Genomic DNA, 72089 nt, shown 5'->3' with positions numbered 1-72089 from the left:
CACACAGTAATGCTTGGACACTTACCGCTCAACTCCAGACGGGCCTCCCTCTCAAGGATCTGGGCGTGGAGCGCTGGGCGTACGCGTTCCAGGACCCTCATCTGGATGGAACTCATGCGGCCCCGGCCCCCTCCACGAGGCGCCGGGCCTTCACAAGGGTCCTGGACCTCAAGTCCTCCCAGCGCTTCTTGATCTTCAGGACGTTGCGGGTTGCCACCCCCTCCGCGTTGATGGCAACCACACAGTCGGCCCAGATCCTCTCCCGTCCTTCCTTGCTGGCGCGGGACGATCCAAAGAGGGCATCATACTGCCCCAGGACATGCTCCACCAGGACACCAACTTCGTTGTCAGTGAAGCTGGTGCCCCTCTGCCCCTCTGGCCTGGGGTTGCCACTGGTGCCAGATGTGGAAGTGCCCGACATGGCAACCCCAGAGGCAGGTGTGGGTGGGCAACTGGGTCCTGGGGCTGGGCTGTGGAGTGATGTAATCCCAGTCGGGAGTCTTCAGTTCCAGCAGGGGTGGACACAGCAACTGGACCCCTGCAGATGGCTGATGTGCAGGCACCAAATGGCAGGGCACGGTGGCAGCAGGCAGGCAGGCAGGCAGCAGCAGATGGCACGTGGGAGGCTGCTCGGGGCACTGGGGGGCAGTAACTGGGCCTTCTGGGCAGGAGCGTGGTCTTCCGTGTGTTTTCGCGTGACCAGCTTGATACGGAGTGATTTGGCACGTGAAAATCCTGCACGTCAGTGTGAAATCCGAGGAAAGGCCCTTAGCGCGTAAGCGCGTCAGCACGCATACGCGATTCTATTGGACCAGAGTCCCTCAGCGCGTAAGCGCGTCTGTGACGTGACCCGCACGGGTGTTCCCCACTCAGCACGTGATGACGGAGCACACGTGGAAATACTGCACGTCAGAGTGTCATCGCGTGTAACTGGACAAAAGTGCACGTACACGCGATTGGCCTATGTACGTGTATTTCATGGGTGCGCGGCCACTTACACACGCAAGTACGTCAGCGAACCTGTATCCCGTGGTGCGTGTGAATTTCCACACGCCATTGGACTGTGAACTGGATTCCAGGGGTGCGCGGGTCACACGCTCGCCTAGAACACGCGCAAAGCATAAATTTGCGGACTTTAACAATAACAAGCTCAGACGCCAGGATGAACATACCGTTCCTAGCAGCAGTGGCAGTGGGCTACCAAAGGAGGAGGAGGAGGATAGTCAGGGCCAGAATATTCACAACCAGAACCAGCCTTTTCGGGATGCCTGATGACCAGGTGTATGGGAGGTACAGGTTTCCACCACACATTATACTGGACCTGGTGAGTGAGTGGGAGGATGACCTCACATCACCCACCCTGTGCTCCCAAGCACTCAGCCCCCTGGAGAAGGTCCTCAATGTACTGCACTTCTTAGCCACTGGATCATTTCAGCGGACAAGTGCCATAGTGGGTGGGGTGTCACAGGCCACCCAGTCACGCTGCCGACACCAGGTCTTGAACATCATCACTGCACGCCCATCAGTCCGCAGGCACATATACCTGCCCAGAACACCTGCAGAAAGGCATGCTGCCGCCCTGGATTTTTACGGTGTGGCACGATTCCCCAAAGTGCTAGGTGCCATCGACTGCACCCATGTGGCTCTACGTCCCCCCAGGGCATCTGAGCACATCTATAGGAACTGCAAGCACTGGCATTCCATCAACGTGCAGGTAGCATGTAATGCCAAGGGAATCATCACCTCAGTATATGCCAACTATCCCGGCTCCACCCACGACAGCTTCATTTACCGAATGTCCACCCTAAGCCGGGACCTAGAAGCTGGGAGGCATGGCGATACATGGCTGCTTGGTGAGTATGTATGCCACTGCACATGCATGCATGTTGGATACTGAGCAAGGTCACAACCCCACCAATGATACCAATCACCACCTCCACAGGGGACAGTGCCTACCCTCTCAGCCCCCACATGATGACGCCAATTCGGAACCCCACCACGCCACCCCAGGTAAGATATAACACAGCCCACATTACAACCAGGGGCATAGTGGAGCGAACATTCGGAGTGCTAAAGTCACGCTTTCGCTCCCTTGACCGTTCTGGCGGGCAGCTGTTATACGCTCCCCCAGTAGTGTGCAGGATCATAGTGGCAGCATGTGTCCTGCACAACGTTGCAACATGGCGGGGCCTGGCCGTGGACATGGTGGTGGCCCCACATCCCCAACCACATGCACAGCCGCTGCGCATGGGAGGGGAAAGGGCACGGGGGAGGCAGCCCGTACACAGCTAGTGGCTAATTACTTCACATAGAAATCACACCCCTGTGGAGTGCACACTGCCCTGGCACATTCCATCTGACAATCAATGATGACTCAACCTGACACTGATCCTGAATGTCTGGAGAATGAACCGTGAATACCATATCAGCCTGAGATTGTTCACCTGGAAGTGTCACACAGCTAGTGGCTAATTACTTCACATAGAAATCACACCCCTGTGGAGTGCACACTGCCCTGGCACATTCCATCTGACAATCAATGATGACTCAACCTGACACTGATCCTGAATGTCTGGAGAATGAACCGTGAATACCATATCAGCCTGAGATTGTTCACCTGGAAGTGTCACAATGTGTGCATCCCTAACCACACAGACACCACCAATGCAGTTTTGTGAAGTTACACATTCAAGCAGCTAAAATGAATACCCACTTGCAAAATGCAACAAGAGGAGAGTGCCATGTCAGCCAACCCAACCCCAGCACCGCCACACGACACACCGTGCCATGTCATGCTAATTGCAGGTAAACAAAGTAATCCCCACAACATGACATCAGTCTCACTATGTACAGTGTCCCTATTAGAAACCTGCAACACCTGAAATGCTCACAGCAATGCCGGACCAACAACATACTTGAGCACGTACTACCATTAACATGACATCACAAATGTTACATATTAGTAGTCTCACCACCTGGAAATGCCTGCACTCCCACCACTACCAACTGTGCAGTGTTGGCGCCATGTAGAGTTGTAGGTGCACTGCTGCCAACATGGACCCCATCTCCAGACTAGAGGTCCTTGTGTAGACATGAGGAAGGGACCTGCAAATTGGGAGGTAGACACAGAAGAAGAGTTACACATCAATGCAACATGCAGTGTACAACACAACAGCAATATGCACTAGGAATGTATACACAGTATTGACTACAGACTGCCCACACAGCTCATGGGAGTCCAACGTCACTGTGTAATTCACTGTCACTTGGGCACACCCTTTGCAAGCCCATGGAAACGGGAAGCAGGAGGGGTGTGTGTGACTCAAACCCAAGCATCTGAACCAAATACATTACAAGCCTGCATGTGCCCAGCCACAATGCAGCGTATGCCCACAGGAACCACGGAAGCCAACAAATCGTCCCAAAAAAATTGGGAATAAAAGAAATCAAAATAAAAATAAAAATAAGAAACAATCAAAAATGGCCATTGATGGGCCCGGGGGGGTTGGGGAGGCCACCCAGGAGGTCCGAGGACAGGATGCACACCAGAACCCACCTGCGTGGATCCTGGGAAGATAAAACACCTCCATGGGCTCATGGCCCACACGGCTACCCTATTGTGGGAGTATCACTGCTGTCGCTATTATCACCCTGTGCAGCTGCATCCGGAGGTGGTTGCACTATGGGAGGCAGCCCACGCAAGGCCCTAGTCTGCTCTTCCATGGCTGCAAGCATGCGGGTGTGGTAGGTCTGGTTCTGGAGGATGAGTGTGCGGAGGTCCCCATGCAACAACTCACGGGATGCCCGAACCTCCGCCCTCGTTGCCTGCATCTCAGCTGAGAGCGTACGGGTGAGACGCTCCAGCTGCTGTTCTGTCCTTTGGTGTGTTGAAGCCTCAAGCTCAACAAGAGTCGTCCTGAGGTGAAGGAGCTCCTGCCTCAGGGCTTCCCTGTGGCCCTGGGACTCAATGGAGATGGCCTCCTGCAGAGTCGCCAGTGCCGCCCGCCTGTCCCTGTTGGACCCCAACATGTCCTCCCTGTGTGACTGGCAGATGGAGTCGGTTGCCTGCTCTAGTCGCTCCATCAGCCTTTCTGGGGGGACAATGGAAGTGGCCACCCTATCCATGGCCTGAGCCATCATCTCGGATGATGCAGCCTGTTGGGTTGCCATACCGTAAATGGATTGCTCCCATGCGGTATTGCCGGGTGGCGTACGGCCACCACGTCGGCGGGCACCACACCTGTCTGGGGCAAGGCGAACTGCGCCTTGCTGTGCCGGCACTGCCTGAGGCTGCAGGACTGCATTCCCCCTCTGATCTGCTGGCCCAGGAACAGGATCAGATGTCGCGGAGTGTGACCCTGCATCCGTAACCACCGAAGGCGTAGCTGCCAACACTGACATCCCCATGGAGGGTTCTGACCCTGGTGCAGGTGGGTGAGACAGAACAGAATCCCTCCCTGGAACACTCACCTGCGACGGCACGTAGGTCTCATCCGAATCAACACCTGAGTACAGCTCGGGGGAGGTGCAGCCAGAGACACCCCTTGAGAGCATGACCTGCAGCACTTGTGGGTTCTCCCCCACCACCACACCACGTCCCTCACTGGTGGTTGGTCGGCCCTCGGACCCCTCCTGGGTCTGCACCATCTCCACAACCCCAGCAGTATCAGGTGCGTCTTCCCCTGCAAAGACATGAAAATAAAGAAATGGAAACAGGCATTAGCACCATGGCACACAATGAGGGCTGAGAAGCAAGAGAACCAGTACTTGATTGACACATGTCCCACATGACTAAAACCCTCCCATGCATGCACCCTCACTGCGTATGAAGTGCAGGCAAATGGCACACACTGATGACACCAAGATGGAAGATGAACACATTTCCTGCATGCTGCCTGGCAGTGGCATCACACATTGGCCTGTGATTGCCAGGTGAAACACACATGCCATCACACAGATGGCATGTACCATTGCTATTGAGTGAAAATGGAGAGGAGGGCAGCACCTATTCATTCAGTCCAGTTCCCGCATGTAATCGCTTTTCTAATTCTAACAGGTCAGATTTTTCACCTGGAGCTGCCAGTCTGAAATGGTCCAATTGCACAGGGACATGTGTGTACAAATGATATCCTGGTAACAAAGTCACTCCACTTTACCATACCCATGTCAGACATGTGACTAGTGGACAGCGACATGCCTAGTGAAAGTGGTGGAATGCAAACAAACTGACTGAATGAACAGTGAAAAATGAGCAAATATGTTGTGGCAAGGTGACACTTCAAGGGCAACTGGCGTGCAGTTGGGCTAGATGTCTACTGTTGGCAGAAGGGATACTGCTATGGCCAAATGCAGCTGCGCAGGAAGGATTGCATGAAGCACATGGCTGACCCATACGACTCAGGCGCACACACTCTCACCTGGCACACAAACAGAAGCCCTCACACACACACCATGCACATGGATGACACACACATGCATGTGCACTCACCGGACAATGCCTCGTAATCAGCCAGATCTCCCACGCCTTGGATCTGTTCCTCCGTGACGTAGGTCCCAGCGACTGACTCATGTGGAGTGAGTTCCATGTCTACTACTGGAGACCCACCTCCAGTCACTAGAGTTGCGGCATGACTTGAGGCCAGCTTACTCGTTGCCCTGCGCTTTAGGTCATTCCAGCGCTTATAGCAATCATTGGCTGTGCGCCTCACGATTCCAAGGGCACTTACGATGTCCGCAACGGTCTGCCAGTGTGCCTGGCGTTGTGCAGGTGTGGTCTTGGATCCTGCAACAATGACCATCTCGTTGTCATGTCCGGACACATACTCGACAAGTGCATTCAGTTCGTCATCCGTGAAGCTGGGCTTCCTGGATGGGCCGGACTGTGTAGCCGTGTCTGGGGCATCAGCCAGTGCCGGACGAGCACTCTTCCTCTTCCGCTTGGAAGGTGGTGGTGATCCTGAGTGTCCTGCGCCGCTCTGGACACTAGGGGCAGGAGCCCTGGTGGACTCTGTATCAGGAGTGTGGGATTGCACACTCAGCATGGGAGTTGGTGCAGGCATTGGCTCTAGTGTGATGGTGTCAGGGGGAATGTCAGCAGCATGGACTAGGACCGACACTGTCCTGGCTGGGTGTGTGAGGGCTGGGGTGGATGGAGCCGCAGCTGCCCCTGCAGCCTCTCCGCCCTGCCTCCTTGGTGCAGCAGATGACCTTGCTGGCCCAGATGCACGTGGCATGGTGACATCAACGTGCACCAGCGCACGTGTCATAGGCCTGCTGACCTGGAAGTCAGCCATGGAGTCAGCCAGATCTGGTGCCACAATGGGCTGGTCCAACAAGGGCTGAGCATGGATGGTGTCAGCCACATCAGCCTCAACGGGAGGGGGGGGGGATTATGGGTGCCCTTGACTGGTCCTCCACACATGGGGGGACAGGCTCACCCTGCAAGTAACGACCACGTCCCCTACCGGATCCACCATGGCCACCACTTGTGGCTCTTCCACCTTTGCCACCCTTACGGAATCCTCGCCTCCCAGCCATGCCACTGATGTAAATGTGCGTATGGGAGTGGCTGGAAAATATTGTCCTGGGCAATAGGGGGTCAAAGGGGTTGGGTACCAGATGGTAATTGTACCCTAGTGCTCTTGCAAGGCTGATTGTAACCCCTGGGGAAAGATGACGGGTCACGCTACGCACAGGAGCCCCAAGAAAGGGAGATGACGTGCACGCAACCCCTCCTAGACCACGTGTGCAGAAAGAAAAACCTGCACTACGCTGTGGCACCCAGTAACACAAGAATGAACGTATGCGTGTCACACGCAGCCTAGAATGACCTCTGAAGGGGTAGGCTACACACGGGGCAAGCACAGATGTTAGATACGTGCGTGACTCACCGTCTGCCTGGTAAACGAGCGTGTAAAAGGAGCACGTTTGGTTGGCAACACCCCCGCCAAAAGAAGATTTGTACGCTGTCTGAGGAGACAGGACAACAGTAGAAGGGAACACTGTTTGAGGGAACAGGCCCAGGTAAACCAGTAAAAGCGAAAGAAGAGAAAAAGCTGTCAGAGGTAACAGGGAATACGAACTTGAAACGCTGTGAAGTAAATCGCGTGTGAAACGACAAGAAGTACAGAATTCACCCACTCGCTCTCCACGAAAAGCACGTACAAGGAAGTGGTGTTCTACGCGTACCTTTTATACAGGCCCACACGTCCAGCGTCACTTACGCGGCGTGTACGCGCTAGGGCCATTTCCACCAATTACACGCTTTGTCACTTCTGCGTGTAGGGACATTTCCTCCAATTACACGCTTTGTCACTTCTGCGTGTAGGGCCATTTCCACCAATTACACGCTTTGTCACTTCTGCGTGTAGGGCCATTTCCACCAATTACACGCTTTGTCACTTCTGCGTGTAGGGCCATTTCCACCAATCACACGCGATGAGACTCCGACGTGCAGTCTTTCCACGTGTGCTCTGTCATCACGTGCTGTGTGGGAAACACCCGTGCGGGTCACGTCACAGACGCGCTTACGCGCTGAGGGCCTTTGGTCCAATAGAATCGCGTATGCGTGCTGACGCGCTTACGCGCTAAGGGCCTTTCCTCGATTTTCACGCTGACGTGCAGGATTTTCACGTGCCAAATCACTCCATACCAAGCTGGCCACGCGTATGCACACGGAAGACCACGCTCCTGCCCAGAAGGCCGAACTACTGCCCCCCAGAGCCCCGAGCACGCTCCCACCTACCATCTGCTGCTGCCTGACTGCCTGCTGCCCACGTGCACTGCCATTTGCTGCCTGCACATCAGCCAGGGGTGCTGTTGCTGTGACCACCCCTGCTGGAACCGAAGACTCCCGACTGGAATTCCATCGCTCCACAGCCCAGCCCCAGGACCCAGTTGCCCACCCACTCCTGCCTCTGGGGTTGTCATGTCGGGGCAAACACCATCTGTGACCACTGACAACCTTCGGCCAGAGAGGCAGAGGGGCACCAGCTTCAGTGCCACCGAAGTTGGTGTCCTGGTGGAGCAAGTCCTGGGGCAGTATGATGCCCTCTTCGGAAGTTCCCGCGCCGACAAGGAAGGACGGACTCGGATCTGGACTGACATCGTGACTGCCATCAACGCGGAGGGGGTGGCAGTCCGGGACTTACAACATGTCAGGAAGCGCTGGGAGGACTTCAGGTCCAGGACCCTGAACAAGGCCCGGCGCCTCTTGAAGGCAGCGGATGCCAAGGGGCGCCGGGGCCACTTGTCGGAAGAACAGATGGGGGTCCTGGAACGCATATCCCCAGCGCTCCACGTCCAGGTCCTGGAGAAGCAGACCCGTCTGGAGTCGAGCGGTGAGTGTACATGCATCCTGATTGTGAGCAGTGCGTGTGGTGATTATTCGGTATTGTGCAGGTTGCACATCTGTTTGTATGGGGTCGAGTATGGGTGGGGGTGTACATGGCCGTGGGGCTGACACTTGCGAGGGCTGTAATGTGTGAGACATGGATGGTGCTTGTGTGTGTAGGCTTGCATGGCAAATGCAGTTGTACGTGCACACATGTTTGTATGTATGTGTATGTAAGTAGACATGTCCGTGATGTCACGCATGTATGTTGTTTTGGGCTGCATGTATGAGCACTGTGTACATGTGCATGTGTGTGTATTTGACAAGGGTGCAACAGTGATGCAACATGGATGCATGTGACTGCGGTATGTGTAAGCCTGATTGGCAGATGTGACATGGATGCCCGTCTGAACAGTGCGACACTTGGCAGAGGTGTACACATGCATGCAAGTGTGGTGGTGTGTGTACATGTGTGGTGCACTTCCTGTGTTGCATGTGATGTCTGGGTCACCTTTGGCTGCTCATGCTGTTGTATGTGTATGGATGGTGGTGGCAGTTGCGATATGGCTGTGGTATGGCTCATGTGTGCGAGTTGCAATGACATGTGTGTTGGGGATTGTGATGACATGTCTGAGGTTTGCCAATGCCACTCATGTGCAACTGTCATGTGTGTATGTGTCCATTGTACAGTGCCCTGATGCCTGTGTTTTGTTTCTCCCTGTCTGCAGCGTCAACTGATGAAGAGGGCAGAGAAGGTGCTGTGGAGCACAGCGGCGGGGATCCGACCGCCAGCCGGAGACGCAAGGCCCGGCTCCCCTCCCGTGTTGTCATCTCGTCGGGGAGTGAGGAGTCCGGTGCCGCGTCCCAGGCCGCAGCTGCCGGGGGGAGGTCCAAGAGGCGGAGGTTGGAGTTGGACTCCTCGGCAGCAGAAGGGGCAGCTGGGACCCCACAGGGCCCCACGGGGGAAGATGGCACGGAGTCATCCAGGTTGGTGGGGGGTCTGGTGGAGGAGGAGGCCGTGCAAGCACCAGAGACGGGGTCTGGAGGTGGGGATCCCACTGGTGCTAGTGGTGCAGTCCAGGACCAGGGACAGGAGGCAGCACAGGCCGCCGCGGAGGTGCCTGTGTGCAATCCTGTCCCCGATCCTGTCCCTGCATCATCTTGCACCAGCAGGGATGCCTACGTCCAGACCCGTTTCCAGGCAGGGGATGAGCTGACGTCAACTGGCCTTCCTCTGCCTGCGGACGTGGCTATCCAGGTCCGGGTTGAGCCTGTCCTGGCTGGTGTGGCGTTGCGTCAACGGGCCATGCGAGGTGACCTGCAGTCTTTTCATGGAGAGACTGCACGTCATCTCGAATGGCTCGTTGACCACGTCAGCCTGCTGGGACAGGTCACCCAGACCGGATTCCTCCGTCTGATGGGGCTTGTTCCGACCCCCTCCTCAACTGGACCCCCTACGCGCCAGTCGTCCTCTGTGCCATCTTCCCACCCATCAGTCACCTGGGTGCCCTGTGGAGCTGCCTCTGACAGCGCGGCCAGGCTGGTGGAGGAGGCATCCCTGCCACAGTCGGGAGTCGGACGTCCAGCAGGGGTGGCCACATCAACAACTGCACCCCAGCCGGCGGAGGATGTGCAGGCAGCAGGAGGCAGTGCACGGGCAGAGGCAGAGCAGCAGCAGCAACATGGTGGGAGCCATGAAGGCTCGGGGCCTTCGACATCGGAGGGGCAGGCATCGGCCGGAGGGCAGGAGGACCCAGGACAGAGAGTGTCTTCCGTGTGGCAGCGGTTGGGCCACGCCATAGGTGCGGAGCGGCGGCGGTCGGAAGAGGCGCGGCTCACAATGGTCAGGGCGGAGAACTCCATGCGGAGGGCCCTGAGGCGGGCCGAGTGCCTCGAGGCAATCCGCAGGGGGTTGGAGGAGGACACGGCGTCGTCCCTGCGGACCCTCGGGGCCATGGAACTGGACCGCCTCCGGGACATCGAACAGGAGTTCGATGATGCCCTGGCCCGGAACACCACGGAGTGAGCCGCTGGACTTGCCCGCCGCCTTTGTATATAGTTCTTTAGTTTTAGGTTTCCTTTGTTTTTTCTTATGATTTGGAGTCGTCGGACACTGCTCCACTTTTTGTATATAGTTGATATTTAGGTAGGTTTTTTAGGAGGTTTCCTTAGTTCAGTTGTGATGATGGACCCTTGTTATTTTTGTACATAGTTCTTTGTTGCATGGAGAGTTTTTACATTTCACTTTGGACAACATTTTTTGGATTTGATTTTCTACTTTTGTGTTTTTATGCGGACATGCAGCTTATTTTTTCACATTTACATTGTAGTTATTTTTCTTTCTTTACCATTCGTATTTTTGTCCAATACATTTTTTTTCCATTGTTCACTGTGTGGTTTCATCTCATTGGTTTCATGCATGTCATGTTGTGTGTTTTCCCATTCAATTTGAAAATATGTGTGTGACGGACATGGGTTCATTTGCTTCATGAACATTGGGGGTGTAACATGTGTTTTCATTTCCATGTGGGTGAATGGGTTACTTGGTAGGGCTTTTTGGCTGTGGAGGCTGACCATTACGCACATGATTGGGGATTGTGAGGACCTGGTGGGGGCTGCACATGGTGGCAGGGGGGTGGGGGTGGTGGGAGACATGAGTGGGGGCCTGGTGGAGGGTGCCCCTGCACTTCTGGGGGGTGGGGGTGGTGGGAGACATGAGTGGGGGCCTGGTGGAGGGTGCCCCTGCACTGCTGGGGGGTGGGGGTGGTGGGAGACATGAGTGGGGGCCTGGTGGGGGCTGCCCATGGTGGCAGGGGGGTGGGGGTGGTGGGAGACATGAGTGGGGGCCTGGTGGAGGGTGCCCCTGCACTGCTGGGGGGTGGGGGTGCAGGGGGACATGAGTGGGGGCCTGGTGGAGGTTGACCCTGCACTGCTGGGGGGTGGGGGTGCAGGGGGACATGAGTGGGGGCCTGGTGGAGGTTGACCCTGCACTGCTGGGGGGTGGGGGTGGTGGGAGACATGAGTGGGGGCCTGGTGGGGGCTGCCCATGGTGGCAGGGGGGTGGGGGTGGTGGGAGACATGAGTGGGGGCCTGGTGGAGGGTGCCCCTGCACTGCTGGGGGGTGGGGGTGCAGGGGGACATGAGTGGGGGCCTGGTGGAGGTTGACCCTGCACTGCTGGGGTGTGGGGGTGGTGGGAGACATGAGTGGGGGCCTGGTGGGGGCTGCCCATGGTGGCAGGGGGGTGGGGGTGGTGGGAGACATGAGTGGGGGCCTGGTGGAGGGTGCCCCTGCACTGCTGGGGGGTGGGGGTGGTGGGAGACATGGGTGGGTGCCTGGTGGAGGGTGCCCCTGCACTGCTGGGGGGTGGGGGTGCAGGGGGACATGGGTGGGGGCCTGTTGGAGGTTGACCCTGCACTGCTGGGGGTGGGGGTGGTGGGAGACATGAGTGGGGGCCTGGTGGGGGCTGCCCATGGTGGCAGGGGGGTGGGGGTGCAGGGGGACATGAGCAGGTGTGCAGGGTAGTCCCCTGTTTTGTGGGCTGCCTGCAGGGGCCGTGGAGGGTGTACAGGGAACACCTGTGAGGACCCACCCAGCCTAATTGCGTGTGATTATTCCCGCACACCCCTGTAATACACGTACCTGGCCAAATCGCATGTGAGAATTCCCGCGCACCCCTGTAATACACGTACCCAGCCGAATCGCGTGTAGAACTTCCCATGTACCCCTGTAATACACGTACCCAGCCAAATCGCGTGTGATAATTCCCACGTACCCCTGTAATACACGTACCCTGGCCAATCGCGTGTAGAACTTCCCACGCACCCCTGTAATACACGTACCAAGCCAAATCGCGTCTGATCATTACCACGCACCCCTGTAATACACGTACCAAGCCAAATCGCGTGTGATAATTCCTGCGCACCCCTGTAATACACGTACCTGGCCAAATCGCATGTGAGAATTCCCGCGCACCCCTGTAATACACGTACCCAGCCGAATCGCGTGTAGAACTTCCCGTGTACCCCTGTAATACACGTACCCAGCCAAATCGCGTGTGATAATTCCCGCGCACCCCTGTAATTCACGTACCTGGCCAAATCGCATGTGAGAATTCCCGCGCACCCCTGTAATACACGTACCCAGCCGCATCGCGTGTAGAACTTCCCGTGTACCCCTGTAATACACTTACCCAGCCAAATCGCGTCTGATAATTCCAGCGCACCCCTGTAATACACGTACCTGGCCAAATCGCATGTGAGAATTCCCGCGCACCCCTGTAATACACGTACCCAGCCGAATCGCGTGTAGAACTTCCCGTGTACCCCTGTAATACACGTATCCAGCCAAATCGCGTGTGATAATTCCCACGTACCCCTGTAATACACGTACCCTGGCTAATCGCGTGTATTACTTCACGCGTACCCCTGATATGCACGTTACCCGCTTTGCGTTCCTTGTTTGGCAGCCCTGTGGACTGGTCCAGGGTTAGCGCTGCCCTTTGCGATGATTTAGCGATTTTGATGGCTTTTCCTTGCGCGAGGGCGTTCTTGGGGGCGTTACTGGCGCTGCTGCAGGGTCGCTGCGATACTCTGCACCACGGCTGGTTTGGGAGCCTATAATCCATGAATACGCTGTGCGTGGAAATCGGTTTTAGCGCACGTGCCTGGCGCAGTCAATCGCACGCGGACACTCTGCGCCAGCCGCTTGCGACACTTTTCTGCGAAATTCTATGAATTACCCTGCTAGTGTTTTTACCTCATGTTCTACTTTAATGCTATTGCCATCAATTGTAAATGAGGAGTAATCAGATCCCAGTTTTTTTAGGTTGGAGGGGGTGCCCAGGATGATGATCTCAGTTTTATCATCATTCAGTCATAGACCATGTGTGGACATCCATGCCTGGATGATGATGTACACTCTATTCACCAAGGCCAAATCCTTTCCATAATCCCCTGAAAGCGGGAGGAGGACCTGGGTATCATCTGCATAGTTAGTGTAGGTGATACCGAGATGATCCAAATCATCGAAAAGGGGCTTAGTAAAGATGTTGTAGAGTGTGGGTGAGATGCAAGATCCCTGAGGCACACCACAGGTGATGGGTATAGGGTGTCCTGCTGCTAGAGGTGAGAAGACCCTCATTGTTCTGCCATTTAAGAAGGCTCTAATCCAGGTAACAGCATTGTCAGATAAGTGTTCTGCTGTGACTAGGTGGTTACATAGGATAGTGTGGTCGACCAGGTCAAACGCAGCCGAGAGATCTTAGAGGAGGAGTAGGGTTGATTTGCCATTATCTCTAAGCTCATCAACTTGAGTCTTTAGATCGATAAGGGCTGTCTCCGTTCCATGTTATGGATGGAAGCCTGATTTTCTGGCTCCTAGTAGGTGGTGTAATTCAAGGTGCTTTTGGATTTGTGTATAAGCTACCTTGTCCAAGATTTTTAGAAGGAAGTGCACTGTAGTAATAGGCCTATAATTGGGGGGAGCACCCAGGATTGTTTAAGGTTGGTGGGGATGGTACCAGTAGAGAAGGAAGCATTAATAAGTTTTGTTATGAAAGGTGATAAGTCTCGAGCCGCATCCTTGATGAGCTGCGCAGGGCAAAGATCGCCCTGACAGTTGGAAGGTTTAAGGGACAGGATAATTCTTTCCACTTCATGGGTGGAAACTTTGGTGAAGTTGAATCGGGTAGAGTCATCCTCATTGCTATTCCAGATTATTTTCGATGGAGGGGGTGTCATTTAGGGAAGCTCTTTTACAGGAAATGTTGTTTTGTAGAGTGGATATTTTGTTGGCTAGCGCATGTTGGATGTCTGCGCACCATTTTCTATCCTTAGTGCAAGTGTCAAGTGGTGCTATAGGTGTCTCTATTTCTTTAAGAATGGTGAATAATTCCTTCATATTAGACTTAGCTTGGAATATGCGCATGTCTAAGGATGTTTGTTTGGCTAAGCAGATTTTTTTTTTTTTTTATAGAGGAAGGACAGTTTAGTGAGTTTAAGATTGTTGGCTTCTGATGTGAGTTTTTTCCAGGCAGCCTCACAGTTTCTTTTCTGTAGCCTTAGGTTTTTTTAGGAAGGGTGTAAACCATTTATTCAGATGAGTTTTTGGCTTGCTTGGTCTAAATTTGAGGGGGGCGATTTGGTCCATAGATGTGGTCATAATTTTATTGTATTCCTCGACTAGGCTCTCAGGATCGGTATTGTCTGGGAGAAAGTTGAGGGTGGGGAGTAAGGCCGGGATACGCCTGTCTACAGGGATACTCTTTTTGTTTCTAGTAAGTGTAGGTTGAGCTCTAACGGCAGGTGGGGTGTTTTTTTTTTAGTAGAAAGCATAAATGACACAAGGTGGTGATCAGTCCAGGCTAGAGGTGATATGGAGATAATGTTAGTTGACAGTTATGGTCTGCCACCCAGTAGAGTATTCTGCTTTTGTTGTGGGTGGCCGTTTTGCTTCTTTGGGTGAATCCAAGTTCTGAGAGGATGCTGGCTGTAGTTAGGGCAAGTTGGTCTGATAGGTCATTAAAGCCCATATTAAAGTCTATATGTAGAAGTACTTGTGATGAGCTTTTTAGATTATTAGACATGATAGTGTTAATATCATCCTCAAAAGTCCAGGTAGGGCCTGGTGGGCGATATATCAGGTGGATATTGGGGGTTTGGGCATTGGTGAGTGGGACTTTAACTGATAATAATTCACATGAGTGGACATCGATTGGGGTGGCTAATCTCATAGAAAGGCAACATTTGTAAATCATAGCGATGCCTCCTCCTCTGGATTTGGGTCTGTCTTGTCTCAAAATAGCATAGCCGTCAGGAACTGCTAGCATAAGCATAGGACCTGCAGCAGGGTGTAACCATGTCTCAGTAATCGCAAGGAAATCTAGGTCATCTTTTTGGGTCAGGTCAGCAATTTCCGTGGCATGTGCTACTAGGGATCTGGAGTTTATGAGGGCTCCTTTTATCTGAGGGCTCATAGCGATAGATAGGTAGGTTGGGGGGCTTGTGAGGGTTTGGGTTTGTAGTGCTTGGCTGTGTTGTTTATTAATCTAGGGTTACAGTTGTAAGCTGGGTTTGTACTTGTGGTTATTTGGCTAGGCAGAATTTTAGGAGTCCTTGTCCCTATAAAGTTAGGTCGGATCTGGCAGGAGGCTCTTATATTTTGGCTAGCCTGGCTCTGAGGCATAAGTTCCTCTTCGTAGTTGGGCAGGGGTTGCTTGAGGTGAGATTTTTGGAGTCTTTCATGTCTATGGGTAATTTGGTAGTGATATTAGTCGAATTAGTGGAGAACGTCACGGTAGGTGGAGTCCCACGGTTTGGCATGTGGAATAGCATGATGTAGAGCGTGATGCTTTGTATAAATATTGTCGTGTGGACAGTATGGCTAGTCACTGTAGGGTGCATACTAATATCTGGTGCTGATAACTTTCTATGGAAAATCTGGCTGAAGTAGGTAGTGAGCTAATAAAGTATTAGTGTTATGGGTAAGGGATCTCTCTAGTGATGAGGACAGTACTTAGTCCTAGTGCCACTCTTAGAATGATGGCGAATCTCAGGGGAGGCGCCAAGTGCTCGGTACAGCTATGAATTGATAAGCGGCAAATGGGCTAAAAGCACCAATCAGGAGGGGGCCACCTAGGCAAGTACAGCTATCAAATAATAAACAGCATAAGGGCAAGCCATCAGTCAAGTAGGAGGCCACCTAGGGCTAAATGCAGCTATAAAATAATTAACAGCATGTGGGCAAAGCAGCAGTCACCTGGGGCTAAATGCAATTATCAAATAACGAACAGCATATGGGCAAAACAGCAGGCAAGTAGGAAGCCACCTAAGGCTAAATGCAACTATCAAACAATGAACAGCACATGGGCAAAGCAGCAGTCACCTGTGGCTAAATACAGCTATCAAATAACAAACAGCATGTGGGCAAAACAGCAGTCACCTGGGGCTAAATGCAACTATCAAATAACGAACAGCATGTGGGCAAAACAGCAATCACCTGGGGCTAAATGCAGCTATCAAATAATGAACAGCATAAGGGCAAGCCAGCAGTCAAGCAGGAAGCCACCTAGGGTTAATGCAACTATCAAGTAGTGAGCAGTAATATGGCTAATTGCCTTAATCAGGTGGGCTGAATGCAGTAGTTGAAGAGATAACGTATAACGTTAACAGGTATATGCATTGAACATGTGGGGGCAGAGCCTGGTAGGACGTTGCAATCAGTGTGAATAAAGTGTGCTGTATGCTTGTCTCATTAGCGTTAGGGTAATATGTGGTTATACAAAGCAATCCCTGGCACCAGGAGAGCGGTTTATTTTAATCTGGGGGCGCAAAGGTCAATTATGCAAGGATGTCAATGGCAAATAGCATATCTAGTGTTTACATGTAGATCACAGATGTGAGCACACGATCAGGCTGATATGCAATACCTTGTGCGTACGCCGCTGGGAGAAAGGCAGAGGGTGTTCCACGGCAAATGGGCAGAGGTCCAGGCTGACAGCTGGAAGGCCTGGACAGGCTCCGGACAGGGATGGTGCCGTGGATTTGTTTGCCTTCGATTGTGGGCCGGCTCATGCCTGCCTGCTCACGATTCATTCTCAAATGAGAACGGGCATCCAATCAGAGTTGGAAGCTGGACCTGAAGTGGTACAGCCCCTGGTTAGAGGCAGAAGGATGGCGGGCGGCCATTTTGGAATGGGTGAAGCCTCGTGGTACACTATGGAGATTGTAGCACTCCGGTATAACAGAGCACAGCTGATTCTAGGCTAAATCCGATTCAGAGATAGATGGAAATGTGCAATTCTGCGGGGGCTCTGTCGTGAAAAGTCGGGTCGAGCGCTGCAAAGCTGTGGGCTTACCAGGATATGGCAGAAGTTCTGCCCTGTGTTGAGGAATGCCTCCAGACAGAGCCACTGTTCCTGCAGTGGGGTGGGAGCTCCAGCTCCTTGTGGGGTACGGGCACTGAATGTGTGTTTATCAAGTAAACACTTTTTAAAATATATCTTCCATAAATAAATAAAACAAACATGTGCACCCAGTGCAGGTTTTTCTCAATGTTACAAACACACTGATTGATTCATTTGTGAGCCTTACCAGATTGTAAGCCCTCTCACACTATTGCGCGTCCTTCGCACCAGTGTGTGCTTGTTTTTTTTTTTTTACAGGCCACCATGGAAAGGGAGAAGGGACTAACAAAAATCCCTTCTCCCTGTTCTATGATGGTCATTTTGTTTTTGTTTACTTTTTTCAATTTACTTCAATGCCCACCATGGAAAGGGAGAAGGGACTACGTGTTGCCTTATCCCTTTCCATGGTGGCCATTTTATTTGTTTACTATGGCTGCCACAGAAAGAGAAAACGGACTACGTGTTCCTGCCGCAACAGCCATTTTTGTAACTTTTTTTTTTTCCGGCTGCAAAACGCAAGGCATCTCGCAGCCGACAAAAAAACCTCTTTTAGTACCTGGTCTAATGGGCCGGGGTATTAATGGCAATAAGCCCTTTCCCTGCGGGCCATTACCACATAAGGTAATGCCCCGGGGCCTTTGTTAAGGCCCCAGTGTATCTAAGGGCCCTGGCGGGATTAACTCATGTGGTAATGGCTTGCAGGAGAGGGGCTTATTGCCTAAATAATAATAATCACATTTGAATAAAACAATGGGTCCTTTACCATGTGCACACTTTTAGATGCCAGAGCAAATATGTCTAAGTGAGTCCAAAAGGTCTAGAAGTGCATGTGAGTACAAGTGACAAAAACTATGCGGCATATAACACATTGGAGAAAGAAAGGGAAAATGTCAAAAAATCTGCACGTTAAAAGTAAAATAAAGAACAAGTGCAAACGCAATGGTACTTGTCAGGGAACAGTCGCGGGATAGTATATCTAAGTAAAAACATTGATGAAATTTGGCAAGCTTCAGTCTCAAAATGGACAAACTAATCAAAATAGCAACAAATATTCCAATGGGTAATATTCCTAAAGTTTGCTCAAACTAGTGTGGGTTTAGATCAGGTGGATATCTCTTCGACTTGGAATCAGTTAGTTATTTTGTGACTATGTTCATGGTCAAATGACCTGTCGTATTGTGAAGGTGAAGACGTTTAAATCATTGCAGACTCTCGTGGGCATTGATTACGCCTGCTTTCTGTCTGGAATGTGTTCCAACCTATGACTTAACAAAACATTCTTTGCAAATAACCACATTGGACAATCAGAATCCTACCCACAAAAATACAGGTACCTTTATATAATAAACAAAAAAGGTTTTTAACACCAAACCAAAATAATGTGGCAATGCTACTATCTGTTGCTGTCATCTTCCCTTTCATACTCTCCACACGTCATCTGTCTCTCTTCTATTTTGTCTCTCTGTACCATGATTTCTTATACTATTAAGGCTCTCTCTCTTTATGTCTACATCTAATTATCAGCACCTCCCCTACAGGTTTCTCTCTGCCATGTGGCAGTTCTTTCTCTTCCAATTGTCTTATTATGTATCCTCCTTCCTCTTTTTACTGCTTTCCTCTTTCAAGTGCTATCTCATGTAAGGCATGTTTCCTCTTCCACTGACCATTTGTGCACTATGTATAACCTCGATGCAGTTAAATCTGCCTGGTGGTGCAGTTTCAATAAACCTAATGTTGCTTCAATGTTGGTTATGCTGCTTTTTCACCCTATGTGTTCTTTTGATTGGCTTTGCGCTTGTGATGATGAATTTGAACACACACCGAGAGGCAGACAGCCATTTAATGTAGGCCTCAGTTCAAAAAGGGTCTCACTTAACTGAGCATATGACACACTTTTCCATGCATTCACCAAAGTGAGTTAAACAGTGTTTCTTCCTGCAACTGGTCAACAACAACATAAATAATAAATGGCAGGCATATCACACAGCGGAGAAGGCAGAACAGAGTCTGCGGCACTAGTCCTGAAAAAGCCTTTCCCTTCACGCACACTTACCATTCGGCAGGTTCACTCACATTTTAATCAAGGAAATGAAAACCAGAGTGCGACATTAATCTATTTATCCCGGTCATCAACCAGCGAGTAAATATATTACATCGAGCTATTTTATTGTTCTCGGAGTGCGCATCTAATTTTCTCATGATGTCCTTCACGCTCCCTGATTGAATTGCTTGGGATTGTAAATGATTCCATTGCATGCTGCCGCTCCACTGTATACTCAAGTGCTTCCCAGGCATCTTTTCCAACGACCTTGTACTTTACAGCTATCTGCAAATGGCGGCGTGAATGGATCCGCAGCAAGAATGTGTCGGCTGGGAGCTGAAATTGGCCTGCCAATCGTTGCACGAGAGGTGGTTGCTAGTATGCGCAGCATGTCAATTTATGCTGTAGGGAACTATTCTGCAGATGTTATCTGCTAGATATAATTGTAGTCCCTGCTTTCTGACCCTGGTAAGGGGGAAAGGGTGTTGTGACAAATCCAGGGAATTCATCCCTTTTTCCCAAGGGGGAGCCACCCCCGTCGATACTAGGGAGGTGAGTCTGCTGTGTAAAACCCTGCATGGATAAAGGGCAAGCCAGATCTCAATGGGGGTGACCCCCACTTAGGGGAAAAGACGTCCCCAGTGTACACGTCCACACCATATCCCTAAGTGCCAATGTCCCAAGTGCCTTCAGCTTGTATAGGGAATAATAGTAGTGATAACTGTGCATGGTTGTGCTGTTGACCCATCCTGGGGGCCTGACCAATGGTCTCTCATTACAGGGAGAGTACTAGAAAAGGCTGAGATGGTATCTGAGGAGTTCCAACTGGAGGATCAAGTCATGGCTCGGAGAGGGCTATCAACTAGCAATGCTGTGCACAGCCAGAGCCTAGAGGTGGGACCAAGTCCCATACATGGTGGTCAGAGAGCCTGCTGTTGAGCCCAGGAGGGAGGGATGCAAGTCCCACCCTCTGATTTTCTGTTGGAGGGAGACCGAACAGTCGCCAACACAGTACCCAAGAGCATTCGAATCCCAACGTCCAAACGGAGAATGAACATCTGTAAATTGCTGACCCGAGAAGAGTGGTTCCTAGGCAATCCATGATGAACACCTTGGAGAAACAGGTATATGGTTCCCAGCAAGATGTGGGAGCAGGGTGGCTGAGCTCCACAGACAGAATGATACTGGCACAAAGTCTAGTAAAGCAACTAAGTCCTTGGAGTCAATAGCAGAGACTTGAGAGGAACAGATAGGCCCAAACGGGTCAAGGACGTTTGTGATACCTTAAAGGGATTAAGAAAGTCAGAACCTACTGAAATTACCAAATGAATGGAAAACAAATCTCCATGCCCAAGAAGGGGCTACCAGACTCTTCAAGAGAAACAAATCACGAGGGGTGAGTGGGAAACAAGCACCCCAGGAGGGGTTATTAGAAAGTAGAAAGAAACAGAAAACCCTCAGAGGGTTCAGAAAGAAGGGCAATTCCAGCCATGAACCATGTGCCCAATTAGTGCCACAAACCAAAGCCACTGCAAGATAGTGGCGAACCAGGGCAAAGCAAACCCTCAACTAGAGTCTGCTGGTCCATGCTGGACCTCAAGAAGGTATTTCACAAGCCAGTTCTGAAACAAAATACCAAAATGGGGTAAATCTGAAAACTGTCAGTTAGAGGGGATACTTACAGAGGTTGAAAAACGAAAGCAACTCAAACCCTCAAACGGTGTCAGTGCATGTCCATGCTGGGCCACATTACTCTGTCACCTGCAGGAAACTGAGACACATTGGAGAGGTGAGGACGAGATAACTGTTGGAATCTTGAAAACCTTACAAATGCAAATACTACACTTGAGAGATAAATTATATTGCTTGCAGAGTGTCCCTTTTTGGTTAGGGTTGGAAAGCAAGGTAGAGGGTGTGACAAACCAGAGAGAATCAGACCATCCATTAGAGCTTGCCAGTCCAGGCTGGACCCAAAAAATAAATAACTTTCACCTGCAAGACGTTTGGATACCCTGGAGGGTTGGGAAGAGACATCATTTGGACGGTGGAAAAGTTTAAAACTCCAAATAGCTGAAAAACGGAAGGTGTTTTTGAACTGTTGCTGTTAATCCTTACCACATAGAGGGGTGCAGGATTCACCCTTTTTTGTTGATATTGAAAACTAAGAAACATTTTATCTGTGAACTGTAGGAGCAGGCAAAAGCTTGAGGAACATTTCAAGAGACTCTTTGGGAAGAGGTCATGCACCAACCACCACAAACTAAAGAAGGTGAGTAAAGAACATTTTTCTAGTTTAAGATTTGTGGTTTTGTTATTAGTGGTAGGGACAATTAGTACAATAGCATAGTTCTGGACAGAACAGTGGGTTTGATTTCTTTAAGATATCCTGTTGAGCTCCTTTTGTTCTTTCCTAGAATAGGAAACCTTCATCCTGGCAATAGGTAAATATGAGGCTTTACTTTACTTTAATGAAGTGAACCACTTGGAACCCGGGCTTTTTGTCTCTCCCCTATATCTGACCAACCATAGTGCACATCTCCCTCACCCCAGGCCAGGGACAGACCTCACAGGAACCAACCCCCCCCCCCGAACCCCAAACCAGCTGGGTATGAAGGGGCAGTGAGCAACCGGGAAATAACATTGATGTTACAAGAGGAGATGGATCTACCCGAAATCATTACCTTCTTTATTCCAGTGGGATACAGACACCTAGGTGGAATTTTGTAGGGAACCCAATGGGGACCCCTTCTTCTTTAACAAAACATAAATTACTCCCATTAACATTTCCTGTCAACAAACAAATCCTCTTTGCTGTTTCTGAGTTCCCTAAGTTCTCTGTGAGTTCCCCATGATGAATCTGCTCCTTCTGCCCAGCCTCCCTTAGAGGGGTTAAAGGAAGGCCAGTAGGGTCAACCAACAGAACCCCACCCTACCTGGCACCATCCAGTGTGAGGAACGGCCAAGAGAGGGTCCCAGTGAATGGTTCTGTCAGTGAGGTGGCATCCGGCAGGCCACTATTACTTCTCTATCTCATGCCAGGGTAAAAAACTTTACAGGGTCTTCAAACCTTGCATTACCTCCTACACAAACCTACCTACATCCACTTAAATAATTACTACCATGTCCTACCTTCTTATTATTTATAAATATGAATAACTGCAACTATAAAAATACACATTTAAATATTCACGTAACTGTGTTACAAACAACGACAACCAAGCGTATATTTTATTACATGCAATGACTGCTGCATTTAGCTACCCCATTTCAATACTTCTGGTGGTGAGGGTCTCTGCTAGAGAATGGAGCTGATCTACCTTAGGCCTTTGTCCATGCTTTCTAGTGCCCCTCCACCACATAGGGCACCACTGCGCTGTGTGGGCAGCTTGTGCCCAAATTACTGTCTTACTGGCTGCCCATTGTCCCGGGGTCACCCAAAACACTGCCACACCTGCAGCACACATGTTGTTCTTTGAGGCAGCCCTGTGCCTTGGGAGGCCACCCCACCCCTTGTCACTCTTGATATTCTTCAGTGGATCCCATGCTCTGGGTGCTGCCTTCATCACTCTCACACCCTCTAGCATATTTAATTCTTTTGACAACATCCCTGTAGCTAAAGGGATGCTGCCATTAGCGGCAGCTAAACTCAAGTGCATCAACTGTGCGCCAGCCCACCTCAGTTCTCATTCTGCATTTGCAGGGTGTAAGGACTGGGCTGCACGCTCCCCAGGGATCTGTCCAGCATGACAGATCTCCCATCTTCACCCGGGCACCTGGACACAGATGACCTGGGAATTGTCTTCCCTAACTTGTCCTTGTCGGGCAAGGCAGACTTCACCTTCCTCTTTACCTCGATGCCCAATGTAGACACACAGAATGTTTTCACTGGCTGGCTCCGCTTCACCTCCCGGGCTGTACATGACATTAACACAGGCCAGGACGTCTTACATTCTGGGCCCACTCCACCAGGCCCCATGATATCTGGTTGGGGACGCCCCATGTATGTGCTAATTCTAGGCAGCTCTTCTAAAGCTTTGGTTGTTGGTCCTGCCTAGTTTGGCCCCTGGGTGTATTGACTTCTAAGATGGTCCAGTGAGTGCCCAGGCTGCTCCAGGCACACAGTCTGGACCAGCCAAGATGCCAGGATTGCCTCACACATGTGTCTTGGTTTTTTCAAACGTATTAGGCCCTGGGGAGACATCAGGGCTGCAGCTCCCAAAAGAGGCGTAGTGTGCTGCATCCTTTCTCGTACTCTCTCCGAAACAGTCTTTCTTCAATGTGCCCTTTGTCATCTTCCTTCTGCCGTACCAAAACCAAGACTAGGCATGGGAACTCTCTGCATTGTTCCCTATGTTTCCTTGTTTTTCTCCACATTCCATCAAGCCCCATGATGGGCTGTATGGTACAGTTCATACAATTAAGTACTTTTAATTACAAAACATATGTTCCTTACCTATCTTGTGTCTGTTTCGTCATTTCTATATTTTTATAAAAATATTTTCCTTTGGAGACAAGCTTGTGGCCCTCCATAGCCAAGCCCAATTTATGCCATGGGTTACAAGCGTTGTAGATTGTAATTCTGGGGCAGTTTTACTGGCAGTGTTGTTTTTAGGCTTTCTGCTGCCCTAGGCCCAACTAAGTGTATGACCACCCCCCAAAATGTATTTCACTTCTGCCAGTTTCTGCACTTTCACTGCATTCCAACCCTTCAACAGACTCCATCCAGCATGGCCAAACTACACACCTCCACCACAATCTTGTTCCATTTTGGCTCCATAACATAAGGACGTTTTTAAAAGCTGACGGGATTACAGATATATTTCTTCCACTCTAGTTCAAGCCTGTTATGTTCTATGCTATGTTGGTTGAAAGAGTGTATTCAGGTCTCTGCTGCCGAGAATTTGGAGGAAGTAGTGTGTTCTACAGTGGAGTGCACTAGAGGAACTTGCTAACGCCAACTGCCTACTTTCGATTATGACAGAGAAAAATCTTTTAGGGGGAGCGATTAGAACATACGCTGCCTGCCAACTGGACAATAGTGAGGGAGGGTTGGAACAACGAATTTTGGTTTTAATGCTAAAATCAGTTTTCGCCCAAGTGGTGTGCTGTCACCCCATTAGAAGCACCTAGTCTGTTCTGTAATATGAATGTTTCAGGAAACATAACTACATTTCTACATGAGGTCTTATGAAATGGTATAGTTTACATATAAAATATACGCAGGTTGTTCAGGTGCTCTTAAGAAAGAAGTTGATTTTAAAAATAAATAACATTTTCTCATGGTTTAAGCTCTGGTGATAGGTGGGGGCATAACAGATAAGGCAAGTTACCATTTTCTGCAGCCCGTGTACCTCCAATCCATTAGGTTGGAATGCCATTAAAAGACTTCAAAATCAAGAGTGAAATGTAAAAACCCTGCCTGAGCATGAACACCTCATTGTAGTAAAGACAATTGGAGACGCAGTGGTGGCTGGTGATTTTATTTATTCGAGGGGCATAACTCTTTGTCTCGAATATACATCAGTGACCTAGCATAGCAAGGGAGCCCAACCCAACCCATAAGGGTTTGTGGGGGTTGTCCCTTGAGAATTAATTTTAAAAAATTGGTAAAAATGGTACCATCAGTTCTGTATACAGCAGATTTATAAATCCAATCCATGTAAGTTACCAATTGTGCACCATAGCTTTTCCCCAAAACATGTGCCCAAAAGGTATGCACAAGGTATGCCACAAGGTATGCAAGTATAAACAACATTTTAATGCTGCTGTGCCAATGCATATTCATGCAGCATGCACCAATAGATGCATTATAAGCATGTACAAACATACTCCTGTTGGATTTTCACAGTAAAAATACCATGCAACAGTAAGAAATGGCATCCAAACTGTGCTCACCAATGAAAACCAGTCTATCAACATGATAACACAAATGTTTGCTTTACCCTTTATGTCCAGTATAAAAAATAAAAAAAAACATGCCCCATAACAAAGTATATTTATAGTTCCTGAACCAAAGTATGCCAGTTTAGGCATGGCATAGCACTAATGTTTCCTTGGCCCTTGATGTCTAGCATTGAAGCCAATGCTCCCAGTAGCAGCCCTCTGAATAAGAGGCGTGCTCCCCCTCATTCACTCTAGCCAGGGCAGGCACACACATGCCCTCAGTCACACAACATACATTCTCATTCACCCAGATGTTCATACATTGACACACAACATACACATTCTTGTATACCAGGCATTCATACATTTGCACAACATACTCTCTCACTCAACCAGGCATTCATACATTTACACACAATACACTCTCTCATATATCCAGTCATTCAAACATTCACACAACATACTCACTCATTCAACAGGCATGCATACATTCACGCGCAATACACTCTCTCATTCAACCAGGCATTCATATACACACACAACATACACTCAATAGGGTTGGTTAGACTGTACAATATAAAGGAACATGTTGAGATGTGTGATTTAAATGTCCTGCTGTTTGAGGTACCGTTTTACAGTAAAAGCCATAACTTGTATTTAAAATCTAATTCTTGTAAAGGTTACATACACACATAACTGTTATGCATTGTGTGGCATACTTTGCAGTTGTTCTCTTCGTGGTACTGAAAGTGCAGCTGAATGCAATACCCAGCTGGGATGCTTTGCCTGCTTAGCACTAGGCAGCTTTGTGAAGATGACAGGGTACCTCAGACCGTTCTTCTTTACAGTTGTGAAACAGTGTGTACCTTCCCCACACATTTTCTTTTTTATATGTTGCTACTGTTGCTTTGGGTATCACTTCATAGGCTTCTTGATGCACTTCTGCATTTTGATTTACACTTTTAGACCTTTTGACTCCTGTAGAATCTATGTCATACTTGCAACTCTTGGGCAGCCACAGACCTCTGAAATGTGGGGCCTGCAAGGGAAAGTAGTTCCTGCTTCTGAACATCATGTTAGTACCCACCTGTGGATTGCCTGTGTTTGATTTAAGCATGACATGTGTTTAATATTGTAAAATGACACACCATATTTAACCTATACTTTTCTGGAGGGAAAATCCAAATTATAGAATAAATATAAATCTGCATGTGATGTGTATTTGAACATATAAGTGATTGCTTAACACAGTCTGTGTGTGAATTAGACTAAACTCCAATGATAATGAGGAGTGACACCAATAAAATCAATGAGGTTCTGGCTGTTTTGCAAATTTAGGAGCATTTTGGGAACACACAAATCACCAAAGAGGTTAATATCTGTCCTATATATACATGAGAGTGTGTGACTGAATCACTAAATACCTAATAAACCCTGGGTTTGGTACACATTCCCTTATTCTTTTTTTTTTAGAAAGACACCCTAACAACAACGATTTTGTAAATATCAAGCATATATTAATTTTTCTCAAGTAAAGACTTTGGGTTCAATGACAGCTAACAGTTCCAAACCACAGACTCAGCAAAACAAAACTAACTTTAACTTAAATAATGACAAATATATTAAAATAAACTGCTATAGGAGGGTAGAGAAACAAACAAGGAAAAAAGGGGAAAAGAAAAGAAAAAAAGAAAGAAAAGAGAAAAGACATATTACTTTTCTTCTTCCCTTCCGGACATTAAATAGTTCTTCTTTTTTACTGACCCATCATCCTCTACCTCATTACTGGGGTAGCTGTGTGGTTTGTGTGACAATTCTAAAGTGAACGGAAAAAAGTACCAAGAAAAGAGAAAGCAAAGAGGAAAGGGAGAAAGAAAGAGAGAGAAAAGGGAGGAAAGGCACAGAACAGGAAAGAGTGGGCAAGTAGAATAAAAAGAAAGTGAAAACAAGAAAGGGAAAAAGAAAAACGTTTGAAAACAGCAGAAAGATAAGAAAATAAAGAGAGAAGTGAGGAGAGGAGGGAGAAAGTAGATTTTATAATACTGCACCAGGGCAACAAATAAAGCACAAACTGAAGAAGGGCTAACCCCATCATCTACTACCCTGAAAAGGCAAAAGAGTGATTCTCCTCCAGCAATAGAGAATTCAACCGACCCGGTTATGCAAACTATATTATGAGAAATGAGAGCTCGTAAACCCTTCATGCAAGATACGAATACTATGTTACAGCAATTAGACAACAAGCTGAATATCTTTGAAGCCAGAATGAATGAGGTTGAGAGGCGGGTTGGAAATGGAGAGGATATTTCTAATAACATTACCAAACTGGAAGCCACAGTATTAGCTCTACAGCAACATACCAAATATCTTGAAAATCAGAACAGAAGAAATAATCTTCACATTGTCGGCCTTCCTGAAGGGATTGAAAAAGACAATCCCACTGCTTTCCTGTATATGTTTCTGCCTAGAGTCCTTAGCCTCCCGGGCTCAGTGTGACTAAACACCAAAAGAGCACAACAAATTGGGCATCTTAGACCCTCACAGAGCTCCAATAACCCACCCAGGACCATGATACTAGCTCTCCTTGATTTTACTCATGTAGCTCTTATTATGGAAAAAGTTAAGCAAATCAAAAACTTGACATGGGAAGGAAAAATAATCTTTATAACACAAAATGTAGTCAAAGCAACAGCAGCAAGAAGAAAGGAGCGCCTTGCCTTCAGACCAGCTTTAAGGCAATTGAATGCTAGATATGGCATCATGCATCCCGCCTCTCATAAAGTTACACTAAATGGGTAAACTTCAACTTTTCAGAATTCAACAGATCTACGTAGATATATCCAATCTCAGAAAAGGAACTACATGGATACACTACCTCCTATCACATGAAGACTATGTAATCCACTTTTCTGTTCTCTCCAGCAGAGTGGGGTTTAGGTGGGCCTAGTCCTTTCTTTTTTTTTTCTTTGGCTCACCCCCACCACACTTTTTTCTTTTACTGCAGCATGGTCTGGTGTGGCTGTCTTTTTGTAGCCACCTTTTATCACTCAACTTTTAAGTATGATTCATTGTTGCTAAGGTCCATGCTTCTTCCTTCATTTGTACCCCCCTCCTCATGTCTCTCTCCTTTTGTGTCATCATTTGTTATGCTGGATGCATTGTTGCATTTCATATCAAATTGCTATGCATTTTTATTCTATTGGTATGTTAATAGCTGCAACTTTAACATTGTCTCTTCTTATATATACCCAATGATTTATATATACATTACTCCACACTCATGCCTCTAAATATAGTTTCTTGGAACATTAAAGGATTACATAATCCAATTAATAGACAAAAAATACTATCTCATCTGAATAGATTGAAACCTTAAATTACCTGCATCCAAGAGTCACATCTTTCCAATGAGGAAGCAGCTAAACTCAAACGGCATTGGGTTGGTTAGGTATTTTCCTGCGCTGCTGATGGAAAAGGAAATGGTGTTATAACCATAATCAACACAACTCTCAAATGTAACATACTATCTAATGAATCTGATGATAAGAGAAGATGGGTCCTGCTCAAACTACTAATGAACTCTATAGAGTATTCCATACTCAACATTTATGGCCCAACATCTCCTGATCCTCACTTTCGGAGGTCTCTTAGAAATCACATGCTCCAGATAAATCCTTATAATTTGATTGTTTGTGATGAATGTAATCAAATCATAGACCCCTTTCCAGATAGGAAGTCTAGTGTTTGTTTCACTGATACTACATCTCATAAACAATTCATTGATTTTATATCAGAACTGGGCCTTAGCGATACATGGCGTCTACTTCATCCCACTGATTCTGATTTTACTTTTTATCCCACACCCCATAAATCATTTTCAAGACTATATTACATTTTTTTCCCAACTCCATGGCTAGCCTTCTCCTAAAAGCCCAAATAGAGTCTGTTACGATATCTGATCATGCTTCCATTCATATCCAAGTACAATCTCCCTGTAACTGTCGGCCCTCAAATAGATGGTGACTTAAAACTAGTCTGCTTATTCACACCCTTTATTACCCAGCAGCATAATAATTATTTTACTGTGAACATAAATCAAGACACTTCCACTTCAATCAACTGGGACTGCTATAAGGCTGTTCTTAGAGGTCATATTATATCTTTTGCTGCGAATAAAAAGAAACAACTTAAGCAGGAGTCAGAATCTATTCTTAAGCAATTGAAACCTCTGGTGATTCGATTTGCCAGTACTGGCTCCCCCTTAATTGTTAAAGACATTCTAAAGTTAAGATTTAAATATAATACAATTCTAACTCAATACTCCTGTGCAAATATGCTCATATATAAATCAAAAATCTATCAACTTTCCAATAAGTCGGGCAAATCTTTAGCTTCCTACCTTAAATTCAAAAAAGAAAGATCTAGATTTGTAACCCTGCAAGATCATCTAGGAAATAGAAAGCATTCAGATATGGATATTCTCTGTATCTTTTGAAATGTCTACTTTAAGCTACATGCCTCTGAAGCTCCTCCTAATAATCCCTTCATTGAGGATTTTCTGCACAACCTACCCAGGAACTCTTATCCCCCGAGAGAGTTTGAATCTCTTAATGCTCCAATTACCCCTGCTGACATTTTTCAAGCCATCAAACATCTTAAGAAAGGCAAAGCTCCTGGCCCTGATGGCTTTCCTACAGATTTCTACTTCCATTTTTCTAATCTATTAGTTCCAAGATTTAGCGATCTTTATTCTCACTTCTTATCAGAAGGAAAAGCACAAGGATCTTTCCTTGAAGCTATGATTATTGTCTTTCCCAAGCCCAATAAAGACCCTGAATTCCCTCAAAGTTATCAGCCAATTTCCCTTATATAACACTGACTGTAAGATTTATGCAAAAATCCTAGCCAACCGACTTCACCCTTTTCTTCCCAAAATCCTTAAACAAGAACAGGCTGGATATGTCAAGGGTAGAGTTTCCTCCTCTAACATTAGACTCTTCCTAGACATTTAATACACCAATCCAAAGATCCCCATACTGCAGTAGCCCTAGATCCTGAAAAGGCTTTTGACAGAGTCGAGTGGGATGTTTTATTTTGAACCCTTAAATGGCATGGTTTTGCCCCCCCCCCTTTTTTTGATCCCTGATTAGCATTCTTTACTCAATGCCCAAATATGCAATGTTTGTCAATGGTCAACTATCTGCTTTTGACCGTCTCCCAAGAGGAACACGTCAAGGTTGACCTCTCTCCCCAATTCTCTTTATTCTAGCCCTGGAACCCTTCTTAGAGACTATAAGACAAAAAGATAATATATTAGAAGTCCGATATAAGCACCTCCATATTAAAACTGCAGCTTATATCGGATGATAATCTTCTCTTCCTGTAAAACCCAGAGTCAAGTGGCAACATCTATTACAGGCTATATCCAACTTTGCTAAAGCATCTGGTTATAAAATTAATATTGATAAATCTGAGATCCTTTCCTTTAACATGTATTCTACACCACATCAGACGCTATCCTTAGGAATGAAATGGTACCCTCAAGGCCTCAAATATCTTGCATCAATATTTCGACCTCTGTTAGTGATATGCGGAAAAAAAATATATTGATAACATACTTACCAGAGTTAAAGAACTTGTAACTTCATGGTAACCCCTATATCTCTCCTGTTGGGGCCAGTTGGAATCCATTAAGACGATGATTTCCCCCGTTATTCTATATCTTCTACATATGTTACCTATTCCCCTTTCCCTTTCTTTTATATATCCCTAGATTCCTGCCTAATTGGATTTCTACAGGGGAAAGGAAGGCGTAGAATTTCATTTAGTAAATTTAAAAAATCTCGTTCTATGGATGGTGTCAATTTTCTGGATTTTAGAAAATATCACATGGTCTTTTCTATTAAACAAGTACAGATCTCGTTTGTTCAGGATTAACTGTAATACTTACCTAATTGGCTACTTCTAGAGAGAGCTATGGCTTCCCAATTCCCCCATCGGAGAACAAGAATAAACTGATAAAATATTCTTGTATTCGCCAATCTGCATCTTATCTCAAATTATATTTGTTTCTATCTCTGACCAAAATTTCTACTTTTACCTCTCCTCTTTTCTGGTTTAAGCCCTTCATTGAGGTAAAAGGCAAATCAATTTTGTGGAAGCTATGGCTATCTAGAAACATTCAATATTGTAACCAATTTCTTTTTCACAAAATGCTCCCATTGCTTTTAGAGATTTTGCTACAAAACACCAGTTGCCTGCCTCTGCCAGGAAACAATATTTGATCATTATTGCTGCTTTGTTTGAAAATTATGAACTACTTATCCATAACGCCAGCGCGCCTGATGCGCTAAGACTGTTTCACATACCTAAGCATAATAATACTGCTTCCTTTTTCTATAAATCCCTGAGATCTACTTCAGTAGCTGGTGCACTACACAATGAATGGGAAGATGATTGTTCACTGCCAAATCTTCAATTCGACTGGCCTCCACAGTGGAAATGCAGCTCGAAAATTACTTCATCAGCCAGCCTAATCCAAACCCTGTTTTTCTTCCACCTGAGAGCCTTTGCTACGCCCAACTCATAATTTTATAAATGCTTTAAATTTAAGTGTTGCAAGTGCACTTGTGGTGGTATAGGGTTAACATGAAAAACAGCAATTTATAGGTGGCAAGAAATTAATTACATGTCAAACATTGTGGATTGTCTAAATAACCTCTGCATAATAGGACCTTCAGGATTGTCCCGAGAAAGAGAACCTTGAATGTCTATAAGTTTCTCAAATAATGTGCTTATTGTATATGAAGTGGCTATTGTTTAAGATCTGAATTTTATGTATCATATGTTTATATGCTCAATCTGTCTTACATCATATCTTTGTTAGGTTTTACTTCACAATAGCACATCTTATTTAATTTTACATTATGATATCCTATTTTATTTTCTTTCGTGCATGTCTTTTGGGTGCTCGGTAACAACTGTTGTAAATATTGCTTTGTAGAGTTGAAAAATTTGGAAATGTCATTGAATTGTTTTAAATCTTTGAAAAAGTTGAGTTTACTCAGCTAAATTCAATACAAAAATAAAATAAATAGGGCAGGATAAAAAAAGATATATTAAACAGTAAAAGGCAATTCATCCATTGCAATTTGAATTTTGAAGGACTTATCCACTGAAATGTACTTTGCTTTAAGAGGGTACTGTGATAGAGTTGACCACTCAATGGAGAATGGGGGCCCCACTCAAACGGAGAAAGGAAGCCTACAAGTGTGTTTGCCAGAGTCAGTCCTGCTCCTGTGTTAGGGTGCAGATTTTGGGAGGGGCCCACTCTCTGCCTCCCTCTTATATGCCTAGTTACTACTGAAAAGTACTACCTTTGATTATCTCATTCCTGCCATACAGCATGCTGGCCATTGTTTCCTCTCTTCCATTGAACAGTCAACAATGCCCTTGCAGCGTTGGACGGAACAGGCAGTCCACCGGTAAGAGACACAGTGCTGTACGCTGAGCAAGCAGAATGTTGCTTAATGACGACTGACATTCAAGGTGCTTTTTCACAACAAGCTAAAAACTCTGACTGTGACATTGATTATCACAGGCCACCTAATTGCCAAACACAGATCGGCCGACGTGTGGAAAGGGGGAAGGGTCATAGGGGAGCTTCATGGATTTATGCCTGAGTATCCTGGATCCTGGGCATAAGCAAGGCAGAGGTTGCCCTGGAGAACCTGGTGGGTCCGAGAGTCAATGGAAGAGGGAGGAGAAGGGCGCAAAAAGAAAAGCAAGACAGGGGAGTGTACATTGTTTGGGTGTGGCCAAGAGACAAGGTGGCAGACTAAAATACTGGGCAGTGACAGGATGGTGAAGCAGAGAGCAAAGTTGACTAGTGTTATGTTATGTTAACAAAACATATTGAGCACACGTATGCCCAGAAGCATCATGGTGCTAGTGAAGACAGTATTGAAGGTGATTTCTGGTTTGGTGTGATTAAATGGTGCTTAGGTGTGGGAGTGCATGTGTGGTGTTTATGGAGAGTGAGTGAAACGCAGTGGGAATGTAGGGGCATGATACTGTGTGAACAAGTTGACAGACAGAGTGAAAGGAGGATGAGAGTGAGGGCAGGAGGAGTTGATTGTGGTGGTAGTGGAAAATAGTAGAGATAAATGAGCTGTGGGATGGACAGTAGTAGATATTGGTGTGAATGGAGGGTAGTAGATTGTGGTGTGAGTAGAAGGAAGTAGAGAATAGAATGCAGAGTGGAGGATAGGAGTAAGGAATAGTGGTGAGGCATAATTCCATCAGAGGGGCAGAGGATAGAGCAGATGTTTCTTTCTACATGTCTCTTCTTTCTACAATCACTCTTCTCAACCTCCCACTGAAGAAGAGAGTTGGAAGAATCGAAGGTGGATTGCGAAATAAGGAAATGTCACAACACGACCCTGGACACTGTGGAAAAGATGGAGGCTTTCATAGACACCTTGCAGGTTCTTTTACCGCTCTAATCTTTTTTGTTTTTGTTCTGATTAAAGGAGGCCACGCCCACAGCACCTTGCGTTGCAACTCGCATTGTCAGCCTTTCGCTTACTCCGCTTGCAGTGCCGCTCCTCGAGTTCTGTCCCTTCGGACTTTCCTCTGTTGTTTTTTCTGCCTGCCGCTTCAGTTTCTGAGCTTCTTGTCCCTGGTTGTCCGGGCCTTCTGTCTGCTCTCTCTCTCTTCCGGTTTTCTCAGAACTGGCTTCCCTTTTGTTCCGTTTGCTTCCTTGCCCTTTCTTTTTCTATTTGTTTGTTCATTTGCATTCGCGGACTACTGGTTCGTTCATTTGTTCTCTCTCGCTGGTCCGCACTCACACAGTTCATCTATCCATCGCTTGCTCTCTTATTCTCACTCTCCCTTTTGCTCTCTCTCTCATTCTATACTTACCTCCTTCTCTTTCCGTTCTCATTCCTCCCAGGTCATTCCTACCTGTATTGTGCTGTTGGCAGGTCCTCAATACACTCCTCCTTTTCGCCTTACTGTAGGCCATTATCACCTTACACCTGGCATCTACGAGGATTTCTTTATACATCTCAGTTCTCCAGGACACATTGGACTTCTTTCCCTTGGACTTGTGTACCGACCTCCAGAATCACCTATTCATCAGTCTCCTCCACATTTGGCTTTTCTCAGCTGGCTAACCTACGATCTACCAGGGTTTTTTCTGCCTTATACGGCTTTTACCCTGTGAACAATGGACTGGCTCCCCTGGGTTCCCCTGGCTGCCTGTACACACCACAGTCAAGGTGGCCTCAAGTGGAGACCATCCTTATCTCTACGAGCGTAAAAAGGGGAAAAAAATGTTCTAAAACAGACAAATAACCTGAAGAGACCAAAAGGACAGGAGGAGAAGATGTAAAATATCCCCCCAGGAAGATTATTCTAAGGATTCAGGTGAGGAGGCGCAGGGGGTGGTAATTCCCGATTCTGACAGTTTGCAATGCCCACAAACCAACATGGCCTCCTTGGAACAATTCCAGGAGATGGTGACAGCTATTCAAGGTCTTCAGGCTAAGGTTCAGAACCTCCGGACTGAGAATTTCAATCTAAGAAACAGATAGCAGCACAAGATGACTCTTGAGGTGATCTGCCCCCCCTGATGCTTTCCTTTGGGAAATACGATGGCAATCCAAAGCACTTGAAAGAATTCCTGGATGCTTGCATGGTCTATTTTACTTTTCGACCTAAGGCTTACGAACTGGACAGAGCTAAGGTCGGTTTCTTTGTCTCTAATCTAGTTGGAAATGCCTTGGCTTGGGCCACCCCACTGATATCCCAATCCGACCCAGCAGTCAACGATTATTCCCAATTCACCCAACTGTTGAGATCCAGATTCGACAGACCTGAAGTCCAGTTCTCCTCATATGAAGCTCTCTTGGACATCTGTCAAGGGAATCACAATGTTCAAACTTATGCATCCGCATTCATAAGATTGGCAACAGATGCAGGATGGCCTGATTCAGCCCCAACAAACCCGCTTTCGTCGAGGTCTCCATGATGATCTCAAGGACGAGCTAGCTAGAGTGGCTCGTCCTGCCTCCTTCGAAGAACTAGTAACCTTAACCCTTCAGCTGGAATACAGGCTACAACAGCAAAGACAAGAAAAGAGAAGGTTCTGAACCCTCCCTTTGACCGGAATACCCCCAGTTGGACCACCTACTCGGAGTCAGACTGAAGAACCTATGCAAATAGGAACTACGAGAGGTCCTCTGACCCCAGAGGAGAGAAAGAGACGCAGGGATCTGGGCCAATGTATGTATTGTGGATCATCTAAACACTTGCTTTGGAATTGTCCAGAAGTACCTCCAAGACGTTCGGGAAACGCTCCTCCCCGGTTTTGAGCAGGGAAAAGAACTGGGCAGAGACGAGCAGTCCCTGCAACCTCACCCAACAGCTAGCAAACTCTGATGATCACAGACAGTTGGTGTTCACCGTTCATCTTACGTTTAAGTCAAATCCAACTGTAGAGGTCCTGGCCATGCTGCACTGTGGAGCGGTGGGGAAATTTATCGATGTCCAGTGGGCATAAGAACAGGGGGTGTCTTTTCGTCAGAAGAGCTGTTCCTTACCCATAGAAGGAGTGGATGGAACACCACTCTCATCTGGACCCATAGTTCAGGAAACCACACCAGCCACCATGCTACTCTTTCAACACTGGGAGCAGATTGTATTTGATGTGATTAGGGCCGAAAACTTTTCTGTGATTTTTGGAATACCATGGCTATGTAAAAACAATCCTACGATTGACTGGTCAGCCAACCCTATATGCTTCTCATCTACATATTGCACTTATGCCTGTCTACCACAGACCTCTCCAGTTTTTGGAAAAGGAATCACTATTCCTATGTCCGCTTCGGTGGTGCAAATGGTGCCACTTTGCTATCAACAATACTCAGAGATTTTTTAAGACAAATTACCCCATTCCTTACCACCTCATCGAGCAGAAGACTGCGCCATAGAGCTAAAGCCTGGTGCTTCCATTCCTTTCGGTCGAATGTACCCCATGTCTCTTCCAGAAAGGAGGCCCTTAAGGAATACTTGGACGCAAACCTTCAGAATGGTCTCATCCGAGAGTCTCGCTCCTCTGCAGGGGCCTCTATCTTCTTTGTACCCAAGAAAGGAACATCAGAATTGAGACCGTGTATAGATTATCGGGGTTTGAATAGTATGACGATAAGAGAAAGGTACCCCATGCCCCTGATAAAGGAAGTATTAGAAGCAGTAGAAGGGACTAGCATCTTTACCAAACTCGACCTTTGAGGTGCCTACCACTTGTTAAGGATCAAAGAGGGGGATGAGTGGAAGACCGCCTTTAGGACCCCTCTGGGGCACTTCGAATATAGAGTGATGCCCTTCGGGTTAGTTAATTCCCCGGCAGTGTTCTAACGATTTGAGGACAAGATATTCTCTGATCTGCTACATTCCTTTGTAGTAGTCTACTTAGACGACATCCTGATCTTTTCTTCTCCTCCCTCCGAACATCGCAGACACGTCGAGCAGATCTTAAAGAGACTGAAAGAGCCCCACCTATTGTTTAAACCTGAGAAATGCATTTTTGAAGCTTCTTCGGTGTCCTACTTAGGCTTTATTCTCTCTAAAGAATGGGTTCAGATGGACCCCGAAAAGGTGAAGGCGGTACTTCAATGGCCGACTCCCAACAGTCCTACGGATATACAGAGGTTTTTGGGACTCTCAAATTTCTACAGGCGCTTCATCCCCAATTTCTCAGATATCGTGTTGCCAATTACCAGGTTGTTAAAGAAAGGACAAGAATTTGAATGGAACTCAAAGGCAGATCAAGCCTTTCAGCTACTCAAAAGGGCCTTCACTACTGCACCCATCCTTATTCAACCCAATCAGTCCCTTCCTTTTGTAGTTGATATTGATGCCTCTGGAGGGGCCATAGGGGCTGCCTTGCTGCAATCTGTTAAGGATGGTATGGAACACCCGGTGGCGTACTACTCCCGGACGCTTACCCCAAGTGAAAGAACCTATTCTGTATTAGAACGGGAGTTGCTGGCTATCCGCCAAGCCTGCATCGTGTGGAGACACTTATTGCAGGGGGCTGCGCACCCGTTCCTGGTGCGAACAGACCATCGGCACCTAAAGATCCTCCAACAAATGGAGTGTCGCAATTCCAGGTATGCCCGATGGGCCTATTTCTTCTCCCAATTTGACTTTGACATCAAGTACCTTCTGGGGAAGGAGAATGTGTTGGCTGATGCCTTATCCCAGAGTCTAGGAGAAGAACACCCTGAAGATGATGACAGACCCGAACAGATTCTTTCGGGGAAGAGAATCTTGGGGGCTGTTAATTCATTCTTACAAGAGGTTGAACGCACCACAAGTTTGACACAAATTACTAACGTCAGTCAGTCTTCATTGGAAAAGAGAGGGGCGTTATATTTTTTACAAGGATACGCTATATCTACATGTCCTGGTGTCACGATCTGCCTTCAGCTGGACACAAGGGCCACAGAGCTACCTTGAATTTGGTATCGAGGTATTTCTGGTGGCCTACTTTAGCCAAGGACGTTAGGGTTTATGTAGCCACACGTCCTATTTGTGCTTCTAGCAAACCTCCTACTCACCGTCCACTGGGCCTACTTCAACAAGAACCTTTGCCATCACGTCCATGGGAACATATTTCTATTGATTTTATCGTTGACCTTCCCCTTTCTATGGGCTCCACCGCCATCATGGTAACAGTGGATACTTTAAGTAAGATGGTGCATTTTTCCCCCCTCTCTGGTCTACCGTCAGCTCCGGAACTTGCAGAGGTATTTCTGAGGGACGTTGTCAGACTACACGGTTTACCCCAGACTATTGTTTCAGACAGAGGGTCTTAATTCACTCCTCGCTTCTGGTCTATACTGTGCAAGACCCTGGGTATCAGTAGAGCTCTTGCATCTGGTTGTCACCCCCAAAGTAACGGACAAACAGAACGTCTTAATGCCACCCTAGAACAATACCTCCGTCGCTTTTGTCAACAAGAACAGAATAAATGGAAGACATTTCTCTCCACAGCCGAATTCGCCTACAATAACACTCTACACTCCACCTTAGGAACCAGTCCTTTCTTTTTTTCCTACGGTTTCCATCCTAAGCATATTCCCTTGGTTGGGATACCATCTACAGCCGTTCCCTCAGTAGACCAAAGACTATTTGAGCTGAAACGAATTCAAGGAGAGGCTACAAAGAATTTGGAGGCCAGTATCTCAAAAGCCCAAATGGACTGTTGGTACGAAGGTTTGGTTGTCCCCATATCTGCTCAGGTTAACCCTGTGGCCTTTCGTCTACGCCTACCACACAGTATGAAGCGTATACATCCAGTGTTCCACAAGTCCCTTCTTAAGGCCTATCAATCTGACCCGCATGGCCGTGTTATCCCACGCTCTTCTTTTCCCAGTGATCCAGAACCTGATGAATATGAGGTGGAGAGGCTGGTGGATTCTCGCTACAAACATGGTGCTGTTCAGTAACTGGTTCATTGGAAGGAGAACACCTCTGCAAAACGTACTTGGGAACCTAGAAGCCACATCCATGACCCACGCTTGCTACATCAGTATCACCGTCTCCAGCCGGGCAAGCCCGAGGGAACCCTGATGAGAAGGGGGCATACTGTCACAACGCGACCCTGAACACTGTGGAAAAGATGGAGGCTTTCATAGACACCTTGCAGGTTCTTTTACCACTCTAGTCTTTTTTGTTTTTGTTCCGTTTAAAGGAGGCCACGCCCACAATGCCTTGCGTTGCAACTCGCATTGTCAGCCTTTCGCTTACTCCGCTTGCAGTGCCGCTCCTCGAGTTCTGTCCCTTCGGACTTTCCTCCATTGTTTTTTCTGCCTGCAGCTTCAGTTTCTGAGCTTCTTGTACCCGGTTGTCCGGGCCTTCTCTCCGCTCTCTCTCTCTTCCGGTTTTCTCGCAACTGGCTTCCCTTTTGTTCCGTTTGCTTCCTTGCCCTTTCTTTTTCTATTTGTTTGTTCATTTGCATTCGCGGACTACTGGTTTGTTCATTTGTTTATCTTCTTTCGTTTCTCACAGTCTCGTTCTTTCGCTCCCTTTCTACCTTTCCTCTCGCTCTCTCTCTTTCTCCCTTTCATGCTCGCTCTGCTTCACTCTTGCTCATCCTGTACCTCTCGCTCTCTCTTTCTCTTGATCTCCCATTCTCACTCCTGCTTACCAGAACCCCGTTCTTTCTCACTCGGTGGTCCGCACTCAAACAGTTCATCTATCCATCGCTTGCTCTCTTATTCTCACTCTCCCTTTCGCTCTCTCTCTCATTCTATACTTCCCTCCTTCTCTTACCATTCTCATTCCTCCAGGTCATTCCTACCTGTTTTGTGCTGTTGGCAGGTCCTCAATACACTCCTCCTTTTCCCCTTACTGTAGGCCATTATCAACCTTACACCCGGCATCTACGAGGATTTCTTTATACATCTCAGTTCTCCAGGACACATTGGAATTCTTTCCCTTGGACTTGTGTACCGACCTCCAGAATCACCTATTCATCAGCCTCCTCCACATCTGGAATTTCTCAGCCTGCTAACCTATGATCTACCAGGGTTTTTTCTGCCTTATACGGCTTTTTCCCTGTGAGCAAGGGACTGGCTCCCCTGGGTTCCCCTGACTGCCTGTACACACCACAGTCAAGGTGGCCTCAAGTGGAGACCGTCCTTATCTCTACGAGCATAAAAAGGGAAAACAGAGTTCTAAAACAGACAAAGAACCAGAAGAGACCAAGAAGGGCAGGAGGAGAAGAAGTAAGACATCCCCCCAGGAAGATGATTCTAAGGATTCAGGTGAGGAGACGCAGGGGGTGGTAATTCCCGATTCTGACAGGAAAAGATAGAAAGAATCATCAGGGAATGAAAGTAGGAGAGCCAATGAGATATGGGACTTTGGAAGGGGCCAGATCTTGATTAGAAGACCATTACACTTCTCGTCAGAGCCCAGTGTTTAGAAAACATGCCAGGATGCTTTATGGTGCTCTTCTACAGCTCTGTTGCCTGAATGTTGTTCACAACTACATTCTGTCTGATCAATTAATCATGCAAAGCATTCTGTGTTCCCTGTAGAATACAAAGTATGAAAAATATCCTTGGAATGCCTCTCACTCCATAATACACTCCACGCACCCACGTGGTCACTGAGAGTCTGCTCTACATTAGTGCTGGGAGCAGGCTCCCAACACTAATTTATTTAAAGGAGCTTGGAAGTGCATAGTGGCACTACTGTGCAGCCACCCCTGAAATGTGCAAGTTATCTCTGAGAATAGAGTGATCTGTGCATTTCTGAAATGAGTACAAATGAAAAAAAGCACATCCTCTGTAATTTTTAGTTTGGCTTTTTGGTGTCGCTTGCTACACTTATAAGCCAAAACAATTGCTATTACTGATAGAGAGGAACATGGGTGGACTGGGAACCAAAAGAAGGCCTGCCCGGAATATCATAAAAGGAGGGGCACAGAGTATGCAGGTGTTGTTTGGTTATGTGCCCAGCCATTGCCTACCACGGTCCTGCTAATCCCTATGGACATTCCAACCCATTCTCTGCTCGCTCAAACCTCCTCATGGGATCTCTTTAAGCTTGCTTTAATCAAGCCCTTCCATCAGAAATCACATTCAAAGTGCCTGCCAGTGTTTGTTCAAAGCAGTCTACTGAAAGTGAATCACTTCATTGGAGTTGTGAACACACTGTCTTACCAGGCCTGCATTTAGGCACTCGATTTATGAGCACTCTGCATGTTCTTCACTGAGATCTGTTAAAAAGAAGTATTGTCAAAGCCACCAAAGCCCTGTTTAAAACAAGCATTGGCAAAGCCAACATTTATGTCTTGTGCATAGTGTTTAAGCTTTTACCAGGCACTACCCTATACCATGCAGGGAACTGGCAGCATGTCATACATATAGTGTAATTAAGCATAACAGTGTATGTTTAAGTAAAGCTGTGTAGCACACTTTGCAAATCTGCTACTTGGCACTAGCATCTTGAGGAGACAATAGAAGGTGTATACATAACTTATCAGGGTTGTACTAGTAGCTTTGGGTGGTCTGCAGCAACATGCAGATACATATAAAACTGTCACTTCAAACAGTGGAGTGCTATGTTATTTTACTGGGGCTTGCTATAGTGCATCGTTTGACATTTGCATGGCATTGTTGGTGGACAAATCAGGTCTTTTTTGATATTAAAGAGAAAACAAGTATCCCTAAAACTGAGCACCCCAACATAGACTCATGCTGGGTTGCATTTACTTGTTATTATCCGATTCCTCTTTGTTTTGCGCTGCATATGTCATCTGCATATTTGCATAACAAATGCAAGCCCCATATTGCCCACAGCCATCTACTCAATATTTACGTAAATTCAAGAAAACAATAACTAAATAAAATAAGTGAAGTGTTCAAAGAGTTATATTTCATTTGTTTAATGACTTTGAGTTTGATTACTGTTGAATTGCAGATTTAATCTCATCAGGAATAACAGCAAGGTGCATCCTCAGGATTAAGAATGATTAAAAACAGGGGCTACCCTACAGGCTTCTTTGGAGTGTCTTTACATTTTTTAGATAGTAGTCAGTTTGCAGAGATCTCAAGTTACTCCATTTCAGGCGTGAGGTGTTCAGCTAGCTTGTTTTATGAAGTTTACAACGCTTTACATTCTAGTACTTATACTCCTATAAACCGAAAATAACACTCCAACTAGATGATTACTCCATAGCAGAATAGAAATAGGTTCTAGTGCCAATCATGTGAATTAATCGCTTTGCCTGAATACACAACTCTATCCTAGAAGACACTGGTATTATGTTGCTATGTGTTTGTGTCCTCCCATTGCCTTGTATGAAGGTATTGTACAATCCTTATGCCAATTTGTCAAAACTCTTATTATATGTGGCTGTTAGGTGATGCTCACACACCACCATTAGCTGAAATGATGGCATTGGAATATGAGAGGATAGAGCTGGGATGTGAGGAGGGACACACAACTTGTGGATGTTGTTTATTTACTCACCCATTGATTAGCCATGGTCATGCTAAACCCTAGAGCCAATCCCATCCCCAACCTGCTGTTCCCTTCCAAAAATGTATCTTTGAGCTAGCTCTATCATGCAGTATTATCAAACTTTGTTCTGTATATAGCCCGACAGTGTTATTTCAAAGCAGTATTTTATAAAACAAATGGCTTAATTGGAGATGTACATATACTACTTTCATAATGCATATGTCTTAAGAGAGCCTTCAGCCACTTGAGTTATCACATATTTTGTATCCGTGCATCTGTTTCTTGCACGAAAGTCCTGATAAAAACTAGCATTGAAAAAAAAAAACATTCTTTTTGGCTTATGTGTAGGTATTAGGTAGACACCTGTCATGCACTGCTATCAAATGCTCAGGTACTCACATCATTTTACAGCTGGTACTTCCTTAAGGCTATGTTGTACCATTATGACAGGGCCTGGGAAATACCTATCCTATACCTACTCAAATCTAAAAACGTTGGCTTTGCCAAAGCTTGTTTATTATGGACTTTGACAAGAAAAACAAAAAAATGTCAGCTGCTTGATAAGGTATGTTGCACCTCTTGATTCTGGAAGGAGGCTGGCATACCAGCTAGCAAGGAGGTTTACAGTTGTCCTACTACAAGGCAAAGGGACCTGCGAGGAGAGGAGTTCTGGTATTACATTTCAAGCTGCCACAATAAGCAAAAACTTATACTTAACAGTGAATTGTAATAATACTCTTGATTTTTAAGAATAGTTTCATGTACATTTTCTAGCTGATATTCACTGTCATTAATTAATAAGAAAATACATATATGTACCACTTTGTGCATTTAGTGCACTGCTGCAGTTTTACACAAAAAAGCACCTGTAAGAGGATTCAATTCAACACTACAGCTAAGTCAATGCCTAGTCTGGGATACTGAATGGAAACCCTTATTGATATATCTTTATGTCCAGTTCATGCATTCTGGATGACTACCCCTATATAACACCCCTCTCTTTGAATCCCCCTGACCCCACTGAGCCAAGAAGTAGTTCTGTTTTGCAAGTTAAAAGGTTTATTTGATAATTTAAACAATAGATATATATATCACACTTTATAATAATTTAATTATTGAATATCACACCTAATCTAAGCAGTAATCAATGATGGATAGTCTGGCACTAGCACACTTGTAAATAGGAACAGAAGAATAAGGTGGTAGAGAATACTTTATATAAGTTCAGATGGATGTAATGTTGAATGAAATGCAATACAGAAAATACTCAATATGATTTCAACAAAACAATGTAATCACTTTTCTCTGGCAATCCCCTCCCCCCTTTATGCAATGCAAGGAAATGGAAGGAAAGCACACAGTTCTCAGACATGCAATCAAATGTAATTCAGTTCACCCCAGCAAGCTTAGACTACAGAAGTTGGAAACACAGGCCCAAAATGCTTTTATATGTGCTGGCAATGAAGTGAAAAATATGCTAAAATGCTTTTAATTCCCTCTAGAGGTTCAGGGTGAGTGGTATCAAGTTAATATTAGTCCAGGCTCACTTTAGCAAGGATCTAGGAGTAACTAGCAGGTTAAATGAATTTTTGGCAACTGAAAGCAAGAAAACTGCTGTTTTCACACGTTGAGAAATTTGCAAATCGCGGCAAATTCGTGAGTGCGTTTTTCGCGATTGCGGCAAAAGTATCAGGGGTAGGAATGCCACGATTCTAAGCTTTCTGAGGAAAGTTACTGCAAGTCTCTAGCACAAACGGTCACGGAGATATGAGCGATTAAATAAAGGTAGTTTTTCGGATTTGGAATGTTAAAATTCAAAGTGACAAGTGCAGCTTGCAACTAGAAAATGACAGGTGACAGGTTTACAAATGACAGGTGACAGTTAGGAGGCAGTTCTACTTAGATTAAAATAGCTTGGTTTAGATTATTTTAACTAAGAGATTGGTTCTGCACAGTTCTGCTAGGTACTCACACTATATTCTTGAATTAAATGGGCCTCGCCACGGATCTGCTCAGGTTTTAGACTGGACTCTGGTCTGGTCTCTGCACTTCACAGTGATCTGGGTCAGCTCTCTGGTGCTGCTAACAGTGGTCTGGGTCAGCTCTGCTCTCTCTCTGGGTACAGCACTGCTTCTGGATCTTTCTGCACAGCTTTCTCTGGAGATTGATGGATTTGAAGTCTGGATCTCTGGATGTGGTATGGTCCGGCAGAGCGCGTTGCAGCAAATGGAATTGAATGTCCCCATCTGTCCTGACTGTCTGCTTTTATGTGTTTTGAAAATGGGTGTGTGTGCAGCATCACTAGGCTCTACCCCTCTCCACTTGTCATTGGCCACTTCATCCTCTTCCCCTTGATTGGGGGAATGAAATGAAGTGTCATCATGATGATGATGAGGTCTGTTTATGGTACAGAGAACCCACCCCTGTCAACTTTACACACAATCTATAATTGATCCAAAAGACATATTTGCACAGGTACACATTTGTTTAAAATTACATGCACCCATCACATATCACAGGAGATATACCCTGTCCAAATCTGCTCTTCCTGGGAGCTTGCATACAGAAATTTCGACATTTGCACTTTTTAACTGGTTTCGCAATATCGGACATTAACCCAAATTTACACACATGTGCGCAAGGAGTATGGACATTAATTGATGAAGTGTCAGATTTTTAACATGTAATACCCTCTTAACTGCTAGCTTGCCCCCAGATCATGCCACCGGTTCTAAAAACCTCTTAAAATGTGGGCAGAAAAATCACAAGAATTATGGTATCATTTAAATAATTTTCACAAGTCCGCTCTATGAGTTATTCATCTTTTTCTAAAACCATATTCTGGCTACAGGGGTGTGGTTTCCCCCCAGCACAAGGTTGAATTTCTGGTTTTTCCAGTTCTGCCAAGCCGGCTTGCTCTCACAGGCAGTGCTCCTCCCCTTTACTTCCAGGAGGAAGCCACTTTTTACGGCCCCCATAATAAAACATTTGCCAGAGTCAGGACAGGGCTTTGTTCAATTTCCTGCAGAGCCCAGGTAATTCAATCAGGGAAGTGTCATATCCCTTTTGGTGGGAGCAGCAAAAGGCAGATAGGCCTGGGAACACAGCTGTTGTGCAAGTCTCAACTCCTGTCAGGGGTAGCTGGTGGGCAGAATTCAGTTCCTTAAGCCAGGACCCAGCTAATGTCACTTTTGTTCCCCAGTTTAAGTCAAGACAATTTTTTACATATGCAGCTAGGATGCTGATTCTAAGTTTAAAACTATGACATTTAAACAATTGCAACCTATGTGACACTCAAAAGTAGGTCACTCATTTCTTTTAAACATTTAGGTTTTTAGTGTTTTTCAGTCCAAATTTACTTAAACTGCTGAAATCCACAGCTCACCCAGTCTTGTTATAAACCTTCAAGTCACTTCAGAATATAACTTTACATTGGATCCACCTCTCAGTAAGTCTTTCTTTGGCATGCTTTGGGTTCATCTATTCAGTTTTACACCTATAAAAAAAAATCTGGTGCTGTTTTAAAACGCCGGCTTTCTGATAGTGGTGAGTACTGGTACTGCACCCATTTTTGGGATTTAAGAAAATGAGTTCCCCACAATTCTAGGTTGCTTTTGGCAATCAGCATTGCCATTCCCAATGGTTTCAGACTACTGTGTGGGTAGTCCAATGGTGGTTTTAGGCAGTGCCCTTCTGTGCCCATAACATCGGCAAAATGGGTGGCAGCCTATTCTTCATGCACTTCCCTGGGCATTTTCTGGGAATCTCTGGCCATCATGATGTTTTCCATGTCAGTACTGCACAGTTTTTGAGGTAGGGCTTGGATGCATGGGTAAAAACATCCCACAAGCCCCCCTCTTGCGATGGCCATTCTGTTTCAATGATGGAACTCGCAAGACCTGGGATGTTTCCTCATCTTCTTCCAATAGATTGCACAGTTCAGCATCTTTTCCTCCACCCGGTACTGATCGATCGGTTCTCCTCGCTGGTCCGGATGGGAATATTGAGCGGTACCCTGGGCCCCCCGCGTCTCTGCTCCCGGTCTCCGGATCGTCCTCCTTGGCCCGTCTCCAGGTTTTCTTTCTCCTAGGACGACAAAGGAAGAGCGGCAATACCTATTCATGGACATTTCTCCCCCACCATTGATATAGTGGGTTGGCATATAAATTTATAGTCAAAACATATGAACATGCACATTTATTTTTCCCTTCAACAACAAAAACACCCACATTGAGAAACTCAGAATTTGATGGCGATATGTAGGATCTTTTAAGTTAGAACTGAATTAATCTGAGACAGTACCCGCTAGGATTCCAGAGGATTCCTCCAGTTGTTGCAGAGTGTGCCTGGGATGGCAACACTTCAACTGGTTAATGTGGTCCCACTTTTCTTCACCCTCTGCCGAACCGCCTTTGGGGATGCGGATCTTGTAGGCCACAGGGGAGATTTTGTCTATAATCTCACAGGGCCCCTTCCATGTAGGCAAAAATGTTCGCTGTTTGGCCTGGTTCCTTTGGAAATTGTATAGATAGACCCGGTCCCCCACCTGATATTCCTTCCTGGAAGTCTTCAGGTCATAGTGGGTCTTCATGCTATCAGCTGATCTTTCTAGATTCCGCTGAGCATAGGCAAAAGCATGTTGAAGGTGTTTCCTTAAATTCTCCACATACTCATGAGTTGTGGAGGCATTTATCAGTGTCTGCTCTTGGGTCCTGTAGAGCAAATGCTGAGGAAGCACCATCTTGCGCCCAGTCACCAACTCAAATGGTGACATTTTGGTTGCAGATGAAGGGGTAGATCTGATGGCCATTAGGACCAGAGGTAATCGGATATCCCAACTTGGCCCAGAATCTGCCACAAACTTCTTTAATATGCTCACAATGGTTCGGTTATATCTCTCTACTGCCCCAGAAGAAGCTGGCCTGTAAGCAATGTGTAGCTTCCTTTTGACTCCCAGTATCTCCCACATCTTTGTCATTACTTCACTAGTGAAGTGGCTACCCCTGTCTGACTCAATCCTTTGAGGTAGACCGAAACGGGAAAAGATGTGGTTAATCATCAGGGCAGCTGCAGTTTCTGCCTTGCAATTTGGGGCTGGGAGACATTCCACCCACTTGGTAAACAAGCATGTCACAGTCAACATGTACTTATTCCCCCTAGCAGAGCGAATCACGGGGCCTACAAAGTCAATTTGTAAATGTGACCATGGCAGTGTCATCCCCCTCTTTTGGAGAGGCGCACGGTGTGTGAGGGATGATGGCTGAAATTGCGCACACACAAGACACCCCTTCAAGTATTGGTCGAGGTCCTGCCCCATGTGTGGCCAGTATGCAACCTCTCTTAAGATTTCCAATGTTGTGTGAAACCCCCTAAAACCGGCGGTGGCCGCATCATGGGCGTGACTTAACATCAGGCTTCGGAATGAGGTAGGAACCACCCACTGATCGTGGCCCGCTTTGGATTTCCTTACCATCAAACCGTCTTGGATTCGGAACATTTTTGGACATTTCATCAGCACTCTTAGGTCCTCTTTCCCAGTGTAATCGGTATCCGTCAGGGGAAAGTTCTCAGGGTCCTCAAGGTGCTGGTAAAATTTACCAATTATTGGATCCCCCTACTGAGCAGTAATCAAATCAGCATCAGGGGTCTCCTTGCTCCATTGTGCAATTGAAAGGTCGTTGTGAGCATTTGTCTGGGACCTAGTGATAGCAGTGACCTGGATTTCCCCCAACAGGGACTCAATCTTAATTAGATCCCCTTGGATGGCCCCGGTTTTGGCCAGCTGATCAGCTAAGTCATTTCCAGTTTTGTCTGGTCCCTCTACTTTGGAATGACCCTTGATCTTTTTCCAATAGATGGCCATCTCATTCGAGGTGACCAGATCATCAATGTTTTGGATCAACTTCCCATGTTTCAAGGGTTTGTTGTTAGCACATAACATGCCTCTGGTTTTCCAATTAACAAGGTGCTCCACGAACCCGTTCCGTACATAATCCGAATTTGTGATTATGACCAGTTCGTGGAGTTGATGCTGGACAGCAGTGAGGATGGCCTGATGCACAGCCATCAATTCTGCCACCTGACTACTTCGGGGACCAATTTTGTATCCAGCGGAGGGTTCTGGAAACTCCTTCACCCATGCATTCCCTACGCCAGCCACCAGTTCTTTCTCCCCGTCGTTGTCAACATGGTAAGAGCATCCATCCACATAGACAGTGGGCATTCCCTCACACTTGTCCTCTTCAAAGACTTTGTGTGGGGAATTAAGGTATGCCTCCGTGTTGGCCTTGATTTTTAGACTTTCGTCCTCGAGACAGTTTTCTTTGGCACAATCATGCAAGTCAGCCAGACCTTGCGCGAGGGGACTCTTCTTGTTTTGGCCATATCTGACCTCCACAGGAAAGCCTTGCATTGACAGAATCCAGGAAGTAATTCGGGAATTACTCACATTCCCGGCTCGGATTCTGTCACTTTGGAGATATTGCAGAGGCTGGTGTGGAGTCTCCACTATGATGTGTTCCCCCTGGATAAACGGGCGGTAATTCTTCAATGCCCACACCGTTGCCAGGAGTGCCTTCTCACAATCGTTGAATTTTTCCTCCACAGAGGATAACGTTTTGCTCGCATAGGAGATTACTTTATTGACCTTGTCATGCTTTTGGTATAATACTGCTGTCAAGCACGTATTAGAGAACCCCGTCTCCAGGAAGAACTCCTTATTTCTAACAGGGTAAGCTAGGCAGGGTGCTTGTGAGAGGCTTCCCTTGAGTTGTCTTACTGCCTCGGCTTGTTCTGGACCCCATTCCCACTTGACCCCCCCTTTCAAGAGATGAATCAGGGGTCTGGTGATCTCTGCGTAGCCCTCAATGAACTTTCTGCTGTGATTAGTCAGTCCAAGGAGGCTCCTTAGTTCCCGCAGAGTTGTGGGGTCTTTCAGTTTCTGAAGTGCTTCCACTTTCTTTTCCTGGGGACAGAGACCCTGAGGAGTAATCTCATGCCCCAAGAAATTAACACGGGTTCTACACCACGGTGCTTTCTGAAAGGAAAGTTTTGCTCCGGCGGCCCTCAACTGCGTCAGAACATAACGGATCTCCGCTATGTGTTCCTCCACAGATGAACTTTTGATGAGGACATCATCTACATAAGCCAGGTTACCCCTCGCACCCAGGTCGGGCATGGCCTTATGTAGGAAAATATTGAACTCATTACCGGAGTTAAGGTATCCGAAGGGAGTCCGGGTCCATGTGTACTGCTGGCCCCCAAAGGTAAAAGCCAGCTTGTATTGGTCCTCCCTACTGACAGGCACAGTCCAGTATCCATTGGTCAGGTCTATTGCAGTGAATACCTGTGACCCCTGGATCTGGGCCAGCCCTTGGTCAATGTAGAACAGAGGCCATCGGGAAGTATGGACCCGTTTGTTGAGCTCCCTGAGGTCGGCGCAGAGTCTCCACTGGCCGTTTGGCTTCAATATTCCCAGCACCAGATTATTGAAGGTGCTGTGGACTGGACGGATTATTCCCCTGGACTCAAGGTTCTTAATTATTTCAGTAAGGGACTCCATTGATGCGAGAGGCAAGCGATATTGCTTCACAAACACGGGAGTCATGCCAGGGTCCGTGGGAATTGTTGTTGTGTGGATGTCAGTGCGACCACAGTCATATGAGTCTACCGCAAAGAGATCTTGGAAATCCAAGAAAACTTGTTTCAACTTTTGCTTTTGTTCCAGAGTCACACAGGCATCAGCTAGGTTGACTCTCTCTTCCACCATCTGCCTGAAGCCTGGAAAGACTTCTGGTTTGGCTATCTCAGCGGCCTCCTCCAGCTGGGTGGAGAAGTCCCTGGCCAGAGTGCTGATTTGGACCGGAGGCTTCAGGTGGGAAAGGCAGCCCTCATGGACCTGGAAAATCACCTCATCCCTCCTGAAGTCACAAGTCACATCTTCCTTACCATAAGGGCAAGAAGTGTACACCAGGAAGTCCCCCCCATGCCGGGTAAAAATCCTGTCTGGTGTTGTATTGTCATCACTGTCACTGTCAAAGCAGTCCTTGCGGATTGGCCCTAACAGTTCATTACCTAAATCTATGGAAAAATGTCGGTCATCAACCGCCATTCCAATAATGGTGCCTGCGGCTAGAGTAATACTCTTTAAGTCGCTGTTATCCACCTCTATTGGAATGGTGTCATGTTCTATGTTGACTAATGGTGCTGGGTTTACCCCTAACCCTTGCTGTTGGAGAGAAGCATTTAGATGTATGTAAGCATCAGGGTTTTGCAAATATTGTCCTCTTTTAGCTTTCACTTCCAGGGAGAATTGTCGGGTCCTTTCTGGGATGGTGACTTCCTCTTTGATCTGAATTTCAACTGCATAAGGTAGCAATTGAGCTGACCTAAATGCTTTTTCTGGATCATCAAAGCCCATGGGATTATCCGCTAATCGGGACCAAACTTTGAAGTTTATTAGGTCCAAACTAATGGCAAAGCGATTGAGAATGTCACTGACTAAGTAAAAGGCGGCAGTGACGTCTCGCATGACCCAACAATTATGGACTATGCTCTTGTTGCCAATGGAGATTTTGAGCATACACCTGCTTGGCAGGAGATGTTTGGAATTAGGAGCTTCCAGGTCCATTTCCCATTTGTCTATCAGTTTGAAGGTGGGAATGGCTGGATCTTTTGGGAGTTGGCGGAACATGGCTTCGCTGATGAAGCTCTTACCGTTGTTCACGCACACTCGAGTGAGAACAGAGTCCTTCCCATCATTTAACTGAACAGGGATGAACAACTGCTCTCCAATTTTCTGAATATCAGCCAGGCTCTGAGCTGATTTCACATCTTTCTGGACTATAGGAGTGGGAGTTTCTGATTGTGGATTAGTATAGAATCTCAGAGTGTTTCCTTCCAGCGTGGAGTACCACTTTAGACTGGAAGGAAGGTTGATTTTCAGAAATAGAGAGGACCCCCCCATCACCAGTCTGTTTTCCTACTGCTATTACTGTCACGTCTGGAATTTGGTTATTCTGGAAGTGAAATTCTACTTGGTCAGATTTTTGTTCAACCATGTGGCAGGTGCCTTTTAAACTAACATGGTTGACACTCTGTTTTAATTTTATTGGTCGGCTAGTCTGGGTCCAGAGGACCTTGTTTACGCAATCTATTAGGGGTGACAACCTTCTCAGGAGGTCATTCCCTAGTAAACAAGGGGTGCCCTCTGGAGTCAAAACTATGACTGGGTGTTTCAACTTGTGTCGCCCAATTTTAATGTCCAAGTCTGCCGTCCCCTCGACAGGAATTTCCTTCCCGTCAAAGTTCTGGAGTTGTCCAGGAAGTGAGGTGAGAGGAATTTGGTAATTCCCTCCCCTTCCTGCATTCAGTTCATCAAAGGCCCTTCTGGACAGAAGGGTAGATTGAGATCCCGTGTCCACCAGCGCTGAAATCGTACCCTGCCCCTGTACTTGTACCGGGGCATAGTATCTTCCCTCCTTCTCCTCAAGGGGGCACAGATAATGCACATTTTTGGACAACTGGTGGTTTTGGACATCGCTAGCGAAGAGATTTGGGCAGAATTCTGTGGAGAGCCTTGGGAATCTGAAAGAAAAAGTTGGCAACTGGAGATCAGAGCCATTGTGGGTTCCCCTGGCTCCGGTTCTGGGCCGCCCCCCCCTTTTTGGAGACAGTCACCAGGATGGGTTTGAACCAGGGGATTTTCTTGCTGTTGGTTCTGCAATGAGATGGTGGGCGGCGGTAGCTCAGTCTCCACATCTCCCCAGCCTGGATTTGCATCCCTAGGGACCTATTTTTCTTTGGGAGGAGTTCCCCCATCTCTGAAGGAGAAGATCCTTTTCCCAGGATCCTCTGAGGATCCCTCTCCCTCAAATTGGAAGATCTGTACCTCCTCCTCAAACTGTGTCTGTTTGGGTCTTTTGTTTCTCCTACCCCCCCTCTGTTCCTTAGGAGGCAGATTTTCATGGGCAAGAGATTTTGTTTCCGGTTCCTGGGTTTCCAGGGGCTGTTTACAAGTGAGGAAGGAAGCTTCCTCCAAGGCTTTACACCCCCCTTCCCTTTGTGCCTCCTCCCTGGGAATCGGTGAGTTATCGGGGTGCTGCCCCCGTCATTGTTCTGGAGCACCAGGTCCAGAGTTGGGTGCGTTCTGCACCGGCATGCCGATCTGAGGGTTCTGCTGAGCCCTCAGTATGTGACCCAGATCCCGCGCCATGTTTTGAATCTGGCGCTCTAACTGGGAAACCCGCTCCGGCTGATACGGGGCCCTGTTTTCTCCCCTGGGCTGATCCCGGGAAGGGTAGCTATCCCTTCTTTGGTAGTACCCCTGGTTGGGAAGATTTGGATACCCCTCCACCCTTGGCCTCCCCTCTCCCGGATTCGGTTGTCTGGGCTCAGGGAATTGGGGAAAGAAGGGTGGAGGATTTTGGGGCTGGAAATTGGGTGGATACCTGGGGAAAAAGTTCTGCCCAGGATTTGGAGAATTTCTGCCCTCCTGTGGGAAGTTGGGAGGGAAGTTCCCTGGGTTAGGTGCTTGGCTGGATCCCCCCCCTTGGGCTGGAGGAGTCCACACATAACCCAGGATGGGTCGATTTCCCTTGTAACGGGGGCTTACATAATCAGGAGAGCGAGGGACCCCATTTGTGGGGCTGCCTCCTTGGCTCCCTGTCTGTGACTGGCCCGAGGACCTTCTGGGCCTAGCATTATTAGGTGCAGGTAGGTTTTTAGGCCCCCCCATCTCCAAATCCAAAACGGGGGTGACCTTTACCTCTGCCACCTTGGCAGCAGCAGTGGTGCTGTTGGTTTTGGGATTTGTCTGGGTATTGCTTTTATTTTCTATGGGCTTCTGCACCTCATAGATCCGGGCCGCCTGTTCAATGACCCAGTCTAAAGATCTTTTCTCGTGAAAATCCCTCACGATCTGGGTCATTGTGTATTTGGGCAAGGCATGGAAAAACGTATTCATAAATTCTCTGCTATCCGTGCGCACCCTTCTTGTGGTCTGTGCAAAAGCACGCTTTAACTCCTGCACAAATTCTTGTGGGGCCTGATCCTCCCCACATTGCAAATTGTAGGCTGCCTTGCGAGCCTCTTGGGGATTTCTGTGAACAGAAAAATGTTTCAAGATGGACGCCTTATAGGTGGACCATCTTAAATGATTTTGGTCCTCCAGCCCCGCAAAGAAACTGGAGTATTCTGGGGAGAATGCCCACTTTACATATTGGATACAGCTTTGGCTGTCCTTCAAATGAAAAGTCTCCATCATTTGCTCATAGTGCTCCAAGTGTTCCCAAACAGAGTACTTGGCTTTCTTATGATAAGGCGTGATGACACTCCTGATTGCCTTAATCTGTTTCAATGGGTCCTTAATCAAGGCCCTTTTTGCCTTATTGTCCCTTTTGGTCCGGGTAACCCTGGTCCATTCATCTTCTGACTCAGAGGCACTGCTCCCAGAGGTTCCCGTCTGTTCTTCCAGGTTTTCCCGGATTCTGCGAGCCTGGGAATGGCTGGCAGAATGTGGGGACCTGGTCTCCTGTGTCCTGTACCGCTCAGAGGAGTCTTCAGATCCCACCTTGCTGCCAGGATTTGATGGGTACCCCCCCCCACCGACCTAACTGGGCAGAGGTTTTCAGGATGCCCTTAATGGGCCTACTCTCCTGGGGTTCCCCATCAAATTGCACTGTGCTTGGGTGCCCATACCCGGATGCCCGCCCCTCCATTCCTGGGTGGTACTGGCCTATGAGCCCCATGCTTCTGGCTGGATAGTAATCTGCCATCCCTGTGGCCCTGTGCTCATGTGCGCCAGGGGACATGGGGGTGGCAGAGTCCAGGGACTGAGAGAGATAAAGGCCTCTGGTACTAGGGCTCCTGAGGTTATGCTCAGGAGTTTCCCTTTCCCAGCGAACTTGGTCTCTATCCGCCCCTGCTCCCTGTTGCAATGCAAGAGCCTGCGCCTTCAGTTCCTCAGTTAAGGCCTTACTAGACTCTATCAGTCTCTCCTGCATCGCTACCTGTTGTTGGAGCCTATCATTGTGCTGGCAGAGAGCCTCATTCTCTCTCTGTGTTTCCTGATTGGCCCTGGAGCACTGGGCCAGTCTTTGCTGCAGGAGGGTTACCTCCTGAGCTGTGTCCCTATTGGCCTGCTCCTGTCTTGCCAGAGCCTCCTCCACCCTCCTGGTGTGCTCTAGCAAGTCCTGGTGTTCTTTTTGGAGGTCACACAGTCCCTGGTGGGCCAGGTGATTTTCTTCTGTTTTTCTTTTTAAATGGCAGACTTCCTGGCCTAAGGCGTCTCTTTCCTGGCTAAGAGCCTGCATTTGTGCCGCCAGGTCGTCCCTCTGCCTTTGAAAGGCACCAGCTTTCTGGCGTTCTTCATCAAACTCTGCCTGGCTATCCTGGTCTTTCAAAATCAGCTTGTTGCTCTCTGCCTTCACTCTATCTAGATGACTTTGCAGGGTGGCTACCTGCTCCGTGCATGCCCTGTTAAAGTCTATTTGTTGCTCCAGCTTTTTCTGGCTCTGCAGTAGGGAGTCCAAACCTTCTTGGTACTCCTTCTGCAAGGCCAGAAATCTGGTATCCTGGTCAGCCTTTTCCTGTTGCAGGATGTCCATATCCCTCTTTATTTTAATGATGTGCTGTCTACTCTCATTTTCTGACTCCTGGCTCCCCTGCAGCCTCTGCTCAGAAGAGACCAGGTCAGATTGGACCTTCTCTAACGCCATCTGTCGCTTATTCGCCAGATCTTGGCTTTCAGTACATTTATCCTGCATGTCTCCCATATATAGGTACAGGTATGCCGCTATCCTAACCATCTTGTCTTGTTCATCCTTAGCTTTAGGAGCCATGTATAGTTCACTCAGGGCCACATGTAAGGGACCCTGGTCTCTCCATATATCTGACCCTGTTTCCGTGATCTGGGGTGCGATTGCCTGCAACCAGACCGTCTGGTCCTGATGAGTCCACTCACCTCTCACAAATAACTTATGTAAGAAGTGCTCTCTGGCTATTTTCATGTCTACTAAGGTCGTCATTCTGGAATTTGAGTTCCTTCCTGACTTACAGAAGTTTGTGTTTTATTTTTGCAAAACAGACCTTTTCCTTAGAGCGTTCCTTTGAGGAGTGCTTTACAGCGTAACACAGCGTGGTGATCCGACCGGATATGTGTATCTGGTCAGCTGGCACACTGTATTAATCTGCACAAGTGATAGATCTAACCCAAACGTCCGGCTCGAGCCCCCAATTTGTAAGAGGATTCAATTCAACACTACAGCTAAGTCAATGCCTAGTCTAGGATACTGAATGGAAACCCTTATTGAGATATCTTTATGTCCAGTTCATGCGTTCTGGATGACTACCCCTATATAACACCCCTCTCTTTGAATCCCCCTGACCCCACTGAGCCAAGAAGTAGTTCTGTTTTGCAAGTTAAAAGGTTTATTTGATAATTTAAACAATAGATATATATATCACACTTTATAATAATTTAATAATTGAATATCACACCTAATCTAAGCAGTAATCAATGATGGATAGTCTGGCACTAGCACACTTGTAAATAGGAACAGAAGAATAAGGTGGTAGAGAATACTTTATATAAGTTCAGATGGATGTAATGTTGAATGAAATGCAATACAGAAAATACTCAATATGATTTCAACAAAACAATGTAATCACTTTTCTCTGGCAATCCCCTCCCCCCTTTATGCAATGCAAGGAAATGGAAGGAAAGCACACAGTTCTCAGAAATGCAATCAAATGTAATTCAGTTCACCCCAGCAAGCTTAGACTACAGAAGTTGGAAACACAGGCCCAAAATGCTTTTATATGTGATGGCAATGAAGTGAAAAATATGCTAAAATGCTTTTAATTCCCTCTAGAGGTTCAGGGTGAGTGGTATCAAGTTAATATTAGTCCAGGCTCACTTTAGCAAGGATCTAGGAGTAACTAGCAGGTTAAACGAATTTTTGGCAACTGAAAGCAAGAAAACTGCTGTTTTCACACGTTGAGAAATTTGCAAATCGCGGCAAATTCGCGAGTGCGTTTTTCGCGATTGCGGCAAAAGTATCGGGGTAGGAATGCGGTTCTAGGTTCGTAGGAAAGCCACGATTCTAAGCTTTCTGAGGAAAGTTACTGCAAGTCTCTAGCACAAACGGTCACGGAGATATGAGCGATTAAATAAAGGTAGTTTTTCGGATTTGGAATGTTAAAATTCAAAGTGACAAGTGCAGCTTGCAACTAGAAAATGACAGGTGACAGCTTTACAAATGACATGTGACAGTTAGGAGGCAGTTCTACTTAGATTAAAATAGCTTGGATTAGATTATTTTAACTAAGAGATTGGTTCTGCACAGTTCTGCTAGGTACTCACACTATATTCTTGAATTAAATGGGCCTCGCCACGGATCTGGTCAGGTTGTAGACTGGACTCTGGTCTGGTCTCCGCACTTCACAGTGATCTGGGTCAGCTCTCTGGTTCTGCTAACAGTGGTCTGGGTCAGCTCTGCTCTCTCTCTGGGTACAGCACTACTTCTGGATCTTTCTGCACAGCTTTCTCTGGAGATTGATGGATTTGAAGTCTGGATCTCTGGATGTGGTATGGTCCGGCAGAGCGCGTTGCAGCAAATGGAATTGAATGTCCCTATCTGTCCTGACTGTCTGCTTTTATGTGTTTTGAAAATGGGTGTGTGTGCAGCATCACTAGGCTCTACCCCTCTCCACTTGTCATTGGCCACTTCATCCTCTTCCCCTTGATTAGGGGAATGAAATGAAGTGTCATCATGATGAGGTCTGTTTATAGTACAGAGAACCCACCCCTGTCAACCTTACACACAATCTATATTTGATCCAAAAGACATATTTGCACAGGTACACATTTGTTTAAAATTACATGCACCCATCACATATCACAGGAGATATACCCTGTCCAAATCTGCTCTTCCTGGGAGCTTGCATACAGAAATGGCGACATTTGCACTTTTTAACTGGTTTCGCAATATCGGACATTAACCCAAATTTACACACATGTGCGCAAGGAGTATGGACATTAATTGATGAAGTGTCAGATTTTTAACATGCATACATTTTAAGTAATACCCTCTTAACTGCTAGCTTGCCCCCAGATCATGCCACCGGTTCTAAAAACCTCTTAAAATGTGGGCAGAAAAATCACAAGAATTATGGTATCATTTAAATAATTTTCACAAGTCCGCTCTATGAGTTATTCATCTTTTTCTAAAACCATATTCTGGCTACAGGGGTGTGGTTTCCCCCCAGCACAAGGTTGAATTTCTGGTTTTTCCAGTTCTGCCAAGCCAGCTTGCTCTCACAGGCAGTGCTCCTCCCCTTTACTTCCAGGAGGAAGCCACTTTTTACGGCCCCCATAATAAAACATTTGCCTGAGTCAGGACAGGGCTTTGTTCAATTTCCTGCAGAGCCCAGGTAATTCAATCAGGGAAGTGTCATATCCCTTTTGGTGGGAGCAGCAAAAGGCAGATAGGCCTGGGAACACAGCTGTTGTGCAAGTCTCAACTCCTGTCGGGGGTAGCTGGTGGGCAGAATTCAGTTCCTTAAGCCAGGCCCCAGCTAATGTCACTTTTGTTCCCCAGTTTAAGTCAAGACAATTTTTTACATATGCAGCTAGGATGCTGATTCTAAGTTTAAAACTATGACATTTAAACAATTGCAACCTATGTGACACTCAAAAGTAGGTCACTCATTTCTTTTAAACATTTAGGTTTTTAGTGTCTTTCAGTCCAAATTTACTTAAACTGCTGAAATCCACAGCTCAGCCAGTCTTGTTATAAACCTTCAAGTCACTTCAGAATATAACTTTACATTGGATCCACCTCTCAGTAAGTCTTTCTTTGGCATGCTTTGGGTTCATCTATTCAGTTTTACACCTATAAAAAAAAATCTGGTGCTGTTTTAAAACGCCGGCTTTCTGATAGTGGTGAGTACTGGTACTGCACCCATTTTTGGGATTTAAGAAACTGAGTTCCCCACAATTCTAGGTTGCTTTTGGCAATCAGCATTGCCATTCCCAATGGTTTCAGACTACTGTGTGGGTAGTCCAATGGTGGTTTTAGGCAGTGCCCTTCTGTGCCCATAACATCGCAAAATGGGTGGCAGCCTATTCTTCATGCACTTCCCTGGGCATTTTCTGGGAATCTCTGGCCATCATGATGTTTTCCATGTCAGTACTGCACAGTTTTTGAGGTAGGGCTTGGATGCATGGGTAAAAACATCCCACACACCCCCATAGAGACATACATTTTAAAATAGGTGGTCAGCTGGTAATTAAACAGATGTATGTTAAAATGCTTAAATTATTAGTTGACCACTAATCATGGGTTGCATATTTGTTCATATAGTTCTGATGTACGGGTTCAATTATTACATAACTTCTCAAGGAATCTATTGCCGCTGAGGATCAAATGACGCTAAGGGCCTCATTACACGGATGGCGGTAAGGATTTACCGGTACCGGTATTTTACCGGTACCGGTAAATCCTTACCGCCTTACTACGAGGTACCTTTGCGGGTTGGGGGATTTAACGCCTGCTTTTTTCAGGCGTCAAAAACCAACCCGCAAAGGGACCCAGGGAGCTAATTACAGTACCGCAATTTGCGGTACTGTAATTAGCGCCTTCCCCATTCCCATTGAGCCCTATGGGCCAAAAATTGGAATGGGGAAGGGCAATGGTGGAAGGGGGAATTACCGCCCCGTCAACCTTGGAATGGGGCGGCAATTCCCCTTTCCGCCAAGGCGGTGCTGGTATTTTACCGGCATGAACCATGGCGCTAATAGCGCCATGGTTCTCTGCCATACGTGTAATGAGGCCCTAAGTATTGAAGGAGGGGTGTGCGAATTGGGAACTGCTCTGCATGTTGTGGTAGAAATAAAGTACTCAATGTCACAGAAAGATATGGAAATTCACTTCAGAGTTCCCGGACCATATAAGCAAAATCCTCTGTGACTTGCAATTGCCTTATCACATACAACAGTGGCAGAGGATATGGAGGTGGCTTATACAAATATAATAAATAATCTAGTGCATGGACAGTTTCAGGCATTTCGAGATTCATTACAGGCTTGTTGGTAATGGAAAAACGTGGGATATTTACAGCAAGGGGTATATTGAAAATAGTGAATGTGACCAATACCGTTTTCTCCATGCATTGTATTCACGCATACATGTACTCTACTTTAGACCCCCAATACATTTCAATACCGACTGGGAAAATTGAAAATGTGGTCCTTTTAGAGCCCCCGTATTCGAGCCCTTGGTCTCATAAAGCTCAAGATGTATGCCTATTGATGCAGGGCCTTCAAACGCATGGCCTAGCAAGCTTGTTGTGGACTTTGCCGTTCTAACACTTGCTTCCCCACTTGCCTACACATATGTGATCCTGGGCAATCACTTTACCTTAGAAAGTGTGCTCAGTTCATTTATTTGGTAATAATCAATGTTGGAAACCAGGTGATCCCCAATACTAAGCACTATATTAAATCAAACAAATAATTCACGTCCAAGTTACCTGACTACATTAAGCCTTAGCTGCGTTTAACCGGAATGTTTGATTTTTTCCCTATGGTTTTGTTGGCATGCTGCCTACAGGTAATAGCTTGTTTTTTTTGTTTTTTTTAAATCTGGTACAGATTAGTTTGAATGGTTCTGTATGTCATTCTAAGGCTGTCTGCAGCCCTGAGAACAATGGCCTGGTGCTGGCGCTCAATGGTAGCTACTCACCTTTTAAAGTGGGGAGGCAGAAATAGCCAGAGCATGGATCCTTGATTCCAACAAGAATATTTGGGAGGGTTTCCAACCATGACATTGTTTTATAAAAAAATTGAATTAATTGGTCAATTATTTAGCTAATGTTTTGGTTAAAATTGAATTAAAAGCCTACGATTTCCAGTCGGTTCTGAAGTGGAATACAATATATAATCAAACACTTGAGATGCTGGGTGACTCACATGTGGTACACATGTGGATGCAGCAAATTAGGTACAGAGCCATAATGAAATTGTGAGCACAAAAGAAACCGAAGATGCACAGTAGAGAAATACATATGTGTGCTACATCACTGTCACAGTGTTCCACTCCAGCACTTTAAAACATGTCCATCAAAAACCATATGCAAGTCGGCATTGGACCATTTTTAGTTTGGGCTATCAGATGTTGCTTGCGACACCTATGAGCCAAAACTATTGCATTGGGGTACACATAGGGAGAAATGGAATATGAGGAGGATTGGAAAGTTTGGTTATTGGTTATTTGTCCACCAATTGACTGCCTAAGGCCCGGCTAATCCTTATGGCCAATCCCACCACCTCTTCACCCAAAACACCTCCTCATGAGAGCTCTTTGAGCTTGATTTTATCAAGCCTTACCATCAAACTTTGCACTCAAAGTGCCTACCATTGTTTGTTCAAAGCTCTCTTCTAAAGTGAATGACTTAATTGGAGCTGTAAACACTCTCCTGGAGATATATATAACAATATATATATATAAATAAAATAAACAAACAAACAAATAAATTAACAAACAAATAAAAATGTCTTACCAGGCCTGCCTTGAGCCAATCGATTTGTAGACACTCTGTGTGTCCTCTCGGAAGTCCTCTTAAAAACAAGCATTGCATAGTGTGAGAAACCAGAAGGAGTCTCACCTGCTGGTCTACCAGGGTCTCTCTCTCAGGTGGCCATGGCACAGCCTTCGCCTTTGGATCCGGGGCCTGGGGGTGGACCAGTGAGGGTGGATAACCTGGGTGAGGGGTCTTCGGGTGTAGGAATTGGGACACCTGATTGTGAGACATGGTATCCCTCACTTCCCTTCTGCACCTTTTTCCCTATCCTACCCAATAGAATATATGGAAACTGTAGCCCCCGTCACCCCTGTTCCTGCACAAACACTTTAAAACGACAGCCCGCTCTGGGAGAAAACAGACTCACACCCGAGCCATGCACCTTAAATGTCGCACTAACATGGTCAGAAAAGGTCATGCAATTAATGGTAATCATTCACACCTGATTTCCATTAAACTTCCCCACATGGATAAAAGGCAGAGCACGAGGAGCACACTCTAATCAAGGAAAAACACAGAATGGAACAGCAGTTTTGAGATGGCAGCCGAACGAGGGATTAAAGACAGCAAACCACGAAGAGTGCACAAGCAGGGAGATACCCTTGACCTCTCAGGAAGAAAGCGGTTACTTTCGAGACACCGTTGGATTTCAGAGTTTAGGCCAAGAAACCAGACCAAAGCCTCCCTTATTGTGTGTCAGAGATACCTGGCACCCTCCTGCATGGCTGATCGAATAGGGGAGATGCAGCAACCACTGCGCTACCGTCCTTGCCTCCAAGATCAAAAAAAGATCAACACAGCCTGTTAGTTGGGGAAACAGATGCAAAACTAGTCTTTATTGAAGGCAATGTTGCAAGCAGCAACATTGTATACAAATAGCAAGGATAATGATTGCTGAACGTTTGTGATAAAAGATGCGAGGACAGCCTAACGGCTGATCGATGTTTGAACTGTAGAAAAGAAGATACAATATTCGTGACAGTTTTGTCCGGCATGCGAGTGTGCTCAATCGAAAGTCTCTGTAACACAAGCAGCAAAGAAGTGGCAGAAACAAAAGTAAAAGTTAAAGAATAAGAATTTGTGCAAATAGAAGGGGTCCTGTGACTGTTTAACCACTCCCATCACACATTCGAAAGTCTTCCGTTTTTTACACAAAGGGTCGGAGCATGAACAATGGGGATCAGTTCTGCAAGCACGAATGAGGGGTACACATAATGAATATTGTACTAAAGGGATCTGAGCCCGAATGAGGGGGATCCATGGTCCGAACCCAAACAATGGAGACCAATTGCAAACCTGTGAATGTGAAAATCCTGATAAAAAAGTAACTTTTGTGTTTGTTTGATTCGTCGGGCAGCCTCCAAAGTAAGAGACTGGGCCTCATTACGATTGTGGCGGCCACGGAATGAACGGTGCCGGTAAGAGACCGGCACTGTTCATTCCAGGCCGCCACATTACGAGTTCTGCAGTGGGTCCCGCTCTGTACGCCTGGTCAGACCAGATGTGCAGAGCGGGACCCACTAGCAGACCAGGATGCTAACAACGGGCCTGTTTTTAAGGGGCCCGTTGTTAGCATCCTCCCCATTCCCAATGAGCCCTTTGTGGGACATTTGTGATAGTAACACCTACTGCACTACAAAACAACACACCTCACCAGATAGCACTAGTTATAGAAAAAAGTATCATAACATCAATATGGTGCAAGTCTAGAGCTTGATTTCTCCATTTGAGGGTTGTAATCAGCCACCCCAATAAAGAGCATAAGGCACTGGTTGGGAGATTTGATTAGGTAGCTACATTTAATAATGTAAAACCAACATGTTAAGACGCATATCCTGGCTTTGCCAGAAGCAGATACTGTATTCTTGACAAATCTTAACTCACTGCATAGTACTTTGCTGCGTTCCATGCATAGGCTTGCCTTCTCACATACTGGTGGCATTGCTTATCTCATTGCCTGAACTTTCTTTTTATCTAGGCCATTTGAGTGAAAGGGGTCACATACAGTAATATGCTGACCAAATATCGCTGTCCTCTCGCGTAAATATTTGCAGGTGTGCTTAGTTAGTCAAGAAATTGGTTGCTTTTTACTACAATATTTAAGATACTTCTGCACATCAGACATATCAATCCACAAGTCTATGGGCCTCCTTACACGGATGGCGGAGAAACATGGCGCTATTAGCGCCATGGTTCATGCCGGTAAATATACCGGCACCGCCTTGGCGGAAAGGGGAATTACCGCCCCATTCAAAGGTTGGCGGGGCGGTAATTCCCCCTTCCACCATTGCCCTTCCCCATTCCCATTTTTCCCCGATAGGGCATAATGGGAATGGGGAAGGCGCTAATTACAGCACCGCAAATTGTGGTACCGTAATTAGCTCCCTGGGTTCCTTTGCGGGTTGGTTTTTAACGCCTGCAAAAAGCAGGCGTTAAATTCCCCAACCCGCAAAGGGACCTCGTAGTAAGGCGGTAAGGATTTACCAGTACCGGTAAAATACCGGTACCGGTAAACCCTTACCGCCATCCGTGTAATGAGGCCCTATGTGTTGATTGAATTTAATGCTTGAAAATACAGAATACATCTGTTAAGCTCAAACCCATTGATATAGTGTTATTTGTACACTTGCCTTGATGATGCAGAACATGAAACTGGAATCATTACATTCGTCAAATGACACCTCATTTATGAGCCTTTATATCATTTTGAGACCGCCCCTCTAATTTTGCCCTCTCTTGACAGAATCCCACCAAACTTTGCAAACACATTCGGAACCAGGACGGGAATATAATTGCATGTGGTTTCATTGAGTGGTGCCAAAGTTACATGCCATCCAAAAACTGCCCCCAAACATCTGTGTTCCTGAACTTGTCCGAACTGTTTGCGGACTTTCGCGGCAAAAACCACCCTTTTATTGCTTCTTGCAGCCATATTCCATCTCACCCTCAACACCCCTCACCTCCCCAGAGATTATTTGATACATTTTACAAGTGCAATGTTGTGTTTATTAATCTGTTTTTACCGCGATGTCAAAACTCTCTGAATTAAGCAACTGGGCGCAAGGGTAACCGTCATTCAATTTAATAATTATAATAATTGTGCATTTATATAGCGCTACGAACCGTCAGGCATCTGAGCGCTGCTTATTACCCACGGTGTGTGGTGTTTATTTATCACCCTCAGACAGATGAAAGGCTGATTTTGCCCCTGCCAGGGCTTGAACCTGCAACCAGCAGGCTCTGCACTGATATCAAAGTGAGCGCTATACTCACGGTGCTATCTGACCGGAATAGATTGAAGATTGAAAATGATAGCACTCTTGTAAACTCAGCCTTTGTTAGCATACATGCACCTTTGTGGTAGCTTCTAATTTATATCCACTGTATCTTCTATATCATTGTATGTGTCCCTGTCCTACCGCTTCTAATCCATCTGCATGCTTGAGCACTTTTACATTCTGTTCATATGCCATCTGTCTATGCTGGATATGTGTACGTTTATAATATGGCTACTGATCTCTGTCCTGAATCTAACATTAAACCCGACTTGCAGCTATTTGAAATCTTGGTTATTAGGTGGCACTAAAGTGCCATCTGTAAGCTGAGACAATTTCATTGGAGTACAGCAGGAAAGGAGATAGGGTGTGAGGTGAATTACTCAGCCTGTGAATATTGCTTGGTTATTTAGCCACACATTGACGGGCCTTAGTCATGCTAATCTCTATGGTCGATCCAATCCAAAAGAAGCCCATGGGACAAAAAGAGAGAGAGAGAGAGAGAGAGAGAGAGAGAGAGAGAGAGAGAGAGAGAGAGAGAGAGAGAGAGAGAGAGAGAGAGAGAGAGAGAGAGAGAGAGAGAGAGAGAGAGAGAGAGAGAGAGAGAGAGAGAGAGAGAGAGAGAGAGAGAGAGAGAGAGAGAGAGAGAGAGAGAGAGAGAGAGAGAGAGAGAGAGAGAGACAGCGCTTAGATGCCCCCGCTTGAACCTACTTTGAGAGTTGGTGTGTTCTTGAGGTCATCTTTGATAATACATTTCATAGAACAAATTAAGATCCAAAAATAATAACGTATCAAGATTCTGTCAGATGGTGAATGCAGTCACGTAGGTCTTTTGGGAGTCACGGAAGATAATGCCTGCCACTCACTCCTGAAAGGGAACTCTCCTCTGATACAAAACACAATGAGAAGTATTCCCTTTCGAGGGGCAGAGGCAGCTTAAGTGTGCCTCCTTGGAAGGAATCCAGGTACCTCAGGTGAGGTTCTGGAGTGGGGAAGAAACAGCAGAACAGCAGATGGACAATGAGTAAGAGGATTAGAGACTACTTTTGAAACTACGTATGTGTTCACAACGTTCCTACTTGTTCTCTCCTGACACAGGCTTGAAACCACCCGGATTCATCTGCTGGTTCCTGTTGTTCTCAAAGGAGCGTTTAAACCCACACACAGTGGGTATAACTAATGGGCAGAATAAAGGGTGACTTCTTTGGAAGGCCTTTCAGGGAAGTAAAACAAGAAACAAGAAACACTGCTGGATAACAGGAACAGACTGTCCCCAAAAACATAGAACTGGGCAAACAAAAAAAAAGACAGGGAGCCAAGTACTTAATGCATTATCTTGTTGTACCCCTCCCTTTGTGAACAGCCTACTAGATGTGAGGCGCTGCATCTCCTGGCTTTTATGGAAGGCTTCCTGGTTTGAACAGTGTTGCAATGCACCCATCCATGGTCTGTGAGCAAAGAACCATATTCCATAATGATGTTCCCCATTTTTCACAGGTTTCTGCCATTTTAGGATTGGTATCCCGGCACAGCGACGCAGCTGCCGTCTTGGGATGGACATCAGGCACAGGGCCTTGGGAGTTGCTGCTGAATAGCGGTGACGTGTCCATCTGATTTGTCAGACTCGACCTGGTAGGGGATGAGACAACCTCCAGGAGGGTAAGTTGCTAATATGTACTGCATGCATTGTCTCATCTAACCTACATATGATCTGTCTTCTGAAAAATCTGATACCAGGGTTTTATTAATGCATAGCAATCTAATAAGATCAACATCAGGCACAGCCATAATTAACTAATTTCAGAGGCTGTGTTGTTTGGGGTGAAGCATTAGTCTTATAAAACATAGGGGCCCTCATTACGACCCTGGCGGAAAGTAACTGACCTGACCGCCATAGCGTAAATAGCGTTTCCGCCATTGCATGACGTAGTAAAGTGCGGCTAATTCCGACCCATCGGGCACGAGCACTACGCCATGGCGGAAGTGCAAAGTCCGCGATGGCGGAAATGACCCCAAAACGCCCCTCACCGCCGTCGTACGGCGCCCTAGGTGCAATTCCGCCACCCATCATAGCGGTCACCGTAATGAGCGGCAATCGGAAAATACGGTGACCGTAAATATACGGAAACGGAAGTAAAAACATGGTCCCGGAACAGGAAACAGCACGCCGTACACCTATAAAATCAGAATTCCCACACAACCATTAAAAATACTACCCTGAGACACAACCCAACCCGTCATCCACCCTAGTGAAAACAAGAAAAATGGGAAAAGTAGCGAAGAAAGCGTGCGACCGCAAGCGGCAGGTCCACTTCTCCCGTGAGGAACTCACCGTGCTCACAGAGACCCTCCAGGAGAATGCTGCCGTCGTCTTCTCGACGCAAATGACCAGGACGGCACTTGCGAACAAGAAGGCCATATGGGCCCTGGTGGCACAGCGGGTAAGTGCGGTGGGGACCGCACCCCGCAACCCACAGCAATGCAGAAAGCGATGGGACGACTTGCGGATACGCGTACGGAGCATACTATCCGCCAACCGTAACATTGCCACAGCTACCGGGGGAGGATCGGAATCACCCATCAAGTTGACCCCCTGGGACGAAATCTGTGCCTCCACCATTGGAATGGAGAGTATAGAGGTAGTCGGAGGGATGGAGAAAGGAGTGCAGACATCCGAAGAATCAGGTAGGTGGCCCAAATAAAACAATGCTAAATCCACAATGTCCAATCATGTGAAGTACCATGTGTCCACATAGTGCAACAGAAACACATGGCCAGGAGAACGTCCACATACATTGGCCTGATAGCGCACTTTAAAAGTCACATTAAATACATAAATAATTAAAAATCCTAAAAACACCCTCTACACGTGCAGCAGGCACACCCTAACTGCAGGCTGCAAAACAACTGCATCCTCAATCCACACAAAAATGAAACCACCTCCAAGGCCCTGACCCAAATCACCCTCAGGTACCACCCCAATGCATGTGATACATTGCCATTCCAATTTCCACAGACCCATTAATAACGCTCGCCCTCCTTTACTCCACCACAGGGTCCGATTCAAACGACGAGCTCCAGGACACCCCTACCAGCACACCCGCAAAGAGGGCCAAGACCAACGGCCAAAGACCCTCCACCTCAGCTGCACGGATCAAGACACGGCAGCAGCACAAATCAAGTGGCAGCACACAGGAGGGGACTCCAACAGGCACCCCAGCAGCCAGCATGCCCACAACAGCAGCACCACAGGTCCCCCCAATGGATGCCACAGAAGGCACTGCTTCTGGTGGCAGCAGCACCATAGGTGACACTGCATTAATGGCAGCATGCTCCGACACAGAAAACGGTGATGTCGATGTAGGATCCATCCATGACCTGTCCCAATCCCCCTGTTTGTTTCATCCCGTACACCATGAGGATACCACGCAGGGGCACCCACAAGACGACGACTGGCCATCCCCCACAAGCCCTGTGGCAAGGCAACATGAGCTCATCAGCCCCTCTGTGACACCACCGCAAATGGCCATGGCACAGCAGAGGCAACAGTCCCTCGACCAGGTGATCGTGCAACAGCAGCAACTGGCCACGCTCCTCAAGGACCATGCTGATGAATGTGGGGGTACTAAGGCAGCCATAGAAACATCTACTGAGACACTTAGGGCAGAAATGGAGAGAAGTACAGAGACACTAAGGGCACAAATGGAGAGTAGCACCGAGAGCCTGAGGGTACAAATGGAGAGAAGCACCGAGAGCCTGAGAGTACAAATGGAGAGAAGCACCGAGAGCCTGAGGGGGGAACTGCATGCGACGTCCAAAGACGTATGTGCTGAACTTGCCGCTGTGCGCCGTGTGCTCACTGAGCTCTCACAAACCCTTAGGGACATGCATGGACGTGAGCAGGCATAGACATCATCCGTTGCAAGTTCCGTCCAGGGCAGCCCCCAACGTAGATCTGGGAGGAACCTGCGCTCCACAGGCAGGGGTGCCCCTGATACCCAGAGAGGGGGCTTGCAATAGCGTCTGCCCACTGACAATGAGCATCTTTGGACACTGGTGTTCGGGGGGGAGGTAGGAGGGTGGAGGGGGTGTGTTGGGCTTACTTGGGTGGCGGGTCGATGGGGTGTGTAACATAATTTCACATATGCTATAAACATTGCACAATCAACCAATGAGATGTGTGGACATTGATCTTTGTGTACGAGGCCTTCATAGGCGTACAGTCCATATTGTGCATGTTCCAGACACACACAGTGCCACAAGTCCCGTGTCCATGTATCAGCCACCAGGTGTGAGTGCTAGAAGCATGAATCTATGAGAATCTGACGAATTTCACGGCCCTCCTGTGCCTCGCGGACTCCTTGAGGTGCTGCCACATCCCCACCCTCATCATGACCATCTTCAGGTGCTTGCAGTTCTGCGTCAGGGGGCATGGGCACATTTCTACGTACGCACATGTTGTGTAGTATGACACATGCCATGACCATCTTTGCAACCTTCTCATGGCGGTACAGGAGTGCCCCGCCAGACCTGCTGAGGCAGCGGAAACGAGTCTTCAGTAGGCCGAATGCCTGTTCTATGACTACACGGGTACGTGAGTGGGCATGGTTGTAGTCCTCCTCATGCTGGTTCTGTGGGTTCCGGAGTGGTGTAAGGAGCCATCTCTTCAGTGGATACCCGGCATCACCTGTATGTGGACAATAAAGGTTGTTTGTGGAATGACATTGCTACGTACGCACCCCCCCCTTCCTGCCAGGTCATTGCCGCATCACATACCCCACATTATCATGCATGAAATGAGACTCACCGAGTAGCCAGGATCTGTTCCCTGCATGTCGCTCCATGTAGCGTGGTATTGTAGAGTTCCTCAAGACCATAGAATCATGGGTTGATCCAGGAAATCGGGCACAACAATGTGTAATGATCCTGTTGGAGTCACACACCATTTGTACATTAAGAGAATGATATTGTTTTCGGTTGCGGTACTGGGCCTCCATGGCATGTGGGACAACCAATTCCACATGGGTGCAGTCGATGGCACCAATGCAACCCGGTATGCCGGCAAGTGCATGGAATCCCACTTTTGTGTTCGTAATCTCCTGCTCCGAGCGTGGTAGAGAGACGTAGTTGTCTGCGTGCTTCAGGAGGGCATCGAGCACTTGCGATAGTGTCCGTGACAACAGTGGCTGTGAAATGCCATGCAACTGTCCGACTGTGTGCTGGTAGGTGCCTGTGGCCAGGAAGTGGAGTACAGACACCACCTTCAGTAGGGGTGGGATGGCGGTTGGGCTATCTATCATGCTGACAAGGTCAGCGTGTGTCATGTCCACAATGGCGGTTATGGTGTCCCGGTCCAAACGGTAGAGGGTGTGGACCTGCTCATCAGTGAGGTTGAACGGATGTGCTCGGAGGCGTGGGATTGCGGGCTGCCTGCGTGGTGGCAGTGGCTGTGCTGGTGGGCCTTGCTGGCCCTGCCTTGCCCTCCTCCTCCTCCTGCTTATCCTCTGTGCGGCCGATTGTTGTAGTAGTTAGTGTTCGTCTTCTTCTTGAAGTTGGAGTTCTTGCAGTGCTATCAGGTCCCCCAGGGCCAACATCGCTAGTCCTGCCGGTAGCATTTTGGAGTGGGTGTGGTTGTGGGAGGGGGTTGGGTGTGCAATTTATGTGTTTTCAGGCTGTATAGCCTCCACCTGTGGTGATTCATTCCACCTGTGCAAGCTGCAATCCCCTTTGGGCGTGCACGTCCCGTACACAACGCTGCAATTCGACGCATGGCATCTTGCTATTACAATCATGTATTTAATCCCGATGGCAGTGAAATATTGGTTCATATGTTCATTCTGCTATGGTCCCATTGTTTCACATACTATCTTTGCAGTCGCAAACAAACTTGTGAAGGGTCAGTGGAATGTAGTACTCGATTGACGGTGGACCCTCATGCAGCACTGTACCGAGGTTCACCGACGGGCGGGGCGTCCCATTTGTGAGTGAAGCCAGTTGCCATTTTCACACACTGCCGCACTACATGGATGCATTTGTGATTTCAAGCGGTCACAGATGCCTTTTCGACGTGATGTTGCAAATGAGGAATTCGAAGGACAGCGCTTCGGTTTTCAGCTAGCGGCGAGGAGACGCCCACAGGTCTGACTGCAGATATGAAGTTCTATTGTTTAATGTCCTTCGGACAGGGGCCATGGCGAGAATGCAATGATTGATATGAATAGTATGGGATGCGCAATAGCGTAGTGGACGATAAGGCAGGACGTTCCCAAATACATGTTACTTCACAACACTGGAATTCCGGGCTGGAGCACAGTGGATTTTGCAGACTGCATTACGCACAGACTCAATGGAAATTTCACATGTTATGTGAGTAAATAATCAGGCGTTTTCATACCGGGATGAGGGAATGATGTATGGATGCATGGACAGATGATTTAATAGTGAGTTTGCCATGTACAGGGCTTTTTGGAATCTATCCACTTCCCCTGCACTATGTGATGCACGGCTGCCATAGTGGGACCATCGTCTATCTGCCCTTGTTGAACCCTCCCTGTCTCGACGCGCCTTCAAACACTTGTGTCTATGCACGTTACTAATCCCATCTAATGGATTCTGTTTTAACAGACGCATGCACACAAACACTCGTTTGTAATGGTGTTTTCACCTCGATTTATATAGTTGTGATTCGCAAGTGATTTTTGGGTGGGAATAATCCTTTTGAGTGGGCTAGCATGCATATGGCTGTGGATTTAGTGTGATCATTGAAGTGAGTGATTCAAATGAAGTTCTGATGCCCATACTATTCTTTTTCATTTCATTTGGGTGACAGGTATCTCCTCCCCTTTTGCCGCTGCCATCTGTATGCCACTCCTGCAGATGGCTTTTACTCCCGACACCTGCTGCTTCGTGTTAATCAGTGGAGCACCATTACGATCTTATGGGACGATCGCCAATGGGCCACATGCCCTTACGCAGTACTAGTGGCTAGGAGCAACATATCGACCTTTCAGCTGGACTAGTGCCTACCTAATGGGACGGCCCTGCGGTTCTAGGCGCTTCTATGTTGCCTTTTTGAACGTGAATGTAGCCCCTGTGTACCATGAAGGAACAGGGCGTCACACAAGAAGAAGCTGGTCATTTATTGCGGATGCGGCCCACAATGATGAAATATATTTTGGAGTTCATGACCTAATAGCTGTATGGGCTTGGTGATTTTGTTGTGCATTAAATTTTGATTATTATATTGACCGTGTAGCGTTATTCTTTGCAAGTGATGTAGCATATTCCTATTTGTGGAGCGATGTATTGTGAGAAGATCTGCATTGGGTTCCAGCTTCTGAGTACTGTGTGGGGCGCGTTTGCCTACGAAGCCCAGTGAGGTCAGGGATAGGGGCTGCCATTATGACTGTTTTAATGATGTCATGCTCAGGGGCGGGAGATTAGCTTTTGTGTAACAGATGCCGGTCAGCCAGGTGGATTGGTGGAATGATGTGATTATCAGAATATGGCTGGTCACAGGTGCCTGTGTTTGCGTGCGTTTCTTGGAGGGAGACTGAGGTCATGTCCATTGGAATGGCTTCTGTATTCGTGCCATCTGTGCCCTGCAGCTCCCATTGGCCCCTCTTGAGATGAGCCTGGCTGCTCAGTCACTCTGCCAACTTGTGTGGTACATGCTTATGCTGATGGTTGGTTTGTTTACTGGCAGGAGTACAGGGCTGGTGCAGTCTCCCTCAGGATGCTGCTTTGAATGTTGCCTTGCACTGGTGTCAAGCGATGGGGGGCCTGTTTTTGTTTGTCTCATATTTCAGTTCATGTCGCTGTACTTGTACCTTCACATGCCTGTGCTGCATCAGTACGGCAATGGTGCCATGGCAAATATGGATGGCCACTCACATGGCACTTGGAGCCCCTAGATTCATTTGTTCGTTGGCATGCATGGGTGACTTGTACATTTCACTGGTTGCATTGTGTGACTTCATTGCACCTACGAGGAGTTGTGCAATGTGGGCAGGGAGTGGTGTACAGGCACT

Source organism: Ambystoma mexicanum, chromosome 11, assembly GCF_040938575.1.
Source record: "Ambystoma mexicanum isolate Mex_15411 chromosome 11, UKY_AmexF1_1, whole genome shotgun sequence".
In the NCBI taxonomy this organism is placed as follows: Eukaryota; Metazoa; Chordata; class Amphibia; order Caudata; family Ambystomatidae; genus Ambystoma; species Ambystoma mexicanum.
The sequence above is the reverse complement of the archived record's forward strand: the minus strand, read 5'-3'. Positions refer to the sequence as shown.